Source organism: Cannabis sativa, chromosome 6 (genome assembly GCF_029168945.1).
Source record: "Cannabis sativa cultivar Pink pepper isolate KNU-18-1 chromosome 6, ASM2916894v1, whole genome shotgun sequence".
Taxonomy (NCBI): Eukaryota; Viridiplantae; Streptophyta; class Magnoliopsida; order Rosales; family Cannabaceae; genus Cannabis; species Cannabis sativa.
In genome coordinates this window covers 67283750-67355838 of record NC_083606.1, presented here as the reverse complement: position 1 = coordinate 67355838, position 72089 = coordinate 67283750, and the positions used below count along the sequence as shown (strand labels likewise).

At 30.5% G+C, this 72089-nt stretch overlaps 5 protein-coding genes across 6 annotated transcripts in view; all 5 read left to right on the top strand.

Annotated features, from left to right (window-relative positions):
• The window catches only part of LOC115724775 (uncharacterized), a 3249-nt gene extending 135 nt beyond the window's left edge, over positions 1-3114 (top strand). Inside the window, exons 1-2 of the mRNA XM_030654122.2 lie at positions 1-1304; positions 2221-3114. The exon at positions 1-1304 is cut by the window's left edge and continues 135 nt beyond it. Coding sequence (XP_030509982.2) covers positions 54-1304; positions 2221-3114 — 2145 coding nt within the window. The 5' untranslated portion in view covers positions 1-53. The remainder of the gene's footprint in view (positions 1305-2220) is intronic.
• Positions 3115-30842: 27728 nt separating this feature from the next.
• On the top strand, positions 30843-39237 carry LOC115724711 (uncharacterized). Its single transcript, XM_030654048.2, has 3 exons — positions 30843-31014; positions 31104-32211; positions 38099-39237. Exons 2-3 carry the CDS (start codon positions 31132-31134, stop codon positions 39044-39046), a joined length of 2028 nt encoding a protein of 675 aa, XP_030509908.2. The 5' UTR covers positions 30843-31014; positions 31104-31131; the 3' UTR covers positions 39047-39237.
• Positions 39238-44246: 5009 nt separating this feature from the next.
• On the top strand, positions 44247-45128 carry LOC133038893 (uncharacterized). The gene is made up of 4 exons (XM_061117471.1): positions 44247-44329; positions 44431-44532; positions 44612-44786; positions 44886-45128. The coding sequence occupies exons 1-4, from the start codon at positions 44286-44288 to the stop codon at positions 44982-44984; spliced, it is 420 nt and encodes a 139-aa protein (XP_060973454.1). The 5' UTR covers positions 44247-44285; the 3' UTR covers positions 44985-45128.
• A 5195-nt stretch (positions 45129-50323) lies between these two features.
• On the top strand, positions 50324-53684 carry LOC115724715 (uncharacterized). Its single transcript, XM_030654054.2, has 3 exons — positions 50324-50502; positions 50654-51788; positions 52514-53684. Exons 2-3 carry the CDS (start codon positions 50697-50699, stop codon positions 53441-53443), a joined length of 2022 nt encoding a protein of 673 aa, XP_030509914.2. The 5' UTR covers positions 50324-50502; positions 50654-50696; the 3' UTR covers positions 53444-53684.
• An 8672-nt stretch (positions 53685-62356) lies between these two features.
• LOC115724662 (uncharacterized) lies at positions 62357-64243 on the top strand. 2 transcript variants are annotated; one of them, XM_030654001.2, is made up of 5 exons: positions 62357-62701; positions 62833-62911; positions 63093-63277; positions 63755-63827; positions 63953-64243. In XM_030654001.2, exons 1-5 carry the CDS (start codon positions 62555-62557, stop codon positions 64105-64107), a joined length of 639 nt encoding a protein of 212 aa, XP_030509861.2. In that variant the 5' UTR covers positions 62357-62554; the 3' UTR covers positions 64108-64243. The 2 variants fall into 2 exon arrangements, with proteins under 2 accessions (XP_030509861.2, XP_030509862.2); XM_030654002.2 differs by having other exon boundaries at positions 62376-62701; positions 63096-63277.
• Positions 64244-72089: the final 7846 nt, after the last annotated feature.

Genomic DNA, 72089 nt, shown 5'->3' with positions numbered 1-72089 from the left:
TTTGAATACTATTTGTTGTCCCACCTCCTAATTAAGCTTTTGAAGATTCTACAATGGTCAGATATACATTACTCAACCCTGTACTCAAGTCTGACAATAAACGTAAAAGTTTCTTCCCATCTTTTCGAAAACAATCAACAGAAGAAGATATATTGGTGCCAGAACAGGGGTCACAGCGAAGATGGAGATTGCCAAAACTGGGACGAAATGTGTCGAAGGAGCCCGAAGAAACTTTTACGTTTGAGTTCTCTGATAAATTGGTGCCAGAACACAAAAAAAAGATCAAATGTCGTACATGTGATAATGATATTTCCGAAGAAGGTGGTTCTTTATCTGGATGCAAATTCTGCAATAACTTGCGCCAAAACCTACAACGCCGTTCAATCAAGCGCCCCTTTCATTCTTTCCACCCACTCAAACTTTGCACCGATAATTCTCAGACCTTTATATGCAACTCTTGCCATAAAATGCATGAAAATGTTGATATGTATTTTACATGCAATCAATGTGATTTCTTCATGGACGTGAATTGCATGCGCATGCCCCAACAAACTGAGTATGATGATTTTGAAAGTGGAAAGCTCATTCAACATCCAACACATCAACATCGAATGCCACTTATAAAAGACGGATCAATTGATGATGATGTCAGTTGCTTTGTATGCCGTTTGAAATGCTCAGGTGAAGTTTGTTATGGATGCAAACGTTGTGATTATTTTTTGCATGAGTCGTGTGCACAATTACCACCTCAAATTTATGGTTCTTCTTTTCATAATGAACACCCTTTATGCTTTCACACTTCTAATCGTGCATTTCGTTCTTGCAAGTCATGCAAAAAAGATAATCTTATCTTCACTTATGAATGTGGTAAATGTGATTCTATTTTATGTGTGAATTGTGCCTCTACAATTCCACATGGTGTGAAGTTCGATTATCATGAGCATCCTCTTTACCTTCACCAAAGAACAGATGAGGATCATAATCTAATATTGGAGTGTGATTGGTATGATTCCTATTGCAAAAGGCCTACACTCATTAATTCTGAGGAATTCAATTGTACAAAATCGTACATATTTTGGTGTGCAAAATGCGATTTCAAAGTTCACATGCTATGTGGTTTGTTACCTAAATCTATTACTTGTGAATATCACATGCATCCTCTTGTTCTCGTTGATTTGGCTATTGAAAATGAGTTTGGAGAATACGGTTGTGATATTTGCGAACGTGAAAGAGATCCACGATTTTGTGTATATTTTTGTGAAGATTGCAAGTTCGTTGCTCATGTGCACTGTCTAACTTCTCAGGTATATATATACTAAATCACTAGCTAATATTAATTATCATTATAATTATACTCTCTGCCTAATTTTATTTCAATTTATAAGAGTAGTTGTGAAATGTTTTATAAAATTATTTAGCTTTTAAATTAATATTCTTTGTGAGCTTTTGAATTAATATTTGATTTGATAGTTAACCATATTTTTTTTTATATTTTACTTAGTTTTTTTTATGTGTTAATATTAAAATATTTTTTTTTCTAAAAAAAATAATGTACATTTGTTTTTATTTTGACTTTAACTTTAAGATTCATATTTTTTCTTGTTTTTTTTTTCATCTTAATACTTCACGGTATATCTTATGTTATGTATGTATTTTTGGAAAAATATTGTTATTGGGTACCAGTATTGTCTAGTATTTTTAGATATGTCGCCTTGCGATTGACTAGCAACATTCCCTAAAAATTATTATATTAAATTATATGAAACTCAATACTTAATTGGATCAATAGTGATATTAACACATAGGAGAATGTTAGGCACTATTGATGCCTTTTAGCATTTCTCAATTGGAGCATTGCTATTGGGCACTAGAGGTGCTAGGCACCTCTAGACTAGACATGTTGTCTTGCGATTAGCTAGCGATACTCCCTAAGTATGTGTGCAATTTAAGTGTATTTACAATCTTTATTCGTATACTAATTAAGAAAAATGCTAAAAGATATTAGTGGTACTTAGATAAATCATATTAATAGTAGTTTCCATATACATATTTATCTATGATAGCAATTAAATACAAATTATTAAAAAAAATGTGTACAATTTTTATGAATGTTGTTAAAACTTATATTCTATATTCGTGCCAAACTTACCACAAAATAATTTTGAAGCTTTACTTTTAATTTCTACTAAAACAAAAATAATTTTGACTGTACGTGATCAGATTATGAATGTGTTAGAAGGAGATCTGGAAAATGTGGAACTTCATACTGTTGGGGAGATGAAATTGTCCAATGAGTTAAACAAACTTTGGGTTGCAGAAAAAGAGAAAGGTCGTTCAGTATCGACCTTAATGGATTTACTATACCAAGTATCAGAAGATGAGAAAGAATGGCTGGCAGATCATTTTCACTGGGATGATAATAAGAACAAAACCTTATTAGCTACTAATGAACGTACCACCGACATTGAAGAGGTTCTTCGATTTTCTAATTTTACTGGGAGCCAACAATTTATGTCCGTACTTTTTGATGAGTTTCGTTCCAGTTTTCAGAAAACAAAGTTCGAAATGAAATCCACAGATTTATCATTGAGAGTTGTTCATTTTAAAGGTTATTTAATACCTCTGAATTTGGGCACTGTTTTGAATAGTATACTTGACAAGTATGGTGATATTGGCGGAAAGTCTTCGAAATTCTCCCCAGCTATGAAGAGCATAGGCATTTTCTTCACATGTAAAATGCTTAAACAAATGAATTCGACTTTGGTTGCTGACATCAATAAACATCTTCTTCGAGATTGGTATTTCTACATAGTATTTGCCAAAGAGATTATGGAGTTTGAAGTGGAATTTTTGGAAGTGTCTCTAAAGAAGATCACACAAGTTTTCTTTTGTCAAGAAGTTAGTAAGTTACTTGGTATGGACATTTCGTCATTTATACAAAGTAAGATGGCTGAGCTTGAAAATGAAAAGGCAGAGTGCAAAGTGGTACTTAAGAAGTTCAATGAGTTTCAAGAGTCTTCTTCAAGTAATGAATACTTGAAGGAACGCTTGAATGAGGGGTTGAAACTGAAGTGGAGGACTGCTGGGGAAGTTAACTTTAAATTTCATAACTAATAAATAACATATATGTAATAATTATATATTATGTCACTACTACAAAAACCCCCTTTAGAGGCGGTTTTTAAGCCCTTTCAGCGTCGGTTTTCGCGAAATTCGCTACCGACGCTGATCAGGGCGACGCTAAAGGGTTTATATGAACCGACGCCATATGTACCCCTATGGCGTCGGTTATTATGAAATAACCGACGCCATAGGACCCCTATGGCGTCGGTTATTATTAAATAACCGACGCCATAGGGGTACATATGGCGTCGGTTTGTATAAAATAACCGACTCCATAGGAGTTTACTAAAAAAAATTTTCAGCTTTAATTAATATATTTTTTTTTACATTTATTAAAATTCTAAACTTATTTTTCATTATTAATTAAATTAAATTAAAGCATAAATAAAATTAAATTAAACAGTTAAATAAATACAAATTTACATTGCTCTAAGTGTTTGTATATTAGGTATTTTTTTATTAATATTTTATATTTTATAATATGTGTTTGTATTCTAGTATTTTAGTATCATTTTTATAATTTTTTAAGTTATGTTTTATATAATAATTAGTATATTGAATAATAAAATAATGTGTAATATTTTAATTTTTATGTAATTTAATATTTTTATACATTGAAATTTTATAATATGGGTTTGTATTTTTCTAGTATATTATTATTATTTTTATAATTTTTTAAGTTATGTTTTGTATAATAATTAGTTTATTGAATAATAAAATAATGTGTAATATTTTAATTTTTATGTAATTTAATATTTTTATACATTTAAATTTTATAATATGGGTTTGTATTTTTCTACTATATTAGTATTACTTTTTATAATTTTTTAAGTTATGTTTTGTATAATAATTAGTTTGTTGAATAATAAAATAATGTGTAATATTTTAATTTTTATGTAATTTAATATTTTTATACATTTAAATTTTATAATATGGGTTTGTATTTTTCTAGTATATTATTATTATTTTTATAATTTTTTAAGTTATGTTTTGTATAATAATTAGTTTATTGAATAATAAAATAATGTGTAATATTTTAATTTTTATGTAATTTAATATTTTTATACATTTAAATTTTATAATATGGGTTTGTATTAATATTATTCGAAAATTACTCTAAGTATTTAAGGATTATCTAAATATATATAAAAAATATTCTTATAAAAGTAAGTTAAAGAAAACATACCTTATACCAAAAATTATGTACTTGACTTCCGATAAAGTCACTTCCGATAAAATCCTGACAACCAAGTTTAAGAGAAACTAAAATCAAATATTATCCTAATTCTACCAAAATTTCGGCAGCATAATGGTTATAATTGAACATTTCCAAAAAATTTAAGCCTATTAATAACATTTTCCTAACACCATTAATAAATAAAATTTGAGAACCTTTCAAAGTATGAACTTTGACATTAATAATCATGCTACTAACACGAACATGTTTTGAGTCAAACATAAAGACCTACTAAGTATAATAAATGCATAGACACATCAATTAGATTATACAAGACAAGTGCCTAAAGTAACAAACAAAACAAATGTCACCTAATTTCACGAACATGTTTTGAGTCAAATATAAAGACCTACTAACACGAACATGTTTTGAGTCAAATATGAATGAGTTATGTCACCTAATTTCTTACAACTAGCGAGTAATAACCTAGTTATTTATGTTATGTACTTTTCCTTTAACATTTATGTTTTTTATAATAAAATTTGATCCAAATTCTACCGAAATTTTGGCAGCATAACGGCTGTAATTGGACGTTCCCAAAAATTTTAAAAGTGCCTAAAGTAACAAACAAAACAAATATAACAATACAGAACAAAGAAACTAACATAAACAATACAAAATTTATCCACCCATCCGACCGCAGTACATGTATTCGCAGAATCTACTTCACTACGGATGAATATTTAAGATATTCAAACTCAACTAAGCATGCATTGATAATTAATTATACTAACAAAATGTTAGCGGATGGATGTACCTATTGCAAATCCGATCAACACCGAAATATGTCGACCCTCAAATATTAGCACACAACCTATAACATAATGCAATATACAACCAATTTAAAATTTTAATTATTAAATTACTCACTAGTTATTAAACAAAGTAGCAAGTTACTAGCTAGTTACTAATTTCCATAGTTAATTTTTTTAAAAATAACATATAAATATATATACATATATAATCAATTATATATTCACACTACCATTATTTTAAAAACTTTATCTCTAAACTAATTAAATTCCTACTACCTCTCATTCTCATTCACAACAAATATATATACAATACAAATACACAAAATACACAAATAGTATATACACACAAGATATATATAAACACATATTCAATAATAAAACACAAAATATATACATATATATTATATATCAAGTTAATAAATATTTACCTTACACTACTACAAAAACGCCTTTCAGTGACATGTTTTGAGAGTGACTAAAGTGTTTTAGTGACACTTCAATGCGTGTCACTAATGTGGGTGTCAGGAAATATACTTTTTAGAGTTGCAAATTGCGTGTCACTATATCCTTTTTTTAATCAATTTTTTTTATTATATATATATATAGTAACTCAAAATGAGTGTCACTATATCATTTTTATTTTATTTTTTAATTTAATTTTTCATTTTATATATACAATAAGGGTCACTGTATCAACGTTTATACATATATATATTTTTATTTTTTTTATTTTAAAAGTATTAAATAATATGTTAATTATTTTTTTAATAAAATTAATTCACTAATCAAAAATCATACTAAAACCAATGAGTAATTTTTTTTTTACCAATAATAATCTTTTCATATACAGAAATAAAAATATACAATTTAAACCAACACAAACAAAATCAATACTAATTATATCAATAATTTCTCAAAATTAATACAACTCCACCTACATCATACATCATACATTTTTTAAAAAGAAAATCATTTACAGTGAAACAAAGGACTCATTTACAACATACATTTTTGAAAAAAAAAAATCCTTTACAGTAAATAAAAAATCCCACACAGAATGAAGAAATTCAAAGCCCCATTGCCCTTCTCGTCCAAGTACCTGCTCACACACAGAAACAAACAGAAAAAAAAAACAAAATAATTTACAGTAAATAAAAAATCACACACGGAATGAAGAAACACAAAGCCCCATCGCCCTTTTCGTCCACGTACCTGCACACACACAGAAACAAACAGAAAAAACAAAGAGGCGAAAATGAGAGAGAAAGAGAGACGACTTACAGAGAGATACGGTGATGAGCGTCGCCGGAGATGGGACTTTCAGTGCACGAAAACATAGAGAGGGAGAGACGGGCAAGAAAGAGGGTCGGGTGTTAGGGTTCTCGAACTAGAGGAAAGGTGACGGTCGCCGGGGTTCTCGAACTGGAGGATGGTGACGTTCGCCGCCGGGATTCACAGACTGGAGGGGGCTTTGGGGTTCGAACATGGAGGGGGCTTGGGGTTCGGTCAACTGGAAGGAGCTTGATGAGGTTGTTCGAACGAATTAGAGAGAGAGAGAGAGAGTGTACTGGTAGTTAGAAGTTTTAGGGTTTTAATTAGGAAGAGATGAATTTATACTCTTTCTTATTTTCTTTTTTTAATTATTTTTTAATATAATTATTTATTTATATTTATTTTTATGGAAATTAATTTATTTTAATACCATATTTTTTCTATTTTTATAGTGACGCGCGAAATGCGTATGGGTATATGTGTACCTACACTCATAGCGCGTCACTATATCTTAATATTAAAATTAATTTTTTTAATAAATTTAAAGGTATGATATAGTGACACGCTAAGCAAGTTGCCACATGCTTTTCCAATCACTCCTGGCATGACTCTATAAGTTAGCTTTTTTAATAAAAAAGAAATAATAAAAATATATGGATATTACTTTTTAGTGACACTTCAAATTTTTAGTGACACACATTATAAGAGACTAACATTGAAAATTTAGAGTCTAATTGTGTGTGTCACTAAAAATTACTCCTAACTATTTAGTGACATGCACTTTTGTACGTGTCACTAAATAGTGTCACTAAAAGGCGTTTCTGTAGTAGTGTTATAAACGCAATCCGGCGATAAAATGCTACAAAAGTCCGACCACCTCTAGAACACACACAATATAATATTAATAAAATAAAAAAATTCTAAGAAAATTTACAAAAACGAAATAATACCAATGTACATAAATAAAATGAATAGAAAGCATATTTATACCTTAATGGACGTTGAGACTCAACGTTTTCTCCGCTAAAATTGGTGGCCGGAGTTATACCCACCACCTTTCTTTATAATAGGTTCGGTTTGGTATATAGAGGGGAAAAAAACTAAACTTTTTAACAGTATAGGTTTAGGTATAGAAAATAGAAGATTTTAAGACAAAAATGGGGTAAAATGGTTAAGAAATGAGGGAGAATGAGGTTATTTTAGTGGTGGTTGGCGAGGGTTTTTTCGTGGGTTTGGGGCTGCTGTGGGTGGCTGTTCTTCGTGTTCAACAAGTTGTGAAATGAGGAAGTGAGGAAGACGAAGCAGAAAGGGTTTGATATATAACCCTATGGCGTCGGTTATTAGGTATTAACCGACGCCATAGGTGCCACGTGTTGAATAAAGGTGGCACCTATGGCGTCGGTTAATACCTAATAACCGACGCCATAGGGTTATATAAAAAAAACCCTGATTTTTCCAACCCCCAACCGACGGCATAGATATATATACATTCTATACCTACGGTTTTTACCAAAAAACCGCCTCTAAATGTCAATGCAGATATTTTCACCCCCTTTAGCTTCCCTTTTTATAAATTGGGTTGAAAAAAGGGAAGCTAAAGGCTTACATTGTAGTAGTGTGTGCTATATTACTGAATCTATATATATGTTTATTTATTGTACGTGTCTATGATCTGTGGACTGGATGTCATTTGTTTGGTGTGTGTGAATATATAAATATAAATAGAATAAAAGATGGATTTCCAGACCCTTATTCCAACCAAAAATGGGTTAATTTAATAATGACATTTACAGCTTTGGTTGATTTTTTATTTACTTGATTATGGGAATAAATATTAGAATATTTTATATTGAGTATGTTACTGTATTTTTCGAAAACTGATTTAAGAATAAATTAAACTAAAGAAAATGTGGTTGGGACGTAAATAATTATGGTGTATTATTTGTTTTAACTTTTAAGATTCAAACCCTTGAATTTAAATAATAAGATATTATATCTAAATTTGAATATTGAAATATTTGGACTGCTTACTGAGAGTTTTGGAAACTCAATAGTATATATAAAATTAGAACTATGAAAACAAATTAAATAGAGGAAAATGGAGATTGAGATTTTTACGTGGTTCGAGTGTTATTGAACCCTAGTTCGTTCACGAGTGAACTGTATTAGGCTGAATTGTTAGAGATTTTATTACAATGGAAGATAAATCAAGATATATACAACTCAATTGTAAAAATAGTACAAGAATAATAAAAGAGATTGATTAAATATATGTTATAATACACATAGATATACACTATATATATCGCATATATATGAAAGGTATAGAAGAAGAATATTAATAGAATACTCAATATTATATAATGTATATATAATATGAAGAAGAAAAAGAAGATCACTCACTCACAACCTTGAGTGTAGATTAGTGGGGATCACCATGACTTGAACAAGGTATTACACCTTTGTCCAAAAGCTTATTTCCCCCTATCTCTAAGCACTAAGGGAACTCTCTAGGAAATAGCTTTAGGAATTATCAAGCCTTAGAGTTTTCTAACAATGTGCTTTTTTGATAGAAAACTTCATCTCTAAAATGAGCACCTTAGACCTCTTTATATAGTGTTTAGGATATCATCACCATTTGAAATTCAAACTCATAACCCCATAGATGTTATGGACTCAAATGTAACTCCTACACACACCATAACTCATATAGCATTAAGAATTTCAAATTAAGATGTGTAACATCTTTTTACACTCTTAATGTTGGTGATGATGGTGGAGGTTACTCATAGTAACAAGTAACTCCCAAATGTTACAAAAAGATGACAACTAATATACATTGTCATATGTTACATATTATTAGTTTATTACACATATTTAATCTATATATTATATTATTATAAATAATATAACAATCCCCCACTAGATTAAATATTATCTCTTTAGTAACAAACTTGTAACTTTTGTAACATTTATTTAATCAATCAAAAATATTATATCAAAATATAACATTCCCCCACTTTGATTGACTAAATACACACTTTTAAGAAGTCTTGCTTAGGTGCATTAGATAAAATGTCTTTCGACTTGAATTTTATTTTAGTGTAATTACCACAAAGTTTGATGAAATTTTGGTTGCCGTAGCATTGAACCATTATTCCTTTAATACAAACCGGTGATAACACACACACCCTCGCTAATGCTCACTTGAGACCGCATGTCTCGCTCTTGCACCGTTAATGGCCATGTGCAAAATTCCAATTCATGGACTCTCTAGAGAATAACTCCCAATTCTCATAAGAGGCGGCACCACCTCTAGTCCATATAGGTGGATTTTTAGTGTCTCACCACTGTTTAGACACTTCTTAAGCTTGAGTGAGTTTTCTTAAGCTTAAGCTCCATTAAAAAACCTTTCGGTTTTAACCCTCAATTTTCACCACATGTACTCATTCATAGATGAGACAATTGAGTGCCATACTTACTCTATTGACTTGTTATTACCTATTGAACTTAAGACTAGATGTTTACTAGTGTTAAGATAGGTTACCATCAATGAGCAAAACACTAAGGGAGTTTAGGTCTCATCCCTCAAAAATTCATGCTTTAATCTTGTACGGAGATTAAGCAATTTGTTATAACCTCTCACTATTGATTCCATGTGAATCATGCATGCCAAAATATAGTGTTCACTTTGTGACCACTTTTCTCCTTAAGTACTTAAGCTTTGAAAATTCAATCATAAAAGATTAATTTTCACACAACTCAAATTCTCAATAATTTTGATACCAAACATATCAAAAATACACCAATTTAGACACCAAACATGTCTAAATTTTCATATTTTATTTTTAGACACCAAGTATGTCTAAACTTTCTCATATTAGAGTATACACCCCCACACTTTCACATTTCATTATCAAGACAATATCTTGATTTTAAAATATAGAAGACCACTTTGTCTCTATAACTCTTTTAATTAATTTCCTTCTTGAAATTATTTTCACTTAACTTTGACACCAAAATATGTCAAAATTTTACATATACACATAGCCAAATTTGATTTAGAATTTGAATTCAAAATCAAAAATATCAACAATGTCTCATCACATTTTGATTAAATTTGTGGTACACCCCCACATTTCTACCATAAAGTGTATATTAAATATCACCTTTTTGTATTTTCCTCTTGAAATGACTTTTTAAGGTCACTTTGAAAATACCATTTGATATTTTAGTTTTCTCAACAAAACTAAAATATCAAACTCACATCTCCACTTACAAAATAATGTGATTATTTTACTCATAATTTATGGTTATCTCCTTATTGAAATTAACCCAAAATTATACCAAAGTTAACAAAATTCTCAACAATTTTGTTCACAACTTTGATCATTTAAGATTCAAAATTGCTTCTCCAATTTTGTTATCTTTTCACTATTTTTGAATCCACATTGATTCATTTTATTTTGAGTCCAAAATTGCTCTTCCAATTTATGGCTCATTTCACAAGTTTGGATCCACTTTTGATCCATTTGTTCTTGCTATGACAAGACAATTCTCATGAGTGTAACTCTCATAGTTTACTTTTATTTATCTCATAATATGAGATGATTATCTCTTATAATCCAATAAAAGATGTAACTTCTCAAAAGCCATCTTTTATTATCTCATAAAGTGAGATGTTCACTACCAAATTGAATAAAAATTCAAAATATTCTTCATTCACAAAATAAATGATAATAATTCTCACAATAATAATAAACACTATTTTATTACTATCAACATTACTATCATGCTATGTAACTCATATATTAATATAATATGTAAGTTACTAATCAACTTCTTGTTAGAAAAATTAATAATATACCCAAGATCTATTTGTATATAACATAGAACACAATAGTAATATATAATAATTAGGTATGTGTACCTGATTGATCCATAGCAATTATCTCTGTTTGATCCACAGCAGTTATTCCAATTTGATAGTGCAATACTATCAACTAAGTCTTCCTCCCTAGATCTCTAAATCAGAAGCAGTTTAGTTATCTGATTATCAAAAGGTATACAATTGTGATGAGACAATATGTATTTATAGAGTTAGGGAGGGGACTTAGCTACAAAACCCTAGTTGGACTGGACCTGCTCATCAAAGGCTTCAGTTAACTAGAAAAGCCCACACTTCTGCTTCACCTAGACTTTACACACAGATGCTAAGCCCATTAACAATTGATCACCAACAACATGGGCTAACACAGCAAAGAACTATCCAATCAACCCAAGTTTTAATAAAACCAATAAAACTTAATGTAAGCCCAAATAAAAAGTCTAACATTCTCCCACTTGGGCTACATTGATTTTAATACATATATATTATATATCAAAATAATTTTGTTTGAAAACGACTCATGGGTTGAACAACAGGAAAACATTTGTGGCCACTTTAAAAAATGATAGTTCTCTGATAGCATCTCAACATACCGGTCCAATTTAACCTTTGATAATGAACTATGACAGTCATATTGTTTTTAACTCAACAAAAGACATTCATAATCACAAATACCAAAGTATTAAATCGACATGGTCAATAAGTCTAGTAGTGTGGTAAGGAATTATGTTCAACATGTGATCAATTTAAAATAACATAATATCCTTATCAGTCCTCAATTTCACTGATACCGTGATGCTTAATAAATAAGCCAGTGAAATTAAACATACACTACTTAATAAATAAGTAAGTGTCACTAAACTTGCTTAAAACATTAAGCCAACAAAATATCATTGTCTTTTAGTAAATATACTTAAAATACAATGATCACAACAAGATATGAACTACATGCTTTCAATTCAATTATTCTCGAGAATATAACAAAGCCTAACTGAAAGCATAAACATCCAATAATCAAAAAAGTATTGGCCCACAAAGTAGTTCATAACATCAACAAGTAAATTACATATAAATGTAATCTCAAAAGATAAAGCAAGAAACTCCCACTAACCCAAAGGAGCAAAAGATTATAAAATGCCTATATCAAAAACATGTTTATCAAACAATATGGCACTAAATCCTTTGGTTAGAGGATCTGCAAACATCAACTTGGTTTTTCAATATTCTGTCACAATGTCTCCTTTCTTGACCAAGTCTCTAATAGTGAGATACTTTATTTCCATATGTTTAGAAGCACTACTAATCTCATTATTCTTTGAAAAGAAAACAACAATATTATTATCATAATAGATTAGTATAGGAGAGGAAATAGGATCAACTAGTCGTATCTCTAAAATCAAATTCTTTAACCATAAAGCTTACAAAGATGTCCCATAACATGCAACAAATTTAACATACATAGTAGATGATACGATTAAAGTCTATTTAACACTTTTTCAAGAAATAGCAGCACCAACAAAAGTGAAAAATAGCCAGAAGTTGACTTTAAATCATCTACATAACCACCAAAATCTGAATCTGAATAACCATCAACTTAAAGATTGTTGACATGCTTATACACAAGCATAAAACTCTTCGTTCTATGCAAATATCTCAAAACTTTATTAGCTGCAACCCAATGATCATGGCCAGGATCAGATATATATCTCCTAAGAACATCGACCATGAAAGCAATATCAGGTCTAGTGCAAACCTAAGCATACATCAAACTCCCTACTGCACTTGCATATGGGATATTCTTCATTGCTTCTCTTTCTCAGTTGTTCTTGGGACAATGTTGCTTAGTAAATTTGTCCCTTTCAGAATAGGAACGAAACCAGCTTTACACAAATTCATGTTGAACCTTTTGAGCACACGAGTAACGTAAGCTTCTTGAGGTAAGCCAAGAACTTTTCGATTCCTGTCACGATGGATCTCAATCCCCAAAACATAGAATGCCTCTCCAAGATCTTTCATATCAAAATTGGAAGACGGAATTTTTTTTTTTTTTTGTCTCATTTAGTAATGACAAATCACTGCTGGCAAGTAAAATATCGTCTACATAAAGAACAAGAAAAATATGATGACTCCCACTGATCTTCATATAAATACACTAGTCAAACTTGTTCTCGATGAAACCCAACAGTGTCACAACCTTATTAAACTTCAAGTACCACTGGTGAGATGCTTGTTTGAGACCATAAATGGATCATTTCAATTTGCAAAACAAATTGTCATTTCCATTTTCCTCGAAGCCTTCAGATTGAGACATAAAAAATTTGCTCACTCAATTCTCCATTCAGAACAATAGTTTTAACATCTATTTGATGCAACTCTAAATCAAAATGCGCAACTAAATCCATAATAATTCTGAATGAATCTTTAGTAGAAACAGGGGAGAAAGTTTCAGTGTAATCAATACCTTCTCTTTGAGTAAAGCCTTTAGCCACTAAACGCGCTTTAAACCTTTCAATCTGTCCCTTTTTTATCCCTTTTAGCCTTTAAAATCCACTTACAACCTATTGGTTTAAAACCATCAGGTAATAAAACTAGCTCCCATACACCACTTTTCTTCATGGAGTCGATCTCATCATCCGTAGCTGCTAACCATTTTGAAGATTGTGGACAATTGGGTGCTTCACTATAAGTAAGAGGTTTCACAAAATGACCAAAATCACATTCACCTTCTCCAAGGTAAATAAATTTATCATCACACCTTATTGACATCTTTTGTCTTTGAGATTTCCATATAGGAGGTACTTCTGGAATAACCTCTATTTGTTGACCACCATTTTGAATGACATATTCCACAATTGGAATTTCTTCAATAACAGGATCTTCATTAACAACAAAACCTTCTTCAATAATAGGTTCCTCATCAATAGTAGGACCCTTGTAATCTTAGATATTAGGAGCAATATATTCATCAACAATAGGAGTGTTATCAACTAGAGTAAGAATAAGACTGCTATTATTATCATCTCTTGAAAAAGAGATAGGAATAAAATTTCCTTTAGATGACTCCCCCATTTCAAGAGATGGTTAATATTTTCAGCAACATCAAATTCCAGAAATTTAGCAGTCTGAGATTCAACAATTCGCGTACCACGAGTAGGACAGTAAAAGCGATATCCTTTTGAGCGCATTGGATAACCAATGAAATAACAACGATTTGTTCTCGAATATAACTTTTTCAAATTAGGATCATAAATCCGTACTTCAGCTGGACAACCCCATACATGAAGATGATTTAGACTAGGCTTTCTCTCAATCCACAACTCAAAAGGATTTTGGAAACAGATTTACTGGGAACACGATTTAAAATATAAGTTGCAGTCATGAGTGCTTCACCCCATAAAAACTCTGAAAGATTTGTTCTACTTATCATGTTTTTGATCATACCATGAGAGTGCTTTCAGCAACGCCATTTTTCTCAGTGAACCTGACATATTGTATTGAGAAACTACACAATTTTCGAGAAAATATGCAGCAAAAGGCCTCATGCGTAGTCCATATTCTGAATAACAACCATAATTTCTCCTCCACGATCTGAAAGAACAACTTTGATGACTTTTCCTAATTGTTTCTGAAGAACATTTCGAAAGATTTTGACTTTATCAAAAGCGTTGGATTGTCTTTGATCAGGTAGGTGAGACCATAAGAAGAAAGAAGAAAAAAATATCGATAAAAGTTATAAAATACTTGTTTCTACACAACGTGGTGGAATAAGGTCCACTAATGTCAGTGTGGATAATCTCTTATAAAGAGTGACTATAGTGAGCAGTCTGCTTTCTTATTTTAGTCAATTTTTCACAAGTACAATCAGCACAAGTATTCCAACCAGAAACATCAACAGGAGGAAGAATTTTAGCTAGAAGGAATCGATCAATTCTTTCTTTAGAAATATGACCCGATCTATCGTGCCATAATAATAAGGATGTTATCTTAATATAAGATTTCTTATCCATAATATTCACAATATGGAAAAAGGAAGCTAAGGAAGTCAATGATAATTTGAAAAGAATATCAGAGTAAAAACAGTTTGCATAATGTCAACACTATAATTGGCAAAACGAAAAGAAAATCATTGTTTAACTAAAAGCGGAAGCGAAACTGAATTACTTTAAAAGTAGGAATCAAGAAAGTACTGTTCAAAACAATCTGAACATTAAACTGTAATTCAAGAATAAGTGTGCCAATATAGATAACATCAACTCTAACATAAGTGCCACTTTAAGCTTTGACTCCCTCTCACTTATCTTCTGAGATCCCTTAGCCCCTGGTTGTGGTTGCTTCTTTTCATATTTTCTTTATCCTTTGTTGGGCTTGAGTTGAGAAACAAAGTGAGAAGACTCATTCTTCTCATTTTGTTAGCTTGCTTTGCTTAACTTTATACTGAGAAATAAGGTTACTAACACTTTATATTTTACTATAAGTGTTTAGGTTGTCTTGATAAAAATTTGAAAGAGGCAGGAAGTGCATGAAGAACTTGAAGAATAGTGTAAAAGTCGGGAAGAGGAATATTATAATCTTTCAACTTGTACTGAACATTAATAATTTTTAAAATAAAACCTCGCACTCCTTTGATTTATCATACTGAATGGTTGCCATAACATCCATAAGATGTCCAGCTTTAGCGATTTCACTAGTGTGAAATAGTTTTTCTTTGCTTTGAAAAACTCATTAGTATTTGAGGTGTTTGGCAAACCATCAAAAGATGTTCAGGAATTAAACGGTTCATAGCAATGAAACTAAGATGATTTGAATTTTTCCAATGTGCATGAAGAATTTTTGGGCAACAATTATGATATTAGAATAAGATCAGCAGATTTTTTTCTTCTCCAAGGCATAAGTCCAAATCTATTATGCCTAAATTAATTTTCACATCTCGTTTCCATGTCTTAAAGTTGGAAGCATTCAGAATTCAGATGAAAACGTTATTGTTGTTCGTAGAAAGGAGACCGAAAAATCCAAAAAAATAAAACTTGAATAAGCAATATGAGCGATGCATTAGAAAATATTGTAGAGTCAACTGGTCATTATAAACTCCCCTTTGGGGTGAGAATATAACACACACATGATCTACCTTCATGAAGTTAACAACAAAGAAAAAATACATATCATTTAAGAATTTTATTACCTTTGGGCAAATAAATTTCTTAAAAATATGTATTAATTCAAGCAAAAAATAATAATAAATTTATATATTTAAATTATTACCTTTGGGCAAATAATTAAAATATATACATTTAATATTAACTCACTTCATGGAATGTGAACTAATATATGTAAATACTACCTTTGGGCAAGTAATTACACATATAGTCAACCAAAAGATATAATATTTTCTTCAACATATGAAATTTGGTGATAAAACAATCATTGAAAATTAATAATTTTCAACCAAATTTCTAAAAGAGATATATTAATTGCTTTTATTATATTGATAATAAAAAAAATAAAGTGTCCACCATAACACATTATTTTTGTATCAAACAATCAAGTTTTATAACTTTAGAACAACAAATAATGGAAAGATGTGAAAGAAAGAATATTGGTGGAGATTACATAGTCAAGATTTAATCAAATAAGAGAGTGACTATATCTTATGGAACGAGAAGAAACCCAAAAAATTTTCTATGATTTACGGATTTTGAAAAATCATCAAAAATTATTTTTAATAATTTTTTAACTGCATAATTATCATTAAAATAATAATAATTATTAAACGGCGTCAAAAAATTAATTAAAAATCACCAAAAAATCAGAAATCAAATTCTAATAATGCTGGAAAAAAAATCGTCGAAAACGGAGTCACGAAACTACCTCACTCTCTCTCACTCTCTGGCAGCCGCGAGTGGGCTTCGTCCCAGCGGGTTGTCTTCAACCTCCAGCAACCTCCATGGCTGAAAAAATGGGTTTTGTGCGACCCGGTTCAGACCCGAGCGGGTCGGGACGAAATTCCGGCCCAAAAAGTGACGAAACGGACGGGAAAAAGAGGGATTTTGATTGGTTTACAATTTCTAATAGATCTATGGTATTAATTTCATGCAACAACACATAAACTTAGGTAGATCTAAATTAAAACTAATCCAAAAACTAAAGAAGCAAAGTAACCCGAAAATTTAATCCACTTCGGAAATTAAACTTTTAGAAACATTTTAAATCAATGATTGATGAGATATGCACAATTAATTTCAGATTATAATCAATAGAATTGAAAAACACAAAATTAATTTCATAAAGAAAATATATAAACCCTAAAAGTTTAATCTTAAAATTCTCCTAAATCACTCAATAATTTTATGCAAATAATATATCAAAAGAAAGAGAATTTAATGAAGAATAAAACCCCTAAACTTTTAAGATTGAAAAACAAAAAATTCAACATAAAATAATAACGAAATTAATATGTAATTGAAGAAAATTAACAATACATATTAATGGTTATACAAATTATAGGTTCTAAATCATATACAATTGGTAATCTGATACCACATGTTAGAAAAATTAATAATATACCCAAGATCTATTTGTATATAACATAGAACACAATAGTAATATATAATAATTAGGTATGTGTACCTGATTGATCCATAGCAATTATCTCTGTTTGATCCACAGCAGTTATTCCAATTTGATAGTGCAATACTATCAACTAAGTCTTCCTCCCTAGATCTCTAAATCAGAAGCAGTTTAGTTATCTGATTATCAAAAGGTATACAATTGTGATGAGACAATATGTATTTATAGAGTTAGGGAGGGGACTTAGCTACAAAACCCTAGTTGACCGGACTCGCTCATCAAAGGCTTCAGTTAACTAGAAAAGCCCACACTTCTGCTTCACCTAGACTTTACACACAGATGCTAAGCCCATTAACAATTGATCACCAACAACATGGGCTAACACAGCAAAGAACTATCCAATCAACCCAAGTTTTAATAAAACCAATAAAACTTAATGTAAGCCCAAATAAAAAGTCTAACACTTCTTATATGTAACATACACATATTATCAATATTAAATTCACAATATATATGTTACATATCTCATATATATATAACATATATACTATAATATACATATATATCATATACATATAATATATACATTAATTACACAACTATATATGTTACATACCTCACACATATATAACATATATACACATTAATATATGATATATATTATATACACATATCTCATATAAATACATAGAAAATAGGTATTTCTACATATTTAATCTCACAATATATATATATTATGTCATATCTCATCATATATGTAATACACATAACTCATATACATGTTATATATTATATATCTCACATATATACATAAAATAACATGATATAAAATTCAAATATCATATATATAATATGATATAAAATTTAAATATCATATTATATACTACTATATATATATTAATATGATACAAACACAATCACATATATATATATATATATTATATATTACTATCATATAAAATAGTAAATCACATAATATTCACCATCATGCTCACCCATGAATGGCTTTCACATAAAATCTCTTATCCTTGTATTCTCACAATCTTGATTTATCACCTCTTCCATTGAAAAGGAATAAGCTTTTGATTGTTAGAGATTTTATTACAATGGAAGATAAATCAAGATATATACAACTCAATTGTAAAAATAGTACAAGAATAATAAAAGAGATTGATTAAATATATGTTATAATACACATAGATATACACTATATATATCGCATATATATGAAAGGTATAGAAGAAGAATATTAATAGAATACTCAATATTATATAATGTATATATAATATGAAGAAGAAAAAGAAGATCACTCACTCACAACCTTGAGTGTAGATTAGTGGGGATCACCATGACTTGAACAAGGTATTACACCTTTGTCCAAAAGCTTATTTCCCCCTATCTCTAAGCACTAAGGGAACTCTCTAGGAAATAGCTTTAGGAATTATCAAGCCTTAGAGTTTTCTAGCAATGTGCTTTTTTGATAGAAAACTTCATCTCTAAAATGAGCACCTTAGACCTCTTTATATAGTGTTTAGGATATCATCACCATTTGAAATTCAAACTCATAACCCCATAGATGTTATGAACTCAAATGTAACTCCTACACACACCATAACTCATATAGCATTAAGAATTTCAAATTAAGATGTGTAACATCTTTTTACACTCTTAATGTTGGTGATGATGGTGGAGGTTACTCATAGTATAAAGTAACTCCCAAATGTTACAAAAAGATGACAACTAATATACATTGTCATATGTTACATATTATTAGTTTATTACACATATTTAATCTATATATTATATTATTATAAATAATATAACAATCCCCCACTAGATTAAATATTATCTCTTTAGTAACAAACTTGTAACTTTTGTAACATTTATTTAATCAATCAAAAATATTATATCAAAATATAACATTCCCCCACTTTGATTGACTAAATACACACTTTTAAGAAGTCTTGCTTAGGTGCATTAGATAAAATGTCTTTCGACTTGAATTTTATTTTAGTGTAATTACCACAAAGTTTGATGAAATTTTGGTTGCCGTAGCATTGAACCATTATTCCTTTAATACAAACCGGTGATAACACACACACCCTCGCTAATGCTCACTTGAGACCGCATGTCTCGCACTTGCACCGTTAATGGCCATGTGCAAAATTCCAATTCATGGACTCTCTAGAGAATAACTCCCAATTCTCATAAGAGGCGGCACCACCTCTAGTCCATATAGGTGGATTTTTAGTGTCTCACCACTGTTTAGACACTTCTTAAGCTTGAGTGAGTTTTCTTAAGCTTAAGCTCCATTAAAAAACCTTTCGGTTTTAACCCTCAATTTTCACCACATGTACTCATTCATAGATGAGACAATTGAGTACCATATTTACTCTATTGACTTGTTATTACCTATTGAACTTAAGACTAGATGTTTACTAGTGTTAAGATAGGTTACCATCAATGAGCAAAACACTAAGGGAGTTTAGGTCTCATCCCTCAAAAATTCATGCTTTAATCTTGTACGGAGATTAAGCAATTTGTTATAACCTCTCACTATTGATTCCATGTGAATCATGCATTCCAAAATATAGTGTTCACTTTGTGACCACTTTTCTCCTTAAGTACTTAAGCTTTGAAAATTCAATCATAAAAGATTAATTTTCACACAACTCAAATTCTCAATAATTTTGATACCAAACATATCAAAAATACACCAATTTAGACACCAAACATGTCTAAATTTTCATATTTTATTTTTAGACACCAAGTATGTCTAAACTTTCTCATATTAGAGTATACACCCCCACACTTTCACATTTCATTATCAAGACAATATCTTGATTTTAAAATATAGAAGACCACTTTGTCTCTATAACTCTTTTAATTAATTTCCTTCTTGAAATTATTTTCACTTAACTTTGACACCAAAATATGTCAAAATTTTACATATACACATAGCCAAATTTGATTTAGAATTTGAATTTAAAATCAAAAATATCAACAATGTCTCATCACATTTTGATTAAATTTGTGGTACACCCCCACATTTCTACCATAAAGTGTATATTAAATATCACCTTTTTGTATTTTCCTCTTGAAATGACTTTTTAAGGTCACTTTGAAAATACCATTTGATATTTTAGTTTTCTCAACAAAACTAAAATATCAAACTCACATCTCCACTTACAAAATAATGTGATTATTTTACTCATAATTTATGGTTATCTCCTTATTGAAATTAACCCAAAATTATACCAAAGTTAACAAAATTCTCAACAATTTTGTTCACAACTTTGATCATTTAAGATTCAAAATTGCTTCTCCAATTTTGTTATCTTTTCACTATTTTTGAATCCACATTGATTCATTTTATTTTGAGTCCAAAATTGCTCTTCCAATTTATGGCTCATTTCACAAGTTTGGATCCACTTTTGATCCATTTGTTCTTGCTATGACAAGACAATTCTCATGAGTGTAACTCTCATAGTTTACTTTTATTTATCTCATAATATGAGATGATTATCTCTTATAATCCAATAAAAGATGTAACTTCTCAAAAGCCATCTTTTATTATCTCATAAAGTGAGATGTTCACTACCAAATTGAATAAAAATTCAAAATATTCTTCATTCACAAAATAAATGATAATAATTCTCACAATAATAATAAACACTATTTTATTACTATCAACATTACTATCATGCTATGTAACTCATATATTAATATAATATGTATGTTACTAATCAACTTCTTGTTAGAAAAATTAATAATATACCCAAGATCTATTTGTATATAACATAGAACACAATAGTAATATATAATAATTAGGTATGTGTACCTGATTGATCCATAGCAATTATCTCTGTTTGATCCACAGCAGTTATTCCAATTTGATAGTGCAATACTATCAACTAAGTCTTCCTCCCTAGATCTCTAAATCGAAGCGTTTAGTTATCCGATTATCAAAAGGTATACAATTGTGATGAGACAATATGTATTTATAGAGTTAGGGAGGGGACTTAGCTACAAAACCCTAGTTGGACCGGACACTCGCTCATCAAAGGCTTCAGTTAACTAGAAAAGCCCACACTTCTGCTTCACCTAGACTTTACACACAGATGCTAAGCCCATTAACAATTGATCACCAACAACATGGGCTAACACAGCAAAGAACTATCCAATCAACCCAAGTTTTAATAAAACCAATAAAACTTAATGTAAGCCCAAATAAAAAGTCTAACATTCTCCCACTTGGGCTACATTGATTTTAATACATATATATTATATATCAAAATAATTTTGTTTGAAAACGACTCATGGGTTGAACAACAGGAAAACATTTGTGGCCACTTTAAAAAATGATAGTTCTCTGATAGCATCTCAACATACCGGTCCAATTTAACCTTTGATAATGAACTATGACAGTCATATTGTTTTTAACTCAACAAAAGACATTCATAATCACAAATACCAAAGTATTAAATCGACATGGTCAATAAGTCTAGTAGTGTGGTAAGGAATTATGTTCAACATGTGATCAATTTAAAATAACATAATATCCTTATCAGTCCTCAATTTCACTGATACCGTGATGCTTAATAAATAAGCCAGTGAAATTAAACATACACTACTTAATAAATAAGTAAGTGTCACTAAACTTGCTTAAAACATTAAGCCAACAAAATATCATTGTCTTTTAGTAAATATACTTAAAATACAATGATCACAACAAGATATGAACTACATGCTTTCAATTCAATTATTCTCGAGAATATAACAAAGCCTAACTGAAAGCATAAACATCCAATAATCAAAAAAGTATTGGCCCACAAAGTAGTTCATAACATCAACAAGTAAATTACATATAAATGTAATCTCAAAAGATAAAGCAAGAAACTCCCACTAACCCAAAGGAGCAAAAGATTATAAAATGCCTATATCAAAAACATGTTTATCAAACAATATGGCACTAAATCCTTTGGTTAGAGGATCTGCAAACATCAACTTGGTTTTTCAATATTCTGTCACAATGTCTCCTTTCTTGACCAAGTCTCTAATAGTGAGATACTTTATTTCCATATGTTTAGAAGCACTACTAATCTCATTATTCTTTGAAAAGAAAACAACAATATTATTATCACAATAGATTAGTATAGGAGAGGAAATAGGATCAACTAGTCGTATCTCTAAAATCAAATTCTTTAACCATAAAGCTTACAAAGATGTCCCATAACATGCAACAAATTTAACATACATAGTAGATGATACGATTAAAGTCTATTTAACACTTTTTCAAGAAATAGCAGCACCAACAAAAGTGAAAAATAGCCAGAAGTTGACTTTAAATCATCTACATAACCACCAAAATCTGAATCTGAATAACCATCAACTTAAAGATTGTTGACATGCTTATACACAAGCATAAAACTCTTCGTTCTATGCAAATATCTCAAAACTTTATTAGCTGCAACCCAATGATCATGGCCAGGATCAGATATATATCTCCTAAGAACATCGACCATGAAAGCAATATCAGGTCTAGTGCAAACCTAAGCATACATCAAACTCCCTACTGCACTTGCATATGGGATATTCTTCATTGCTTCTCTTTCTCAGTTGTTCTTGGGACAATGTTGCTTAGTAAATTTGTCCCTTTCAGAATAGGAACGAAACCAGCTTTACACAAATTCATGTTGAACCTTTTGAGCACACGAGTAACGTAAGCTTCTTGAGGTAAGCCAAGAACTTTTCGATTCCTGTCACGATGGATCTCAATCCCCAAAACATAGAATGCCTCTCCAAGATCTTTCATATCAAAATTGGAAGACGGAATTTTTTTTTTTTTTTGTCTCATTTAGTAATGACAAATCACTGCTGGCAAGTAAAATATCGTCTACATAAAGAACAAGAAAAATATGATGACTCCCACTGATCTTCATATAAATACACTAGTCAAACTTGTTCTCGATGAAACCCAACAGTGTCACAACCTTATTAAACTTCAAGTACCACTGGTGAGATGCTTGTTTGAGACCATAAATGGATCATTTCAATTTGCAAAACAAATTGTCATTTCCATTTTCCTCGAAGCCTTCAGATTGAGACATAAAAAATTTGCTCACTCAATTCTCCATTCAGAACAATAGTTTTAACATCTATTTGATGCAACTCTAAATCAAAATGCGCAACTAAATCCATAATAATTCTGAATGAATCTTTAGTAGAAACAGGGGAGAAAGTTTCAGTGTAATCAATACCTTCTCTTTGAGTAAAGCCTTTAGCCACTAAACGCGCTTTAAACCTTTCAATCTGTCCCTTTTTATCCCTTTTAGCCTTTAAAATCCACTTACAACCTATTGGTTTAAAACCATCAGGTAATAAAACTAGCTCCCATACACCACTTTTCTTCATGGAGTCGATCTCATCATCCGTAGCTGCTAACCATTTTGAAGATTGTGGACAATTGGGTGCTTCACTATAAGTAAGAGGTTCCACAAAATGACCAAGATCACATTCACCTTCTCCAAGGTAAATAAATTTATCATCACACCTTATTGACATCTTTTGTCTTTGAGATTTCCATATAGGAGGTACTTCTGGAATAACCTCTATTTGTTGACCACCATTTTGAATGACATATTCCACAATTGGAATTTCTTCAATAACAGGATCTTCATTAACAACAAAACCTTCTTCAATAATAGGTTCCTCATCAATAGTAGGACCCTTGTCATCTTAGATATTAGGAGCAATATATTCATCAACAATGGGAGTGTTATCAACTAGAGTAAGAATAAGACTGCTATTATTATCATCTCTTGAAAAAGAGATAGGAATAAAATTTCCTTTAGATGACTCCCCCATTTCAAGAGATGGTTAATATTTTCAGCAACATCAAATTCCAGAAATTTAGCAGTCTGAGATTCAACAATTCGCGTACCACGAGTAGGACAGTAAAAGCGATATCCTTTTGAGCGCATTGGATAACCAATGAAATAACAACGATTTGTTCTCGAATATAACTTTTTCAAATTAGGATCATAAATCCGTACTTCAGCTGGACAACCCCATACATGAAAAAGATTTAGACTAGGCTTTCTCTCAATCCACAACTCAAAAGGATTTTGGAAACAGATTTACTGGGAACACGATTTAAAATATAAGTTGCAGTCATGAGTGCTTCACCCCATAAAAACTCTGAAAGATTTGTTCTACTTATCATGTTTTTGATCATACCATGAGAGTGCTTTCAGCAACGCCATTTTTCTCAGTGAACCTGACATATTGTATTGAGAAACTACACAATTTTCGAGAAAATATGCAGCAAAAGGCCTCATGCGTAGTCCATATTCTGAATAACAACCATAATTTCTCCTCCACGATCTGAAAGAACAACTTTGATGACTTTTCCTAATTGTTTCTGAAGAACATTTCGAAAGATTTTGACTTTATCAAAAGCGTTGGATTGTCTTTGATCAGGTAGGTGAGACCATAAGAAGAAAGAAGAAAAAAATATCGATAAAAGAGATTGATTAAATATATGTTATAATACACATAGATATACACTATATATATCGCATATATATGAAAGGTATAGAAGAAGAATATTAATTGAATACTCAATATTATATAATGTATATATAATATGAAGAAGAAAAAGAAGATCACTCACTCACAACCTTGAGTGTAGATTAGTGGGGATCACCATGACTTGAACAAGGTATACACCTTTATCCAAAAGCTTATTTCCCCCTATCTCTAAGCACTAAGGGAACTCTCTAGGAAATAGCTTTAGGAATTATCAAGCCTTAGAGTTTTCTAGCAATGTGCTTTTTTGATAGAAAACTTCATCTCTAAAATGAGCACCTTAGACCTCTTTATATAGTGTTTAGGATATCATCACCATTTGAAATTCAAACTCATAACCCCATAGATGTTATGGACTCAAATGTAACTCCTACACACACCATAACTCATATAGCATTAAGAATTTCAAATTAAGATGTGTAACATCTTTTTACACTCTTAATGTTGGTGATGATGGTGGAGGTTACTCATAGTAACAAGTAACTCCCAAATGTTACAAAAGGATGACAACTAATATACATTGTCATATGTTACATATTATTAGTTTATTACACATATTTAATCTATATATTATATTATTATAAATAATATAACATGAATAGCTTTGAAGTATTACGTACATTAATAATATTCTTGACAAGTTTAAGAAGCATAATTTTTTGCTATAGTATTTACAGTATGAATTTTTAACCATTTACATGAGGGTATAATGCATTATTTATAGGCTAAGATCCGAGTACGAGATAAACTCGTGACCCACTAGGGTTTGCATGTAAACTTTGTGCACTAGTAGGATAAATATATAGAATGCACTAATTTGGGCCCACGGACTGAAGTCTAACTTGTGGGGTTGTTATGCCCTCTACAGTAGGGGACCACTTGAGGTCAATAGGTGTCGTGCGTGCGCCACCTTACTGTAATGTTAGAATAGTGGTCATAAGACAAAAAAAAAATGTTCTTTTTGGTAGTATGTGCACTCTCAGAGCCTAACATATAAAGGATAATCTCCTGATACGTTTGGATTCAATGTTAGAGAATAACCACATCAACTTCAGCTAATTGGCTCAAAGGGCATCTCTTAAAAAACCCTTCCAGTTGTTTTGCAATATGCTTATTCAAAGGACAAATCACCTATTCAGGTCCTGTTTGATCACTTACAACCTAATTATATACCAACCTTAAAATCTTTGGCTACACTTACTTTTCCAATATAAGACCATATAACGAGCACAAGCTACAATTCAGATCCTCACCTTGTACTTTCATAGGCTATAGTATTAATCACAAATGATAAATGTTTGGAATCAGCTGGTTGTTGACACTCCATGTTGTGTTCTTAACTTTCAGCCTATGGAAGTTCCCATGTTGACAACCAACAATATTGGTCCATATAGTTGGAGCCACTAGACCTAAGATATCCTTTAGTGTCAATAAAGTCAGTCAATTTATGGGGAACCCCTTACAATCTCATTGGTAAGTTGTCAAAAGAATTCTCAGGTATCTTAGTGGCACCATGGACTATGGCATTCACCTCCACAAACTAGATCCAACTATGAGCTCACTGCATTTTGTGATGCTGATTGGGCAACAAACCTTGATGAAAGTTCTACTTATGGTTCTGCTATATTTTTTTGGCTCTAAGTTTGTTGCTTGCCAATGCAAAAAACAACATACAGTGTCCAGAAGCCAAACTGAAGTTGAGTTTCAAAGCCTTGCTCAAACTGTGACAAAACTTACTTAGTTAAATTCTCTCTTTATTGAGTTACACATCCATTTGCCTCGACGTCCAATTGGTTGGTGTAATAATCTCAGTACGATTCTTCCCACGATAAATCCAGTGCTCTATGCTCGAGCTAAACATGTTGAGCTTGATCTCTATTCTATCTGAGAGAATTTTTTTTCCTAATAGTTTATGACACTAGAGTGGTCAACACCATAAGTGCCCTTAGTATTTTATTATAAAAATACATAATTATTCTATTTAAATTTTATTTCTGATTTCATTCCTGATTGTATTAGTGACATCTCAAAAACATTATAAATCTCTTCTATTAACTAATTGATTTGGAAGAATATTATATTTGAGTGAATTAATTTTTAACTTACCAAAAAGACGTTCATCATAATGGAAGGTATATATTTTCTTTTTCTTTATCCTTTGCTTCTCCTCTTCTTTAAAAAAAAAAAAAAAAAAAAAAAAAAAAAAAAGCTAAAATCTCTTACACCAAAAGATATATATATTCCCACTTCCCATCTCATAATTTGCTTACTTTTTTCAAAATACTATTGCTAACTTTCTTCTATAATTCATAATGCAATTAAAACCCATCTGTACTCATTAGCATCTCAAAATATATAAAAAAAAAAAATATAAAAGAAGAGTGTTATGGGATTTGAACCCGTGACCTTAGACATTATGTCATCCACCTCAACCAACTAAGTAATAAATATTTGTTGCTTATAATACACTTATATTTTAGGGGTTTTTTTTATTTTGGGTTAATATTACCTTAAATAAATATTTACACTACTATAAGCAAAAATAAATATTTATATTGTTTATTAATTTCAAATATAGTATTTTAAAAGTTTCTTATTTACAAAAATACAGTAGAAGAACTCCCCCAGATGCGCAAGCAGATGTGTGACACACATGTGGCTATGTGGGCAAGTGAGACTCACACGCGAGTGAGGGACAAAGCATTCAGACTTGCCTGACGCTCACAAACTGTAGCGTCAGAACGCAGCAGTAGTTGCCACGTGGAAAATTCGGACAAAGTACATTTTAACGTATAAAGGCTTCTTTTCTCAGCGCAAAACAACTAAACAACAACACAAAAACAACTTAACCATAGCATATAAATCAATTAAAGTTTATCATATTATGCAAACAAAAATAAATTTATAAGACAAAAACTTCAAAAAAATACAATCTTGAAATAACTTAATAGCAACGAATAAACAACACGTTAACAATTTTATTTTAATATAAAAATTAATTGAGCATCAACACTTACGTCAACTTAAAAAATAAAATAGAAACAACACACAAAAAAAAAATATATACATTTATTTCTCTTAGTTAAACAACTAAATAACAACAAAAAAAAAATTGCATAAACTCCACTACAATATGCAAATTACATAGGCATGAAAATAACTCTAAAAAAGTAAAAAACATCACTAATGTATAAAATAAAATAAAATGTATATATATATATATATTCATTTTTATTTGGTTGAATAACTAAATAACAACAAATAAACAACTGTATAACAACTTACTATAATATGCAAGTTAAATAGGCATGAAAACAACTTCATAAATTACATCAAATCCAAGAAAAAAAATACACAAATAATCTATAAAATAAATTTAAAAACAACTACATAACACTTGTACACAAACTTAAAAATATATCTACGCATTTAAAAAATAAATATATTTATTCATGTTTCTTTTTGTTAAACAACCTAATAGTAACGAATAAACAACACAATAACAATTCTATTTTAATATAAAAATTAATTGAACATCAACACCTACGTCAACTTAAAAAATAAAATAAAAATAACACACAAATAAAAAAAAAAACATGTATATATACATTTATTTTTATTGGTTAAACAACTAAATAGCAACAAAAAAGTAACTGCATAAACTCCACTACAATATACAAATTACATAGGCATAAAAAAAACTCTAAGAAAGTAAAAAATATCACTAATGTATAAAATAAAATAAACATGTATATATATATATGTATATACATTCATTTTCACTTAGTTGAATAACTAAATAACAACAAATGAACAGCTGTATAACAATTTACTACTATAATATCACTAATGTATAAAATACATAGGCATAAAAAAAACTCTAAGAAAGTAAAAAATATCACTAATGTATAAAATAAAATAAACATGTATATATATGTATATATATACATTCATTTTCACTTAGTTGAATAACTAAATAACAACAAATGAACAGCTGTATAACAATTTACTACTATAATATACAAATTAAATAGGCATGAAAATAGCTCCACAAATTGCATCAAATCCAAAAAAATAACACACAAATAATCTATAAAGAAAATTTAAAAATAACTACATAATACTTATACACCAACTCAAAAAATATATCTACATATTAAAAAAAATATATACTCATTTTGCTCTTAGTTAAACAACCTACTAGCAATGAATATAACACAATAACAATTCTATTTTAATATGAAAATTAATTGGACATCAACATTTACGTCAACTTAAAAAATAAAATAAAAACAACATACGAATTTGAAAAAAAAAAAGTATATATTTATTTCTCTTGGTCAAAAAACTAAATAACAAATCAAAAAAAAAAAAATTGCATAACAACTCCATTTCAATATGTAAATTATATAGGCATGAAAATAACTTTAAGAAAATAAAAAATATACCATTAATATATAAAATAAAATATTTATACATGATATTATTCACACTACACTAGCATTTCTTTTCTCGTAGTAGCTAGATCATGAGATTAAGGGTTGATCAAGTGAGGTTTTACACGATACATATGGACTTGAGCTGGTGTGAGTGGAGTCAAGTCGTTGGGAAAGGGGCTTTATACACTAGTGGAAGACCAAATCAGTAAATTTGTAATTAAGAAAACTTTGAAGTAGTTTAAATGAAAAGTATAAACATTAAAAAAGATAAAATTGCCGTGTGGTAATATCAATGTAAAAAATAATTTTTTTTGTCATTTTGTGTAAAAAACCCTAAATTTTACTTAAATAAAAGTCTAATAATTTTTTTTATTTTTTTTATTTTGGGCTCCTGAAAAGTGTGGGCCCTAAGCACAGGCCTAACCCGCCTATACCTAGGGCCGGCCCAGATAAGACATCATATCATAAAAATATTAAACACATTAATGATATCTCATAGCAATGCTCTAGATATAATTATGATAAATTGAAAATAAAAAATACCTCATGATGATATAATAATATGGTGAATCTGAGTTGGACTAGCATAATTTTTATTTTAGTCACAATAAAATTTATAATCATTGAAATTTTTAAAAAAAATAATAACTAAATATATTATTAATTATGTTATTGCTAAAAAATGGTCTCTAAAACTATTACCAAATGTATTTTTATAACTAAATTTGTATTCTTATAATACGAGTAAATTTTGTTTTCTTACTAAAAATAAATATATTGTGTTATCACTAAGGTAATATCTTTTGTGCTGTTAAAAAGTTATAACTTCATTAAGAAGATATATATTGGTCTTTACTCTTTATACTTTTGAAAAATAATATTAATAAAAAATATAAAATCTCAAAAGTAGGAATAGTCACATTTCTGGTCAATTATATACATGTCATATGAATACTTTTACTTTCATATATATTCTCATCACAATCAAAAGATAAAATAATATTTTCATTTATCTTTTATCTCTTCATCATGATCATTTGATTTCCTTTCAAATGTAAACAAACTACCATTATTGCTACATTGCTTTAATTTCTATTTTTTTGAATTGTGTTTCAGTTGTATACCATATCTTGGTGCAAATATTTGGTAAGTTTTCATTGTTTCCTTTGTCTTTCAAATATATATCTTACAATGCTTAATTTTACATGTCAATTTTCTTTTGCTCATTTATCTAGGGACTAATAATTCAATCGACTGAGGACAATGGGCAACTCACACTCACATCATTTGGTCTTATTACAACAAGTAACCAATGAGAAATTTTGCTGTGATATATGTGATGAAGATATTTTCGAACCTTCTTTCTATAAATGCAATTCTTGCGATTATTCTGTCCACAAAAAATGTTATCAAATCAATCATCACTTCCATCCTCCCCACCCACTTAAATTATCTACCACAAAAAATTTCTTCATATGCAATTCCTGTCACAAGCAACACAATAATCAACCTTATTTCACATGTGAGAAATGTAATTTCTACATGGATGTAAAATGTGTTAAGATGCCTCCTATACTCAGCAATGATGATCATGATTTTGAGAATTCTGATCATCATGGTCGTATAAAACAACATTTTACACATCAACATCCTATGCCACTTATTTCGATTCGAGGTGAAAATCCTCGAATCAAATGCATTGCTTGTAGCCGTACATGCTCAAATGAAGCTTACGGTTGCAAATACTGTGTGTGCTTCTTGCACAAAACATGTGCAAATTTGCCCGAACAAATCCAAGGTCATTTTTCTTATCCAAACCACACTTTATACTTTCATATTTCTAGCCATCGATGTAGTAAATGCAAGTTATGTGAAAATTCATCTATTATCTTCTCTTTCAAATGTCGTCAGTGTAACATTCATTTTTGTGTAAGTTGTGTCGTAGCCATGTTTAAGCCCATTAACTTTAAGTACCACGAGCATTCTCTTTATTTCGTTGAGAGAATACATGGTACTAATTTCGACTATTGTGATGGCTATGATTCTTATTGTAAGAACTCAGTGCTCAAAAAAAAGCCAGAATTCAATCGAAATACCAAATTATGTGGGTTTTGTTGTGTGGATTGCGGTTTCAAAGTCCATTTACAATGTGGTATATTACCTAGTATTGTTCAATACAAATATCACACACACCCTCTTGTTCTTGTTGATTGGGCTATTGACAATGATGGATGTTATGAATGTTATTGTGATATTTGCGAAACCGAAAGAGATCCAAGATTTTGTGCATACATTTGTGAAGATTGCAAGTATGTTGCTCACGTACAATGTCTAGCTTCCGAGGTATGCTTATTACTCTCTTTTTTTATATATCTATGAGTTTCAATTCAGATAAAATAGATCTATATATGAAGCTTTGGGTTATTTGTTTATAGAGATATTTGGATTGATTGGTTATTACGTAAGTTAGTAAAAATCTTGAAAATAAGTAAAATTGTAACTAGCTAGTGACACAAATTTGTTGTCACTATAAATAAGATTTTTTTTTTTTGTAATATTGTGGATAGTATTATTCTATTGCCAATGATTCATTTCCTTAATCGAAAGTTGTGTTTATTTTTTTCTTTAAAAAAAAAAAAAAAGCATGTAATAATACTATTTTGTGAGATAGTATATGTAATTGTAATACAGCTCAGGTTTTGGGGTCGGGTTTGAATTAAAGTGAATTAAGCTTGCACTTAAGATCTATTCAGCCCAAGAATCCAAAAAAAAAATATTATCCCTTTAAAAATATACATATTTTTCGATAATTTTTATTTTTTAAAGCCTACTAAATTTCAAGACCGGCCTTATTCACGTCTTATGAAAAAGTAGTCTAAATTGCATTGCATATCCATTTTAATTTATTTATTTTAAATTTTACATTTATTTTTATATTATTTGAGATATACCTACTTTTATATATGAAGTGTATATTAGACAACTCACCACCGATAGATTTAAGTGAATGTATTTTTTATTAATAGTTAAAAAAAAATAGAAAAAAAAGTATTCCTTAATCTAACTGACCATAAGTTATTACATATGGCTTGAACATGATGTTAGTTTCTATATCACTCATAAAATATGCAACAACAAAATTCAATTCTATAGATAAACATATTACATATAATTATAAGTGTATAACTATAGATCTAAAGAATACCTTTGTTGATTCAAAGAGAAGAATTCAAATGGCGGAAGCGTACCTTAATTCATAGATAGTGATGATCTTAATCCATCTTGTAGAGATAATCTTTGTGGTGATTTTGGGTAATGATCTTCCAAGAAAACGAGACTTAGGTTTTCTAATTTTCTCTCTTGATGGGGGAAGATGAGAATAGAAATTGGCTCTTGTTTCTTGGGGACCACTACCAATTTATAACCTCATAGCTAGGTTATTAATTTTAAGTGTTTCTAATTTAGCCCATCAATAAATTAGAAATATCGCTTAGGGTATCTACACATTTAGCCCATGACACTTTAATACCCAATGACCCATAATTACTAAAATGATCACTTTATTTTGGGCCAAGCTTCAAATAGCAATACACTAATATACATATGAGCCCATATTGAGGATTTTAATCCAACAATCTCCCACTTGGGCTACATATGTTTTCTGATAGTGTGTAACCTTATAAGCGCTTAACTTTTACTATCATAATTATAGGTATTTCAAAACAATCTCGTCCATTAATTATACTAACATAGGATCAAAGCGGCCTTCGCAACATTTATCGTAGCTAAACCCATCAATGGTCACGTATATCAATATAACCAAATGACATAGATCAATCATGGATGCGTAGCATGGAAATTACATGCAAATGTGATCTTAGCATGTCTATTTCCAACTGGTCCTCCTTAATTGAGATCAATTCTTTATTAATTCTTTCTAACCTTATACTTAAACCTCAATAGAAAGAATACATTCAGAGTACTCAAAACTTAAATCCATACTTTATCTGCAGAATCAAACCATAAATATGTATCAGCTTGATAGAACATCTCAAATACAAACTCCCACTAAACCAGCACAATCTTAAATAATACCACATCCATATATGAGCAATACGCTCCTGAAAAGCCTTAAGTGGTATATTCTTAATGATCCAGATCACACAAAATATGGAGTTTGTCCTTATTATGTTCTATAGACACCTTATTACTCTGAACTTTATTTTAATAACAATTAGCTCAAAGTCAATGTGCCTTTGACCTCATAGAGTTCATGTTGTTATTAAAATGCAACCTGATTGATTTATTGTCACAAAATATATCTTTAATAGCTTTCAATACCATTCTTAATTTTTTTTTTTTTTTTTTTTTTTTTTGCAGCCATATGTGACAAAAATCTCACAACTAAAAGCTTTATAAGATCAGAATTAGAAATCTTAATGATCTCCAACATTTTCTGTTTTCTAATTTCTGATAAGTGAACATATAGTATTTTGTTCTCCTTAAATTCCTTATAGCTTATTTGGCTGCATACCGAAAGTTCCTTATATGGTTACTTAAATATCTATCCAACATTCTTAATATGTATAAGTACAAATACATACATGCTTGAGCATATATTAGATTCCAATGTAAATTAAAAATCTTCTATATTTCTTGAATTCTAAGGTTGCTTTTAGGGCAATAATTTAGACACCTTATTTTCTTTAGCTACAAGCTTATCACCTGGTATAGTATCTTTCATGCCAAAAATTTTGAATACTTTATTGATATATCTCTTTTGTTATAATTCAAGAATATTTCAAGAACATTCTCAACATATATTGAATTCCTAATACAAAATGAGTATATCATTAATGGCAAGCAATTGTTCACCAATATAATACCAGGATCATATTCTTACTCCCACTGAACCTGTGATATATACACAATCATCAAAAGCTTTTATCTCAAAAACCAAATGAGAATACTTAATGAAAATTGTGTAATTATTCACGAGAAGCTTACTTGAGTATACACATGGATTTTCCTAATTTGCAAACCATATTCTTTGGATCTTTGGACACAAAGTTTTCTCGTTGCACACATAACTTTTGTCATCAATATCATTATTGATAAATGACACATTAGTAATCCATTTGATATAACTCAAGACCATAATGATGATCAGTTGTCATGCTTGTCTTGAAATAGTCTTTCAATTAAACCAAAGAAAGTCTATTCAAAAGAATAAATATATGCTTTATAAGTAATTCCTTACATGCAAGACATAATGTGCATCTCTCCACATTGCAATTTGCATCCCTCTTGATTATAAATATTTATTTATAACCAATTAGTTTTACACCTTATAGCAATAGGAAAAATACCAAAAAATTTATTGTCTCACATCAATTTGTACTCTTTATTTATGATATCAGTCCAGTTTCGAGAGTTAGAACCTTCATGGCATGATAAAAGTTGATTGGATCATCGTCTATCATTCCATTATTTCCTTATGTCCTTTCTCTCATGGATTTCTTTAATGACACTGACCTTTGAGGTTGTTGAGTTTGATTATCTGAAACATTTACCATATCTTGAATGAGAAGTTGTTTGATATTGTCTTATCAAGGTTCTGGATTCACTTATTGATCAATGAAAGTCATGAAAAACTAAACATTGTCAAAAGTGATATTTGGAATTGAGGTTAACGTCAATTCCTTCTCAAGAACAATATCTATAATAATCTTATTTCTCCCCCAAACTCAACATCCTTAAAATTATTAAAGTTTCTCTATATGAGGTAAATTTCAATAAATTCATAAATTAAAGAGCTAGTAGAACCAATATTGGAAAAGACTTTTAAATTCTAAATGAACAATAATGTCCTAACTTATTCAAAATAGAATTCAAAACCAAAACTCATCTAGGTGATGATACTGTATAAGTCTTTTCCAAATCCAAAAAATAACTAGTCTTTAACCATAGTTTGAATATCCTTATAGCCTCATATGTAGATGTTTCACTTTTGCCCCTAAAGATGAATTTTTCATCATCACTTGGCTTTTAGTTTCATAGATAACCTTCCATAGTATACTTACATAAGAAATTTCATAAAAAATTACTTATTAAGTATAGTTAGGTACAATAAATTAAATCATTTACAAAACAAACCATAGTGAGAAACTTATTTTCATTAGATATGTCTAATGACATACTTGGAACACTTTAACCTTATTTTAATTCCTTTTGTAAAAGTCATAGATAATTCCATATCTAAAATCTTTTGCACTTTCTTTAACAGTGTTCCATATGCAACATACTGAATTTTATCTTTGTCCTTATCCTTTCTTTAAACAAGGTAGCTAAAGAAGCATATTTGCATCTTTCCTTTACTTAAAAATTTATCTCATTGGCATGAGAATTAACTTTATGTTGGTAGATATAACTAAAACATGAGCAAAAAAATAGAACAAAATAACCAAGGGTTCACAAAAGAATCAACATAACAAAATAAGTTCAAATAATGGCAAATCCCATCTCAAGATACCAAACACACCATTAATATCAAGTCTTTGGACAATAATATTAACTGTAAGCGGTACTCTTGTTGTAGCAATCAAATATTGACAATAAATCCTGTCAAACAATTTGTCAATCTTTGGACTGTACATATTGTTCACATGGAAACCTTATAATTGTCACATATTTATCACCACAAGTATGTGTGCCCTCAAAATAAGTATAACCTTCCTTTGGGCCGATCAATACTTACATGAGAAACACACACACAAACATCTAACATTCCTCATGAGCAATCTACACAAGAGAGGTTGCTTTGGCGACATCATGTTTCAATCAACTCATTTAGAATGAGAGACAAACTTTAAAATTTTAGTATGCCAAATTTGAACAAAATTGATTCAAATGAGTTTTGACTTTATCTCAATATATAATAACACATCAATCCCAAATAAAAAATAATAAATACAATAAATATATACTAAATAACATTTTACCAAATCCTTAATTTCCATATATATATATTTAAATAATGAATACAATAAATACATACCAAATAATATCTTACCAAATCCTTAATTCCCATATATATATTTACATAATGAATACAATAAATATATACCACATAATATCTTACCAAATCCTTAATTCCCATATATATATTTACATAATGAATACAATAAATATATACCAAATAATATCTTACCAAATCCTTAATTCCCATATATGTATATCCAAAAGCTTAATCCCCTTAAAAAAAATACTACGAAATTGATATTAGGATAAAAGATATAACATGTATTTTGAATTTATTGGTAATTGTAGTAATAATTTGGAATGAGTATTGTTGTAATCTCGAGGGTGTGCTACTGTAATTCATAACTTATCTTAAACCATTGATTCAATGGCAATCAAACATCAAGTTATATTTATACGGTAGTCATAAAAAATCAATACATCAATACATCAGAGGAGAACGATATATTATGAAACCAAAACAAATAAATAAAATTTAAACCCAAAAAATAGCATTACTTAATCATCATGATATAAACATATATAAATTTATATCTCAAGCCAAAAAGTGGAAAGACCATAACCCTAATTTTTAAATTTCCCAAATTTCTTTAACATAAACCTTAAATTCTCAAAGAATCAATCAAAAGTGGCTCTTGATACCACTTGTTAGTTTCTATATCACTCATAAAATATGCAACAACAAAATTCAATTCTATAGATAAACATATTACATATAATTATAAGTGTATAACTATAGATCTAAAGAATACCTTTGTTGATTCAAAGAGAAGAATTCAAATGGCGGAAGCGTACCTTAATTCATAGATAGTGATGATCTTAATCCATCTTGTAGAGATAATCTTTGTGGTGATTTTGGGTAATGATCTTCCAAGAAAACGAGACTTAGGTTTTCTAATTTTCTCTCTTGATGGGGGAAGATGAGAATAGAAATTGGCTCTTGTTTCTTGGGGACCACTACCAATTTATAACCTCATAGCTAGGTTATTAATTTTAAGTGTTTCTAATTTAGCCCATCAATAAATTAGAAATATCGCTTAGGGTATCTACACATTTAGCCCATGACACTTTAATACCCAATGACCCATAATTACTAAAATGATCACTTTATTTTGGGCCAAGTTTCAAATAGCAATACACTAATATACATATGAGCCCATATTGAGGATTTTAATCCAACACATGACAGATCATAAATGTACTAAAGGGAGATCTTAGAGATGTGAAGTTAAAGATAGTGGGAGACGATGCTTGGAAATTCTCAGGGGAAATACAAAATCAACTGGTGGAAATAAGAAAGAAAGAAGACTCTATTTTCACTTTTCAAGACTTAATTCACACTTTAACTGAACTCGAGGAAGAATGTTTCAAAAATCATTTTTTTTGGCTAAAGGTTCGTAATAAGAATTTGACAAATAAGATGCAAAGTATAGAGACTACACCTCTAGTCCTTAATGATGAGAACATTGATGAGCTTCTACAAATTTCAAGTTTTACAGAGAATGAGTACATCTCCTTTATTTACCATGAGTTCAAATCCTTTTTTAGGGAAAAAAATCATTTGGACATAAAATCAAGTGATCTATTGCTCAAGATTGTTGATGTTGAAGGTAATTATTCAATCCCTCTAAATTTTGTGTGTGTTATGAAACATATACTTCACAATTATGGAGATATTGGACATAATTCAACATCTTCTTCATCACTAAAGAGCATATGTTTTTTCTTAATATGTCGAGTCATGAAAAAGATGTATGCAACTTTGGTCATAGACATCTCTAAAGATCTTCTTCGAGAATGGTATTGTTACATAAGATTTGCAAAAGTGTATGGGAATTTTGATGTGGGTTTTATAGAGGAATCTTTTAAGGCTGTTACAAGAGATTTCTTCTTTATCCAAGTGAGTAAATTACTTGACCATGAAATACCAAATGTAATCAACAATAATATGGGAAAGCTACAAGAGAAGTTGAATGGTGTGTATGGAGAATTGCAGAATAAGATGGAAGAGTATGAATCCAAACTCGAGATGAGGAAAAGATTTTGTGAGACTACTTCAGAGAAAAAGTTGATGAAGAGGAAAATTGACAATGTGATTAAATTGAAGTGGAAAACAGCTAGCCAGGTTGGGTTTTGATATCACATATATGAAATCAGATATATCACAATTGTTTTTTTTTTTTTGGTGTGGTATGTAATAATATGTGTCATTTTTTTACTGTGTGGTTGGTTTGTTAAAATTAATAGCTTTTAATTATGTTGGTATATGTGCAACTTTGTTAAGACTGCTCATGGTATTGAATTTATGGATAAGGTTATAAAAATTGTATTTGTCCACTTGTCTCTTTGAGATGTGTTGGGTGTTTGACATCCCGTAGATTCTTTGCTAGGACGATGGGTTGTTTTCTCAGGATAATTATCATTGTGTTGATCGTTATCGGCCATTTAATATGGGTAGATTGTGTTTAGGAGAGATTAAACTGAGTTTTTTATCACTAAGGCTCTCAATGAAAATACTAAACTATTAATATAGATTTTCATTAACTAAATAAATAGTCTTTTTTGCAATAAACATACTACAGAATTAAATGATAATATATAACACCATATATTTTACATAGTTTTATAATTAAAATCTACATACTCCACGAGTCCTTATTATTAGAGATATTTTCTTAGATTCAGAATACAATCTCAATATTTAAAATAATAAGATTTTTTCTCTCAATTTTACCGTTATTTTTCCCATGGATTCTACCTCTATTTATAAGTTGGCAGTTATTCCTTTTGTGATTGATTCATTCATAACTGTTAATGAAATTCATTTGTTCACACATGGGATAATATCTTATAACTACCCACTCGCTCTTTATTTTTATCTTTAGATGGTTATGCTGACTAGGAAGGCTACATCTCGTCAAACATGAGTTCTCCTTCTTGTCCATCTTGATAAGAAAAACGCTAAGTGTTAGAAATACTTTATCTTGTTGCATCCTTTTATTTGTATTAATGATGCAAGATGATCACCATGCTATGAGTAACGTGATCGGTTGAGCGTCATAAGTTCTTCTCTTCTCAGGAGAGAGTTAATGATTTATGAGCACTACTACAATGTTAGCCTTTAGAGGCAGTTTTTTCAACCCCATTTATAAAAAGGGAAGCTAAAGGGTGTGAAAATACCCGCTATGTTCGAAATTGACATTTAGAGGCGGTTTTTTGATAAAAACCGTAGGTATAAAATTGCATTATACCATTTAGAGGCGGTTGGAAATTATTTATTTTTTTTTTTTCTGAATTACCCTATGCCGTCGGTTCCTTCATAGGAACCGACGACATAGGGTACACGAGATCATGACACGTGTACCCTATGCCGTCGGTTCCTATGAAGGAACCGACGCCATAGGGTCGTGCAGACTATATGTTTGTTCGACCTTTCTTCTTCCTCCCCACTTCACTCAGCCAACCCAGCAAAAAACCAGAGAGCCTTTTCCCAGCAGAAACCCTCGCCGAACCCACCTCCTCCCCACCATATCTCCCCCATTTCTCAACCATTTGAGCCCATTTTTTTCTTAAAATCCTCCATTTTCGATACTTCATAACATACACCTAAAAAGTTTTAATTTTTTACCCTCTTTGAGTGTCATCCGAACCCAAATAGTAAAGTTTGAGTGTGAAATCCGGCCACCCATTTTTCTTGAGAAATCTTTGAATCTCAACCTCGTTTAAGGTATAAATATTGCTTATATTCTTATTGTATTATGTATATTGTTTTATTTTTTGTTTTTGTAAATTATTATTTGAGTTTTTTTATTTTATTAGTAATATTTTTGTGTTTTATGTGTATAGTGCCGGGATTTTTTACTGTGGTCGTCGGATTGCGGTTATTAGGTAATAATTTATACCTCAATGTATAGTATATATATGTATTTGTATATTTTATTGAATATTTGTATATAATATGTGTATATATTGTGTATGTATATAGTGTGTGTATATTTTTTATGGAAATAAATTTTGTAATTGTATTTTATATATTTTTTGCAATATATATTTATTGTGAATAAAATGACATTGGAGGGATTTTATTAGTTTCAAAAAAAAAATTAGTTTAGAAATAAAAATTTTAAAATGGAATTAGTGTGTGATATAATTTTATTTTTTTGAGATAATAGTGTGAGATATAATTGATTATATATATGTATGTATAATTTAGTAACTAAGTAACTTGTTACAATTTTTTATAACTAGTTATAAGTTATGAAATAATTAATTTTGTAATTTCGTTGTATTTCTTTATATTATAGGGGTTCGGCATAATTTTGTGTGTAGCGTATTTGGGCTTGCAATTATAGGTATATACTTTTACTAACTTTTTCTTAATATATAATTAATTATCAATGCATGTTAGTTGAGTTTGAATATCTTAAATATTCATCCGTAGTGAAGTAGGTTCTGCGAATACATGTACTGCGGTTGGATGGGTGGATTAATTTTGTATTGTTTATCTGTTTTGTTTGTTATTTTAGGCACTTGTAAAATTTTTGGGAACGTCCAATTACAGCCGTTATGCTGCCGAAATTTCGGTAGAATTAGGATAAATCTTACTAAAACCATTCATAATATAGTTAATTATAACATAGTAATAAGAAGTTAGGTCACATAAAAAATAATAATATTCACATTTATGAAAACTTTTTAATTTTACCAACATTATAATCAACTAAACAACCTAATAACATGAACTAATGTAAAACGAAAATTTGAGTAATTTTTAGATTAATATGAATAAATTGTGTGAGAGACTTAGTTAGTTACATTGTGTAATTAGTAACTAGATATAATTAGTTACTAAATAAATTAACAAAATAAACATATAAAATCCTTCTTTTTTTATTTTTTTTTCTTTCATTTGAGAGGTTCAATGTGGATTTTTATTTTTCAAAGAAAATAAAGAGCAAAAGTTAATTAAAAGGGGAAAATATTAGTTAATACCTTTATTGCTTTACCAAAAATTTTTCCCCTCAATTTTATTTATTAAAAATATTTAACATTTTAATAACATTCTAATCAACAAAACAACCTAATAATATGAACTAATCTAAAACGAGAATTTAAGTAATTTATAAATTAATATGAATAAATTGTGAGAAACTTAGTTAGTTACATTGTGTAATTAGTAACTAGCTATAAGTAGTTACTAAATACTGAATTTTTTTGGATAGGATTTTTGTTATGGATAAATCATGGATGCGTGAGGAGAGAGACACACTGCGATTTCAAGTAGGGTTCGATGCATTTTTAGAGTTTGCCTTAAAGAATTCTACAAATCACGATCGTATTCATTGTCCGTGTGTAGATTGTTGTAATGTATCTAAAGGGAATATTACAATGATTAAGGACCATGTGTATTTACGAGGTTTCAATAGAAGTTATACTAATTGGTATTACCATGGCGAACATTTACCTAATGATCCATATCTATTAGGAAAGCGGGGGGTAGATGATATCGAGGGTAATGATTTGGATGATTATCCATTGGACTTGCTTAACGAAGCACAGGAGGAATTTCTTAATGATCCTGAGAAATTCGATAATTTTCTTAGTGATGCCGATAAACCTCTCGTTCGATGGTTGTAAAAAACTAAGATTACCAACAATGGTAAAGTTTTACAACATAAAAGCGAGAAAATGGAGTGAGCGATAAATGTTTTACTCAATTTTTAGCCGCTTTTAAAGATATCTTACCATTTGCCAACCGCTTTTCCGGAATCTACTTATGAAGTGAAAAAAACGTTAAATTCTATAGGATTGAAGTATGAAAAAATTCATGCATGTCCAAACGATTGCATTTTATATCGTAAGGAATATGCAGACATGAATTATTGCCCGACTTGCGGTTTATCCCGCCATAAAGTAAACAAGAGTAAGGAGAATAGGAAACTTATCCCCCAAAAAGTGATGTGGTACATGCCTTTGATTCCGCGACTGAAACGATTATATCGTAGTGCGTAACATTCGAAAATTTGATTTGGCATGAGACCAAGAGAGTGAAAGATGGAAAACTTAGACATCCCGCATTCCCAAGCTTGGAAAAAAGTGAACTACATAAACCCCGAATTCAAATCGAACCAAGACACATTCGTCTCGGTACGTACGCGGATGGAGTAAATCCACATAGATCTCTAAGTAGTCGTCATAGTTCATGGCCTGTCTTCCTAGTTATGTACAATCTTCCTCCCTGGTTAGTGATGAAGAGGAAATTTAACATGCTTTCTTTAATGATATCAGGCCCGCAACAACCTGGACATAATATCGATGTATATTTGGAACCATTGATTGACGATTTAATAGAATTGTATGAGAACGGGGTTCAGGTCTATGATGGTTTTAAAAAAGAATTTTTTAATCTGAAAGCTGTGTTGTTGTGGACTGTCAGTGATTTCCCTGCTTATAGTAATTTATCAGGCTTAAGCACAAAAGGTTACGAAGGTTGTCCGATTTGTTGCACTAACACATCGGCTCGTCGCTTGGCAAATGGACACAAGATGTGTTATATGGGTCACAGACGGTACTTGCCTGCAAATCATCCTGATAGACGGAAGAAGAAAGCATTCGATGGTACTGAAGAGGGTGATATGGCTCCTTTGCCACTGTCTGGGGAACAAATTCTCCAACAAGTTCAACTTGTAGATTTTAAGTATGGAAAGACGCAAAAAAATAAAAAAACTAATGGTTGTTTTCAAAGAAAGTCAATCTTCTTTCGTCTTCCATATTGGAAAAGTCTACTAGTTCGACATTGTTTGGATGTCATGCATATTGAAAAAAATGTGTGTGAGAGTATTATTGGTACCTTACTTGATATTCCCGGCAAAACTAAGGACGGTCTAAAGCTCCGATGCTTTCTCCACAAAGCCGTGGTGCACGGGAAGATGAGTTGTTCACGGAAGAGAAGATGACGTTGATCCCTAATTCGCTGAAATGGATGATTCATGAATTCCTAAGGCTCAAAGATAAACGTGATATAATCACAATTTCTGTCCCCCGAGGATTCATTGCACCGCGTACCCAGATCATTTTATCTGGAGAGGATTTGCAGCAGGTTGCTACGTGTAACTACATCGGCAACCAGGGAATGCTGTTTGGAATGATGTATACTCTTCTTTAATCTAATTAACCTTATATCAAATTATAGTTAAATTATTATAAGGCACTAACACTTTTTTTGGCAGGCACATATGGGAGAGCATCAACGGTACCGAGAAAAATTTTCAAGTTTTACGACCCAGTAGCTTCTCACGGTGCATGGGATCAGCGATGAAGAACGTAGTCGATCTTTTGACGATGCGGCAAGACGATTGGCTAATTGGTTATCATTAATGAACAGCAACCACCAAATGTTCTTTATTCCTTGGAATATCGGGTAAACTTTATTAAATTCTTTAGTGCTAATTGTTCATTTCTATATTATGTCTTCAAATTATTTTTATACTATCTTACTTATATTCCAATATAATTTTCTAGGATGCATTGGACGCTAGTGGTGGTTGCGCCAAAGAAAATTATCCATTTAAACCCTCTAAAAGGCCGCCCAATTCCCGAAGAAATAGAACAAATGATCGGAAGGTAATTATTTAATGACTTCTTATGTAACGAATTTAAATTAACTAACGAATTGAAATGCTAATATAATTTTTCCAAACAGGGCATTCATGTATATAGGGGACGCACATCAGTATCTTGGCCCGTGGCAAGGAATTGCACAAGCAAACTGTCCAAGACAACCTAAAAGCCAAGAATGCGGTTTTTATGTTTTGAAATATATGACTGACATCGTCGCACGTGCCAACCCCAACCGTTACATAGAAGATCAAAAAGCTGTAAGTTTTAATTATTGATCATAGTATATAAATTTTATAATAACAAATATATAATATACATATACATAAACTAATATAAATTTTTAATTTTTTTAACAGTTTGGGGGTAAGAAGCAATACGATCCAAAAACAGAAATTTTACCACTACAGCGAAAGTGGATCGAACAATTGATGGCGGTGATTCACGGTGACGATTGAGGTTCAAAGGTCGAAGAATTTTTCTTCATTATGTAATTTTTATAGATTAACTTGTAATTAGATTTATTAACTTATTAATATTTTTAACTAATTTTACATGTTTGTGTAATATTTAATTATTTTTATGAAATCAAATTATGTTTTTACCCAAATTTAATTACTATTTAATTTAAAATGTAATTAATATATAATTAAATTAAATAAATATGTAATTTAAAATTTAAATAAATATGTAATTTAAATTAAATAAATATGTATATAAATTAATAAATATAAAATTAAAATAATATAATTAAATTAAAAAAAAAAATCGAAAAACTGAAATTCTCGAGACCCTTTACCGTCGGTTGCTACGCCACCTATGGCGTCGGTTTTTGGATAGGAACCGACGCCATAGGGACCCCTATGGCGTCGGTTCCTAGCTAAGAACCGACGCCATAGGGGTATATATGGCGTCGGTTCAAATAAACCCTTTAGCGTCGCCCTGATAGGCGTCGGTAGCGAATTTCGCGAAAACCGACGCCTAAAGGGCTTTAAAACCGCCTCTAAAGGGTGTTTTTGTAGTAGTGGAGGTTTTTGAATGTCTCATCTTATACATTTTATTACTCTATCTATACCAAGACAAATATATGTCTCGTCAATCCCAGTTTAATAGTTATTATTCTTGCCTCGCATAAAACTAAATAGTCAGTGAACCTAAACATCTCTATCAAACTTATATTTCATTATAATGAGTTATTTAAATTATATTTAATGATGCAATGTCATTCTTATATATATTGAGTTGATTCACATTTCTTCTGTAGGACACATGTCAATTTTTGGTACGTAACTGAATTTCGGGTATAACAATTACCATCTTGAATTCTCCACCTTGAACTTTCTCTCTTTTCATCCTGATTGATCCACATAATACTAATTATTTATATATTATTAATATTATTTTAAAATATAAAAAATAATTTAAAAAAGAGAAATAAACAATAAGTTAAAACATTAAAAATATGTTTTTTTTCCTTTTCCTAAACCCTAAACACAGTTAGTGTTAATGTTCCCACCCTCTCAACCATTCGACGATCGATAATCCCCAACTCTGAGTGACAATTTCAACCTTGGTGGCCCATGAGAAACTATACCAAGACCCCATATCCCTAAAACCCTGACAGCCCTGAGAACCCCTCTAGTGTTCTCACTTTCGCACGATTCTCTCTGTGTTTGTCGGCATAAGAATTTGAGACCACAGTTGTTCTCTTTGACTCTCACTGACAGTCCTAATTTCTTGTTTAATATTCTAATATGTTTCTCCATCCTTATTATTTTTTGTCTTGAAATTTTTTATAAAAAAAAAGGAACCATTTTTTTTAAGGAATTTGTTTACTAATTTCTTCTTCTTCTCTCATGATACAATGTTTTCATTTTGATTCATTTATTTCTTCTCTAAGCTTGTTTAGGAAAAATGGTGATAAGTTGTACTTGTGTTGGTTCATTTTCTTTCCACATGGTGTTTTTCTTGTTACTCTCACAGTACTTTTCGTTGCTCAATCAGCTCTTGGTTCTAAAAGGAGGAGAAGATTTATCTTAGGCCTTTGGCTACTTTGATAGACGCAAAGGGGGAGAAGTTTGCATAAAACCCTTGTCAACAACAAAACACTAGCTAGAATGCTATGTGTCGCGACGTAAATCGCGACATATTGATACATATTGATAAACATCATCCCTAACCTCACGCTAGCACTTTAATCGCTATAAGTCGTAAAATATTGCTAAAATCGCAAAACACCAGAAAAAATGCAGACTTGCTGCATTTCGTGTTTCATTGACAAAAATAGTACATAAAAACAAGGATATGTGTAGATCTATTACTATCAACATAAATACAACTAAATCAAACAATAATTACTAAAGAAATTACATACCCATTATTTTCTAAAGGAATGTCTTTCTTAGAGCTTTGGTTGGTTTCAAGTTTCCTCTACGTAAGGCGGCCGAACACTAGCTCCGGTGGGACGTCCGACAGGTACAATGTGTGTGTGTGTGTTGTGTGTCTGTTGTGAGTATCCTAGAGAGAGAGAGAGAGAGAGAGAGAGAAAGATGGGAATTTTTGGTTTTTATTTGTTTATGGGTAAAATTGGAATGCAAAAATGGTATAAGTATATTTTGCATGAAGCAAAATATCCTAGCATATTTTTAGTGTACCATTTATTTTTAAGCATATAATGTCAAATTTTCCTTCAAAAATTATTTTCAAAATTCATTTAAAATTAAATAAATTATAAAAATAAAAAATAAAATATTTAAAAATAAAAATTGTACAAAATTTGAAATATTTTTTATATTTTTTAAATAATAATAGTAAGTGTACCAATATAAATGTGTAACGTGTATAAGAGTGTACACATAAGCAGCTTATGTTGGCAGTTTACTGTGGAAAGTGGATGATACCTTAATAAATTTGCAAACAGTTAAGTAGTTTGGAAGATTTTACCATTAAAATTTGAGCTTAGAGTGTTACTAACAAGTAGAGTAATAATTGAGAGGGTTTAGCCGCAAAAAAACTCTATAAAAATATGAATAGAGATAGATATGTAGATTTATAAAACAAATAAATTAAAATTTTAAATAAATATATATAATGGATTATTTCACAAATACATAAAAAAACAAAACAAAACAAAAAAAATTACAAAAATACGGTTTCACGAAATTTTAAATTTTTTACGATTTTCTTAATTTTAATTACAAAAAATATGGTCTTTTTATGTTGTACTTTGGTTAATTTATTGTTGATTTTTTGTTGTCTGTATATTATTTTTTGTTATTGTTTTGATGTTATTTTTATGAAGTTTTATTGTTGTTTTTCGTGTTGTTTCGATGAAAAACTGTAAAAATGTAAAATAAAAAACAATCTTTAAATGTAAAAATGTATTTTTTTCAAAAAAAAAAATAGTACAGTAGAACCTCTATTTAAGAATACTCTATTCAAGAATAACCTCTAATTTGTTATAAAAAAATCAAGTCCCAATTTGGGCCAGTTATAAATAAGAATATCCTCTAAATTGTAATTAGTTATACATTTTTTAAGTCTTGTATTAACAAAGTATACCTCTATATAAGAATAATTACATCTTAATAAAATATATACATATATTTTGTAAATTTATTTATGTAAAATTAATAATTTTATTTCAAATTATAATACATGTATGAACATTATATTTACTCTAAAATAATTTTAATATAATATAGTATTAATGATTATTTATTGTTATTATTATTACATTGATATTTTTTAGTTTTTTAATTTTTTTTTTCTAGTGTAACTCTATTGAGTTATAACCTCTCAATTAGAATATAATTTATTTGGTACCAAGTGTATTCTTGGATAGAGGTTCTACTGTATCTTGTATAATTATTCCTATTAAATAATTCAAAATAAAGAAATAAGGACCAGGAAGAGAATGGGGACTAGATCTATACTGCGCGCATGGTTCTTTTGGTCTTTATAGTAGGCATGGCAAAAAGATCCATTCATTCGGATCGGATCAGTGATCCGATCCGACGGATCATTACTGATCCGAAACATTCGGATAGTTATTGGATCTTGGATCAGATCCGACCCGCCCCGCTTAATTTTTTTACGGATCGGATCTGACCCGATCCGTTTTAAATATCTATTTTTTTTTAAAAAAAAAAAAAGATTTTTACTTTTTAATATATTTTTTTAAGGTGTAAGGCCAGTGGAATATCACCATTAGATATATGATCTGCCCATAGACCACACTATATATTATTATTCGAATTAATTACTCTCTCATTTAATTCTTATATATGCGTATATATATAAATAAAAATATATATGCATACTGGCCACTCTATATTTTAATTATTTGATTATAATAATTATTATTATTTGCAAAATTTCCTATAATAAGAAAGTAAAGTATCAAATGTTATACACAATAGATCGATTTATGTATAGGCACTGTTAAATATATTAATTTGTACAATAATTTACACTTTTATAGTATATGATTTTTATATATGTATGCAACAATAATTTACATTTAATATAAACATATTATTAATTAATAAGAATAATATTTAATTTTTGTTTATCAAATAAAAATACTAATTAATTAAATATTATAATAATGAGTAATTAATACTATTATTTGACTCTTAAATATTTAATTATTTAAGGGGCATTTGGTAATATTTTATTTTTTTTAATTTTTTAATCATAAAAATAAAAGTAATTTTTTGTTTTTAAAAAATATGTATTCTATAATCATTTTTGTTTTTTTTTTTTAATTTTAAAAATTGATAAGAAAAATATCACTACAAAAAATCTTATTTTTAATCACAACAAAATTTGTGACTAAAAGTAAAAAGGTTGTAACTAATTATAAATCATCATTATTATGTTGTGACTAAAATAGGTCCATCACTAAAAGTATTAGTTACAAAAATTACAATTTGTTGTGACTCAGTATAAAAAATCTTACTTTTATTATTAACATATTTATTTTTAAATATTAGGAGCCGTACACAGTAAATCTTGAAGACTAGAAGAACAGCATATAAAAAGTTTATAGTTAATTTCATGTATTTTTTTAGAGGAGATTTATTTCATGTAATCATCATACTACATTATTATTGATGATTATATTAGTGGAATTTCTAAAATTTGGTAAATTAATTTTTCAATAGTAAAATTACATTTTTATGTGATAAGAATTTGATGTATTTTTTTTTTTATTGATTTTGACAAATAAAATAAAAATATATAAGAAAAAAAAATGATGCATCTTAAACAAATAAATTTTGAAAAAAAAATATAAATTTAGATATAAAATATATTTTTTTTTAAAAAAAAAAAAAAAGTTGGGTCGGATCAGATCCGATCCGTATAAGGCGGGTCGGATCAGATCCGATCCGAGTATCTAATCCAGCGGGGCGGGGCGGGGCAGATCCGTATATGACCTGGATCAGGTTGGATCAGAGTAGGATCAGATCCGACCCGCCCCATTGACATTCCTACTTTATAGTAAATCATTCTTTAAAGATATAACTTGTTGAACAATAAAGGGAGATGCCCAAACCTAGACACAATAACTAAATTTACGTTCCCTATAGTTAATTAAGATTTTTCTTGCAAAAAAAAAATTAATTAAGATAATTTACATAAATTTACTGCTTTATCCTTTACTCTACAACGAAGGAAAGGATAAAGAAGAAAGAAGCAAAAATTAAAGTTAAAGAAGGAACAATACACTTTAACACTTAACTGAGGACAAAAAGAGTAGAAAGAGAAGAAAATAGGATAATGTTAATTAATTTTACCTTATTACTTATTATTTTTTTTATTTAAAATGTGTATATATTTTCGGCATGCAGTTCAGTCTTCTTTTATTTTAAACTTCACAAATACATAAATAGATATTTCACATGTCACTTCAACTTAATTTTTGAAAACACTATTGCTATAGGTGTGTTTGCTTCAGCATATATAACTTTGGTAAGTCATGATTTGATTTACTTGTGAAATGAAGTTTCTAATAAGTTCATATTTAATATTTCATATTCTTTCCCATATAATTAGTAGTTCTTTAGTTCATGAATTTAGTGAATATTTTCTTATGTAAACATGTTTTGATTAAATTACACAGAAAAATGGTAGCTTGCCCAAACTAAAGAAAGACAACTATAAGTATGGGGAACTCCCACACTCATAATCTAATCCTACAACAAGAGCCAACAGAGACTGATGATGATCATATCAAATGTTGTATATGCAGTGATGAAATTTCTGAACCTTCTTTCATCGAATGCGAATCATGTGATGATTATTACTCCCACATAACATGTGAAGAGTTCATATCATCATGTGATGACCAAATAAATCACCCCTTCCATCCTTCTCACCCACTTAAATTAAGTACGGATGAATTTTACTTTATTTGCAGCTCTTGTCACCAAATCCACTTCTTCAATCCATGTTTCACTTGTGATCAATGTAACTTCTACATCGACATCAAATGTTTTAGGATGCCTCCTATAACATGTGATGATGATCAAGAGCATATACAACATGTCACACACCAACATCCCATGCCACTTCTAAGGCCGGATGAGACTGAAGATATCGAATGCTTCTCATGTCGCGTGACATGTTCGGGTGAAGGTGAAGCTTGTTATGGCTGCAAACCTTGTAAATATTTCTTGCATAAATCATGTGCACAATTGCCACTACAAATCCAACCTCATTCTTGTCATGATCAAGATCACCCTTTATCCCTTTTTGTTGCTAGTAAATTATTCATTACTTGCAAAATTTGCTACAAGGACAACCTCTTATTCACATATGGATGTGGTGAGTGTGATTTTCACCTATGCATAAATTGTGCCACTACAGTGTTCCTACCCATATTCAAGTACAAATATCATCACCATCCTCTTTATTTTGTGGAGAAAATACACACTAAAATCGACAAGTGTCATAGCTACGATTCATATTGTCAAAATCCAATGCTTCAAGGTTCTGTGGAATTTAAATATACCACTTCATCCATATTTTTGTGTATGAAATGTGATTTTAAACTTCATTTTCTGTGTGGTATGTTACCAAGGAGTATCAAATATGAGTATCACATACATCCTCTCACTCTTACCGATTTAGTTATCGAAAATGGGAATGGAGAATATTGCTGTGATATATGTGAAAGTGAAAGAGAACCACGAGTTTGTGTGTATTACTGTGAAGATTGTGTGTACATTGCTCATGTACATTGTCTGGCTCCTCAGGTATAATGCTTAATCACATTACTTATTATAGCATCTATATATAAGTAATAAGTTATCTTAATTGTTGCATATCTCTATATGAAAATGTCTTCTATATGAAATTTGATATAATTTCTCTCCAAACATATTATAAAAAATCTTACTTTTAGTCACAACAAAACTTATGATTAAAAGTAAAAATATTGTAACTAATTATAAATCATCATTCCTATGTTATGATTAAAAAGTCCGTGGTTAAATATATTCATAAAAATTGCAATTTGTTATGACTAAATGTATTTTTAGTCACAATAATTGTAATTATGATTAAAACTAAATTAGTAACAACTTGTATCTAAATACTATGTTTTAGTCACAAGTAAATTTTTGTTTTGACTAAAAGTCATATTTAGTTACAAAAAAATTATTTTGTAACTAAAAAGTTATCACTAATTAAAAGTAACTATTTTTTGTAGTGAAAGTATATTTGTAATCACACCTAAAATTTTATAATTACTAAATTTAAGATATATATCAATTTAATATTTTGTAATTTAATCACTTCATGAGTTATGCTATCATAATAAACATATTAAACTTACAAATTTAAATAATCATTGAATAAATTATCAAGAGCAATAAAGTTATCTTGTTAGATATTTAATATTTTGAATATATTTGTGAACAGAAATCCATATTTATTATTTACTTATTTGAGAATATTATTGAGTTGAATGTCATTGTAGATTATCAATATATTCAAGGGAGATGTCAAAGATGTGAATTTGAAGATGATTGGTGAAGATATGTCGAAATTCATTCCTGTAGATCAATGTGATAATGTTGAGCATGAAGAGAAAAAGAATGGCATGCCACAATTGAACTTAAAGGATTTGATATCTAAGTTAGATGCAACTGAACTAATGCCACAACTCAAACATCATCGTTACAAGGAAAGTATTTTACATATGCTAGCATATTCGTATTCCAATGAAACTAAAGATGAAAATATTGATGATATTCTACTATTTTCTAGCTTCACAGAAAGAAAATTCATGTCAGTTATTTACAACGAGTTCCACAAAAACTATTTGGAAAAGAAGATTGACATTGCATCTAGTGATTTAGAGTTGAAATTGGTAGATGTTGAAGGTTATTTGATACCTTTAAATTATGTCTTTGTTATGAAATACTTACTTCACAAATATGGGGATATTAGTCAGATTTCAACTTCTTCTCCTACATTAAAGAACATATGTTTTTTCTTCATTTGTAAAGTCATGAAGAAGATGCATTCTACTTTGCTCATAGATATCACTAAAGATCTTCTTCAACAATGGTATCGATATATATTATTTTCGAAAGACTGTGCTCACTTTGAAGTGGATTTTTTGAATGTAATTTTGAGGAAGATCACAAGATATTTCTTCTATCTCCAAGTAAGTAAGCTACTTGGCTCTGAAATCCCAACAATAGTAAATGAAAAGAAAGCAAAGTTACAAAAAGAGATGAATGAAAAGATGGAAAAGATACAGAAGAAAATTTCAATGAACAAAGCAAGGCTTGAGAAGTGCAAAAAATTTTGTGAATATAATTCGAAAAATGAGTTCATGAAGAAGGGCTTGAATAGAGTGATGACATCGAAGTGGAAGACTGCTGGCCATGTAGGGTTTTGATGGGATTACATTTTTTTGATTTGATAGATGTCATAGAAATATATGATTGGATTTGTTTGTTTGGTTTGAATTTATAAGAGAGCTTTTAATGTATGGATATTTTTGTTCTGAAAAAATGTGTGAATATAAATGATGATATTATTAGCATTTTAAAGTACACAATGTACAATATCATAATATATGAGGTGGCACCTACAAAATGGAGTGATTTTCCAATATTACATATTAAGTTATCATTTTTCATAGTGATTGTGGAATGAGAATAGACAACACTAAATATCGAGAGTAATCGAGCAAAGCAAGAATTGTTATACTCATATTTCGAGCAGACACTATGGGAGGTCAACATCTGACACGTGTACTAAAGTTTGGCAATATAATTTGACTCTCGCATATTGAACTGGTTGGTATTCAATAAATACGCCTCAAAAGAAGAAAGAATTATACCTTCTGGAAATTCTATAGCCAAAAGAACGAAGTCGTGAAAAAATGTGTATAGCACCTCGGGAAACCCAGAACTGCCTAACACGACATTATAAATTTATTGATTAGGTATATTTTTGACGAGGAGAGGAAGGCCAAGCTAATCATGAGGTTGAATGGCTTCAGCATTCATAAAGCGCACAAGAGATACAACTTGAGTAAGATTGTACAAAAATTATCCAAAATCTCATTCTAAGGATAAAGGATAGTTCATTTCCCAAGCCAATCCATCCTCTGAAGGAAGTTACATATAAAATAGTTCAACTCGAGGATCGTAAAGCCGCCACTTGAAGAAGGGATCACTCATAACACGTTCTAGATAAGATCAAATATAACTGCCATTATCCTATAGTTTGAGTATTCGGAAGTTATGCATGTATTTTCCGGCCTATAAAACAGTATAAATAAAATATGGAGATTGTCCACATTTCATTAACTATTCTAAAGATATGATTTAGTAACTATTGCCTTTAGCCTATTAATATGGAGAAATTAATGTAAAGGGGTGGCCAAATTCCATACTAAAAGAAATACTACCAATCTTGTATTGTAATTCTATATTTCCTCAATATTTTCAGAAAGATAATAGACTCGTCGAGTATATAGAATCGATTACAAAATTACGTTAAAAATTCTCTATCTTTCATTTATTATCGGTGTTACATATATTGTTTATATTAATTTTGACATTCAAAGTATTAATTATCTAAGCCCAATTTAATGTTAGTGAAATTCTAATTTAACAAGATCTCCCACATAAATAATATCTAATACTCACTTAGAACAACGAGAATAATAAAAAATAATCAAATAAGAAAGCAACTTAAATAACAATACCACTACTAAGTATAGTGGTTCAACAAGAGTTCGGCATGCCTAGTCTATTGTTTAGAAAGTTGTGATCAAGTTTTATTGTGTGGTGGATTGTCCATTTATATATAAAGCAGACATCTTTTGATATACACAACTGATCAGACAAGAACACTTTACACATCATCAAATAAATAACTATTGTTGGAAATTAATGAGCTAGGAACGGTTTGACCATTTTCATTAAAGGTGTAGAATGCTTGAAACTGCTTTGGTCACAAATTGGACATTCTTTTACTAACAACATAGAACTCGTGGGTTCTTATGAGATATCGTGTAAATTATAATCGTTTGGACTTACATTTATAAAGACATAGTCTTATATAAGGCACGGGGCCAGGAGAAACACTTTGTCTGTATAATTTTTATATGACACGATTGTGCTTACTTCTCTCTATTTGCAACTTTTATTCTATTATATTATGTGATGCATAGTGCGCAACTAGACCTTGTATCGGTCACTTCCTTCTAGAATGCTTCTATTATGTAAGAATATATTTCTATTTCTCAGGGTTTGCACTACTATAATTTTACCTTTTAATGACTCACTTTTTGTGCAGGTCACTAAAGAGTAAGGAGTAATTTTTAGTGACCTGCACAATTAAAAATGCAGCAGTAGGAAGGGATATAGGGGAGGATAGTGTACCTATTGTGTTGCAGAGTCATTTGTAGCACTTGTAGCAGGAAAGTGTGCTTCATTAAACACAACATTCCTGGCTATGTAAATTCGACCTTGAGAATTCTCACATAGATACCCTTTGTCATGAGAAGAGTATCCAACAAATGTTCAATGTTCTGACCACAAATCTATCTTATCAGAATTGTATGGCCTTAAATTAGAAAAGCATGCGCAACCAAAAGACTTCAAGATCGTTTAATCATGTTTGTTGTGGAAGAGACACTCAGAAGGACAATACCAGTTGATGGTGAATTCAACACATTTTGAAAAGCTAACCACTAGCAGGACAAATATAATCCTGATTGTGCAAGTAATGTAAGACCGATTTCTCCGACATGTCTATGCTTTCTTTCAACACGAGCATTTTTAGCAAGATCACGAGGACAATAATGTGAGAATTGAATTCCTTGATCCTTGAAAAATCTGTCAAAAGGTCTATACTCCCCTCCCCAATCTTCATGAAAACTTTTGATATGTAAGTTAAATTGTTTTGAACCATGCTATTGAATTGGAGACAACTTTGGGGTCACTTTTAATGACTAAAATGTCATCTACATAGACAAGAATCAATGTGGTGTATGTAGAAGTGTGCTGAATGAACACAGAATGGTCATATTTGGATAGAAAGAACCTCAATTTGAGACAGTGATGCAATTTTTCAAACCAGGCTTGAGGAGCCTCTTTGAGCCCATATAATGCTTTGTGAAGCTTGCAGACAAGAGGAGGTGATGAGGGACGTACTTCAAAGTCAGGAGGTTCTACCATGTACACTTCTTCTTTGAGATCACAATTTAGAAACGCATTGTTCACATCAAGTTGCTTGATGCACCAACCATGAGACAAGGCTAAAGTGATGGCAATGCGAATGGTGACTGGTTTGACAGTAGGACTAAATGTCTCTGTGAAGTCAAACCCTAGTTATTGATAAAATTCTTTAGCAACAAGACGTGCTTTGAACTTGTTGTGAGTGCCATCTGAGTTTTCTTTGTGTCTAAACACCCACTTGCAGCCAATAGGCTCTCTTCCTGGGGTAAAGGAACCAATGTGTATGTTGCATTTTGTATTAAAGCTAGCATCTCATCAGACATTGCTTGATTCCATTGTTCATGTTGTAATGCTTTCTTTACTGTCTTGGGAATTTTGATGACCATGTAAACTGTTGGTTTGTGAATGCCTGACTTTCCTTGAGTTTGCATAGAGTGAAAATTGACAAAGGTTTTCTGAGTAGTAGCAACAGGATGAGAGTTAACAGGAACAGTTTGCACAGGTGGAGCAATATTTTGCATATCAGGTGTAGCAGGGTGTTCATTAGTGGATGTTAGGAGTGTATTTTCAGTTGTTGGAATCTTTGTATGGTCATCTCTGGAGCTTGAACCAGACATCTCTTATATAGGCATTAGAACTCTTCATCAGCAGCATTTGTTGTAACTGTGGGAACAGCTGTTGAAGGTGCAATGGGTTGCACTAGTGATTCAATAGTGGTTGCTAGTGTTGTGTGACTTGTACTAGAACCCTGCATAGGCATAAGACAACTTGCCAAATTTGGGACAATGGAATTAGTGGTTGCAGGTCTAGTATTGTTAACAGTAAGTGAGGTCTTAGTTGATGTAGGAATCACAACTGAAGTATAAAAATCAGAATATGAATAAGAGTCAGTAGCCTGTTTTGGTAGTGTGGAGAAGGGGAAGGATGTTTCATCAAAGATGACATCCCTTGATATGTACACACGACCAGTGGCATCTAGACACTTATAGCCTTTATGGTTTAAGCTATATCCTAAGAATGTACATGGTGAAGACCTAAATTGTAACTTGTGTTTGTTATAAGGTCTTATATTAGGAAAACATTTGCAACCAAATGTTTTGAGTATGGTGTAGTCAGGTGAAATAGAGAAGAGTTTTTCTATACGAGAGACATTTTGTAGGACAGAGGTAGGGAGTGTATTAGACAAATAGACAAAGGTTCTAAAGGCTTCATCCCAGTATTTTAGTGGCATAGATGCTTGAGCAAGTAAAGTGAGGCCATTTTATACAACATGCATATGCTTTCTTTTTACTAATCCATTTTGTTCATGGGCAGTGAGACAAGGATGTCTATGAATAATGTCAAACTATTTGAGAAGGTCAGAAAAGGGTCTGAACTCACCTTCCCAATCAGTTTGAAGACCTTTGATTTGTTTACCTAATTGTAGTTCAGATTCAGCCTTGAATTGGGTGAATGTTTTTAAAGCATCAGATTTATTTTTAAGCATATATATCCAAGTGAATCTAAGGAAGGTGTCAACAAAATGAATGTAGTATTTGTACCCATTAACAGATGGAGTTATAGCAGGACCCCATAAATCAACAACCACAAGTTACAGGGGTTCAGTGTGGACAGTGAGAGAAGATTTGGGAAATGGGAATTTGTGAATTTTGCCTAAACAACAGGCTAAGCAAACTCAAAAAGGTATTTTATTGCTGATTTGTATATTACATGTAACGCCCTAATGCTAAGGCACGCTACAGTGTTTCTTTCAATTACTATGCAATCTTTGTTAATCAAAGAATTTTCTCGAAAAACGTGTCAAATTAAAACTTTTGCATTAAATATTAAACTTTGTAATATAATAAAATATTTACAAATGTCGGGATCCCGTTTTCAAACTTTGTAAAATTTACTTTCCAAAATATATATTCCAAAATACACAAATTTACTGGTCGCATAGCGACTTTCAAAATACAACTCCCAAATGTCCCGAGACCGAACACTCTAGGTCGCGCTGCTTGACATGTACAATCTCACCTGAGCTCAGGTTCACTCCTGTTCAGCCTTCGCCTTTCCTTTACCTACACATGGAAGTAGAACTGTGAGTCGACAGACTCAGTAAGAAATGCATATAACATATCATATAATTTCTGACCTGCAAATAGGCGCCCATACACCTATTTACAGAGCTTAACAGATGAGTATGAACGTTCAACACTAGGGTACAACCACTATACCACATACACATCGTACCTCACTGTACGAGTGTTGGTAGGGTTTACTCCGTACTCTGAGTACCACTGAGTGATATACCACACACCTTAGCACTTTCCCGTGCCCGTGTTGGTATCACTGTATCGTACTCACAACGACAATAATCACTATACCAATGCACTCTGTAACATATTCATACAAGTGTTGGTAGTGCAAATCATAATTTAAACATGCATATACAAATACATATACACATTCAGATAATCACATCACATATTATATTCAGTTCTTACCTATTTTCCGAATTCAAGTGTGCTGGCCGACCTGAACGAAAATCTCGTGCTAGATGGATGCCCTAATCACATTTTGAAACCAGGTAAGTCACATGATTAAAACCCTAATCCCGGGAAACTCAAAACCAAAACCCTAGGTTCTGCTATATCCTTAATGGGTTATTCTAACTCTGGAAATGGGGAAACACCCAACCGAGGCATTGGAATGGCAAAAATTGAGAAAATGAGAGGCCCGGGGAACCCTGCCAAAACCGGCTAGCCAGTTTTTGTGGCACAGCAAACCAGCTAGTCGGTTTGCACCAGGTTTCCCAAAACCTTCATTTCTTGCTCAATTCTTCTCCAAATGCAATGAAACTTTCCAGAGCTCCTAAACAATGCATAAACAATATAATCCAGCCAGCAATTCCCAGAACAAACCAACAAATAATTGCCATTAAAGCTCAAAGCTTTGAACTCAATGTTCAAAGTTGCATAAAACCAAGCAATAACCTCAAAACCAGCTGCTATGGGCTAAATTCAACTCAACCTAACCCTAGAATTCGAACCAAAACAACATCAAACTCTAACAGCTCCTATAACACAATTTCACATACTCAAACCAAAGAAAAAGCTTAAAAACATGTAAGTAATGGTCTAGGGTTTACCTTGCTTGAAAATCACAACACCCTTGCTTAAAATTCTGCAAATTCCAGCTTAAATGGTGAAGTCCCCCCTGGTTTTTGCCCCAGCCGAAAGAGAAAAGAGAGAAAGTGAGAGTTCTTTTGATTTTTGACTTTTCTTTGTTTTTTTTTCAAAAAATGAGAAAATGAATTTCTCAACTAAGTTTGGCTGAAAAATAAAAGGCCAAGTGTCACACACCTAGGCAGCCACCCAATCCCATAATATTTAGAATTACCATTTTGCCCTTTAGGTTAAAACTTGGGTATTTCTAAAGCTAGGGGTAAAATGGTCAATTTCCATAACCCTGCTCAATCCCGATAATTTATTTTCTCTAAAATATTTCCCACTATGAAATAAGGCTCTAAACTTACCCATGTGATCAATCTAGCCATCCATCGCATTTTCCGTTGTCGCCGAGCAAAAATTACAAAAATAACATATTTCACATATAAGCTAAATAATACCCCTAGAGTTTAATAAAATTTCCGAAATTGAGAAATTATAACTCTAATATTTATTTCTAAATATTGGGGTCGACAATTAAATTAATTTACATATAATAATAAAATAATAAAAATTAGTGCTAATTGCCCTTACTAATCTAAATTACTAGAGCGGCATTACATTACATGAATGAAGTACAAATTTGACACCTTTTAGAGGGATGTCCAAGCTTATTATGTCACAAACCATATTCAGAAACATGGGATTTATTACATGTAGTATAGGCAGAAAAAACTTGCTCATCATTCTGGGATAGGGTTGCTGTGAAAGCACTTCGAAAGGCAGCTGGTGTTGAGGCTTGAACACTAAATTGTGAGGGTTTAAAAGTATAGAGGCCATTCTGGTGTATCCCAGTAAGAAGGATGGCTTGAGTGACCTGGCCTTTGACAAAACATTTGTCAGCATGAAACTCAAAAAAGACATTGTTGTCATAGGCGAACCGAGACAGTAAATTTTTTGTTATTTTAGGCACATGTATAAGATTATTTAAAACAAGAAGATGAGATGAATTGGAATTAATAAAGGATTGGCCAATGTGTTCGTTGATAGACCTGAACCATCTCCAACATAGAGTTGATCTTGACCTTTATATTCAGTGTTGGTGGCCAAATTTTGCACGTTTCGTGTGCAATGATTTGTTGCACCCGAGTCAAGATACCAACTGGTGTCATCAGTTTGAGATGTCTAGGCAAGATTAGCTTGAGTTATCAAACCTATAGAAGCAATCAATAACAGTGTGTCCAAGCTTATGGCAAAGCTGACACTGAACACGATTAGCTGGTGTGGGGAAACTGCGCCACCTCTATTGACACCAGAAACACCACAACCATTAGTACCAGTAGGTAATCCATAGTTGTCACTTGTGAAAATTCCACGATTTGTGTATCCACGGCCACCTCCATGGAGTGTGGATAAAGGAGAAGGGGTTCGATTATAGTTGGGGAACATGTTACTTCGATTATTATAGTTCTGGTAAGCAATATTGACTTCAGGAGATTGATCAGAATCAACCAAGGCAAGATTGACACTTAGATCAGAATCTTGATCAGGATCAGTCTTCTCTATTCGAGACTCAAAGGCAAGCAATAAAGCTTCAATTTCTGCAACAGAGTATTATTCTATTCGAGTGTTAGAAGAGATGATGAAACTGTCATACTCACTAGGTAAGCCTGTGAAGATTGGAGCAATGTGATATCTGGCACTTAGAACTTCTCCAACAAATGCAAGAAGATCAAAATATTGCTTGACTTTTAGAAGATAATCATTGAGAGACATTGATCCTTTTTGAAGCTTCTACAACTTGGTTCGAAACTCCAAGATCCTGGAAGAAACTTGCAATGTAAAGTGATTTTCAAGAGCATTCCAAATTTGTCGTGCTGTATTACACCCTACCATGCCTGTGAGAAGACTTTCAGTCATCGATGATAACAACCAAGACACCAGAAGTTGATCCTAGACTTCCCAATCCAGAAACTCTGGATTGAATGTGTTGAAGCTTGATCAGCATCGCTCAAGAACTGAGGTGGTGGAGCTCGATCTTGAATATATTTGATCAGTCTATTTCCACGAATCACAGCAAGCACCTGTTGTTTCCACAAAAGAAAATTATGATCATTTAGTCTAATAGACATATTATGATTAAAGTACACTAGATTAGGTTCATCTGAGTTGTTTCTTAGTCGATTGAAGGCAGAGGCTCCATATTTGTTGGTTCTGAGGTCTGCTAGTGTAAGAGTTGATCTGATTGCCATTGTTGTCGATTCCTGTGCTCGCCATATTTGCTGTCAATGGACGAAAAGGCTTTGATACTATGTTGAATCTCTTGGCCATGATCAACCTCAGTAACAGAAAGAACAGAGCAAGAAGTAAAGCAAGAAGAGAAGGAAGAAAGACAGAAAGAAATGCAGAAAGGAAACGAAGGAAGATTGATGAAATAAAGAGCAATCTTATTCATTAAGTGTTGATCGTACATGGTTTATATAGTGACAGAATACACTGTAAGCAACAATAGAATTAGTTACAGCTGAAACAAACTAATCCTAACAAATTCTTGTAACAGATAAAACTGTTACAACTGACATTAACAGTTATAACAACCATATACCCTTAAAATAGATCAAGTAAATTCTTCTTATAGCACTTAATTTTAGTGCTCATAAATTCATAATATTGCTAAGAAAGTACTAGCAATTGGTAGGAAGTTGGTTTGGAATGGTAATTCTTAATGAAGTTACTCAATTTTCATAAAAGAGAAAAAAAAAATGTAACTTTTATTTATTCAATCAATTTGTCCTTGTAATTTCTTACTACTTTGCTGTAATATCTTAGATTTTATATTCCATTGAAATATAAATAGTAACATTTTTTTCCAATTATTTTTGGACTATGCACCCTGAAATAATCTCCCTAGCTAGGTACTGTAATGCATACTAAAATTATTATAATAGGAAAAAGCAACGAGTGGCACATATTTCTCCAAACAACTTGTGGCTATTACAAAGATATATACTTCTCCTACTAATTGGTCCTTATTGCTTCTCTGTTTCTTCCACTCTCTTTTCACTTTTGTTTTTCATTATTTCTTCCTCAAATATACAATTCATAATTAAGTGAAAAAGAATAAAGTGTAACAATTTGTAGTTTTTGACAAAACAAAGTAACATGGTAATGATGCTTAGAGGCCATGGAAGTGCTGCTATTGGATTTTCAAGCTTTGCATCATCATCATCATCATCCTCTTCATCTTCATCTTATTTAAATCAAAATGCAAAACCCTCTTCTCTAACCTCACCAACAATATTCCACTTGGTATGTACACTCTCTTCTTCACAAAATAATAGTTTCTCTTTCTTTCTCAATTATTTTCTATAAATAATTATGTACATTAATTATTTTGTCCAAGTTATTTTAAAAATTAATTAAGCTACTTTTTAAATTAGGAGATGGTATGTAAACAATTAACAATTCGCACAAGTAATTATGCCTGTTTTGCCGTACAAGAATCTTCTACTTCTACAGGTGATTATTACAAGTCATTTTGTTAATTAATATTCATAGAAATTTACATTACAAATTTTCTTAAATTAAATCCTTATGCTCTAACAATATTTGAATTTTCTTTTTTAATTATATGCATTAATCCTTGTGCTACATAATATAAGATTTGTTCCACTTAATTTTAATTTTTTTTAATCTTCAGTAGCTACTGATGAAAATAAGGAAGCTAAGCCGGCTAAGAAAGCAGCTCCAGCGAAGCCGAAAGCTAAAGCACCGGTGAAGGCGCTGCCGGAGATGATGAAGGAAGAAGTAATCCCTTCACTAAAATCCATTCTTGAGGCTCAAGATGATGTTACTGACATTGAGCTTTCTTTCCAAGATAATAAGGTACACATTTTAGTTCATATAATAATGGGTGCTTCTAAAATGCACCTGAATACATTGATGCACCAACTACCTATTTCGGCATCTAAAAGAATTTTTGGTCTAATTTTTTTTAATATTTATATACGTTATAGTTATTTAAGATACAAAATTTTGAGAAATTTGCAATAATTTACAATATGGAAAACAGTGCTCAAAGTCTATTTTACACGCGTATAAAATAAAATAGTCACGTGTGCAATACAATGTTTGAATCCTGCTTTTGGCGTGTTAAATATTTTCAAATTTCTTAAAATTTTACAAGATATCTTAAATAACTATAATGTACATAAACATAATAAAGAATTTAACTAAAAAATTATTTCAAAAATACATCGGTAGTTCCCTTTAAAGGAATTTGTAAAATTTTCTTATAATAATTATTATTGCTTAATTAAAAAACAAATGTTATACGTACCTAACCTTATAATATTTACTCAGTTGGAAGGCTCCTTTGCTAAGAAAGGCAATCCATATTCATTTTGGGCATTTTTTCCTGATGGGGTCCTCACAGGTAACAATTAATTGATCAACATTTATAATTCAATATTATTTTTATATAATTTAACAAATAAAATAAAATTAAAATTAATCATTCTACTAATTAATTATTTTGGTGTATGTTTAAATACTTAACAGGTCCAAAAGGTTTTTCATTGTCCTCTTATGGAGGGGAAGTAAGCACTGTTGAGCCATTTCTTATTGATGAGAAGAAAATAACAGCAAGACATGTGGTTTTCTGGGTTGAAAAGCGTTTGGCAGCACAAGGAATCATTCCTGTATGGAATGATTGATCAAAATCAAACTACTATAAATTATATTTATATGTAAATGGATCCACCAAAAATGCAATTTGGTTAACATTTATACCTTCTCACATATTTTATTTTTTTCATAATAAAGATGAAAAAATATCACCCCTTCTGTAAATGTTTAGAGTAAAGATGTGGCTTGGAAATTTTCATCCAAAAGAGAGAAAAATGAGTAGACCATATCTATATATATACCACAAGATATAGGAACATTATCTTGATCTATAATTCTAAATTATTCCAACCTCTAATTTTCCTACCAAATATACTGAAATCTAAACAGGTGTTTTTTTTCTCTTTAAATGAGAAAGTAAATTAAAAAAAAATAGTAATCTTCATTGAAATCTTCTTCGTTCTTAACTATATAATAAGATTTTAATAATTAAATAAATGTTGTATTACTATTTGCTGTGATTAAATTGATTAAGAAAAAAAATCATAGAAACTGTATGTCCCAATACATAATTTGTTAAATTTTGACAACATAATCGTGTATATATCTTAAAGTATCAAAACAAAATTTATGAAATCAAACTGTCTATGTATATATTATTTAAAGGTGTTCGGGGTGCGGGTGGTGTGGTGTTTGTCTATTTTTTCAAATCAATTTGCACGTGTAGTTTTTCTAATATCTCAAACCGTACTCGCATCGTAAAACTAAATAATCGTAGAAACTGCACCGCAACAAATAGTGCGGTGCAGTTTCTGCGGTTTGGGCTATCACCAAATAATTAAACTATTACAAATACAACAAAGTTTGAGCAACACCTCTCAAAAATACCATAAGACTTGAAAATAAATATGAAAAAAAAATTAAGTTTCAACAATACAATAATTAGTGAGCTTTGGGTTGAGCCTTCACTATTAGACCTAAATAGATATAAAAATTAGTATTTTTATGATATGCAGTGTGGTGCGGTTTGAACTATATATTAACAATTCGAAACTGTAAATTGCACCATACGATTTAGAAAAAATTCAAACTGTGACCGTACCTTAAAAAAATTTCAAATTGTATTTTTTTTATAGTGCTGTATGGTACGGATGGTTTGAGTAGTTAGAGCGATTTATTATTTAGACATTTTAAAACAGTCTCATATTCACTTCGTAAATGCTTTTTAATACCACCAAATTGAAACTTGATGAATTATCAAAAAAAAAAATTGAAACTTGATGTAAACTCTCTCGTCACCGTGGACTTCATACTCTGCCGCTCCATTGTTGTTTTCTGAAGCCCATCAGAAATTGGGCTCATTATACTACCTAAGCCCAAAATGGGCTTTAACTGCACATCATTAGCAATGGGTATTTACATAAATATGGGAAAAATAATTTACATACATATAGTATGTCATTTAAAATAAAAACTTAATATATATAGATATGCCATTTTAAATTACTATAAAAATATTAAAATTCCCTTCATATTAGTTTACATAAATATGGTAAAAAAACTTAATTGGAAAAGATATGGCATTTAAAATAAAAACTTAACACATATGGGATATGCCACTTTGAATTACCATAAAAAAATATTAAACTTCTTTTCATATTTTTAAAAATAAATAAATAAATAAATGAAACTACAGTGATCGTTGGAGTTGTCACTGGGGCTGAAAAAGTCGCCGGAGTTTTTTGTCAGTACTAGAAAAATCGCCCGAGAGTAGCTTCCAGTGTTGGAAAAGTCGTCAAAATTGCTATCGACAACGAAAAAGTCATCAGAATTGGCATTGTCGTTGGAAAAATCACCAAAAAAACCAGTTTCTTAGTGATTTTTCCGGCGATAATGCCAATTGCTATGACTTTTCTAGAGTTTACTATCGGTGCCGGAAAATTCGCCGGAGTAGCTGCCGGTGTTAGAAAAGTCGCTGGAGTTGCTGACAGTGCTAGAAAAGTCGTCATAATTGGCATTGTCGCTGAAAAAATCACTGGAAAAATTACCAAAAAAACTGATTTCTTCATCAAGAAACCGGTTTCTTCATCAAGAAATCAGTTTCTTCATCAAGGGATAATCTAGAAACGGTAGATGAAGAGGCATTCAGAGACATTCGAAAAGCAATCCTACATAGCATCCCTTTAACATAGGATCCCACCAAATCAAGGACTTTTTCCCCACGTCAGACTTGAGGAGTATGCGCACCATCAAAAGGAAACTAATTTTTTATCCAGTATCATATTCTCTAACATTCATTGTACTAACACGGCGACGCACAACACCTGTCACCACCAAACAGTCCCTATATGTATAGATGATAGTTATCTCGTAAATCGGGCTTTACCTAACCGGCCAAAGCCAATACAAATTGTATTTTACCCCCAAGAGTGCGCCTAGTTAACACATTTAAACCCTAATGGGTCTGGCTTCACCCATAACCAACTCAAGCCTATAAATAGAATATTATCCCTTCATACAAAGGGTTGGAAAATCATTTCTCAAATCAAATGCTAAGGATTAGGTTTCTTGAACTTAGGCAAGAACACTCTTGTGTAAAAGTACTTCAAGGCTTTTCTAGCTCAATAATATTGACTCGTGGACTAGGGTTCATTAACGTCCCAACCACGTACAAATTCTTGTTTCTTTGTCTTTAATTTATTCTTCTTTAAGTGTAATCTATTTATTAATTGGTTTTTGAAAATCTCGTTAAAAATTTTAGTACTTTCATTGAGAGCTTGAAGAAATTTTAACCATATTTTATTCTATAACAGTGGTTGCAACTCCAAACACGGTAAGTAGACTGCCTGTTCGTGATGGTTGAGATAATGTTGCCATGGATGACGTGAACCCACCCCCTTCGGTGAACGCTCAGGCAGGCGCCGCAAGGGATGGAGAAGCGTTGAAAGTGGATAATTGCCTAATCCATAAAGGCCAAAATCAAGAAGAATACATCAATGATGATCTCATTGATGAAGATGAATGATAAAACCGAGACGGCCGGGGATCCCGAAAATAACTACAGCAAAAATTATAACAAGGAATATGAAGAGTTTTAAGAACAAGACCTTGAAGTAATACGACTACAACAAGAACTTGTAGATACCCAAAAATGTTTAGCAGAGCAATAAGAGGTTTCAAGACAAATGCAAGAAGCTCTTGTACAGTAAAAGTTGCTCTAACAAAACTCACGGACTGTTTGGCCCAAAAATAAAGTGGAGTCGTATCTAATTCAGAAGATGAGAATCCGGAGCCATGTGTAAGAATAATTATAAAGGCTCAGTTGCCAGAAAATATCATAATGCCACAAATGGAATCGTACGAGGGCATGACGGGCCCCAAGACACACCTATCCAAGTACAACAGGTTGATGCAGGTAGAATAAGTAAATGATGATTGGAAGTGTTTGTGCTTCACTTTAACTTTTTCCATGTCCGCGAAGGATTGGTGGAAGAGTTTGTCATCCGAATCTATCCAAAATTGGAAGGATCTATAGTCCGTGTTCCGGAAGCAATTTGTGGCTGCTAAAGATTTTTTCATGGAGGTCACTTCTGTTGGGTTTTATGCCCTAAATAAAACTCATTTCAATATAATCAGATTTACTTATTAATATAGATCAGAAATAACATTTAATGTTGCATGGTTCACATGATTTATTTCATGATTATATGTACATAATGTATAAATTCATCTGAAACCCTTTTCACATACTTGATCCTGTTTATTGTGCCGTCAACACATTGGAAAGTAAACATGACTATGTGAATAAAGTTTCCTAGATTTATCGTACACGTGGTTTTACTGATATGATAATCTACAACAAGAGTTTACTTGCATTTGGAGAAGTGCTATGTTCTTTCCAGAGCATTGGTTAAAGTAAAGCTCAGGTTGGATGCATGGAGTATGCATCGGAAGGGACCGATATTGAACTTTGACTTAGATTTATTAAACTTACCGTAATATCTATTCAAGTCAATATCGCCTAGTTGATCCTAGATCAAATGATCTTAATCCTGTTATGATTAGGCTCAATCTTGAAAGGCTATTCGTGTTCTTTGATTTGTTAGTTAAGCCTACTTTTAGGTCAGGGTGATACGTACATTTTGGGAACACGGTAGTTCAATTGAGTGGGAGCGCTATCATAAACATGGAATCTATAGCTTCTATCTGGCGAATAGTAAGCAAAGGATGATCTCCTTCGAGCTTGACCAAACGAACATAAATGGTGGAGTACTCATTTCACATAAGCTGAAATATCATTTATACGGGGTCAAGTGTTTTAAGGAATAAATACATTGTAGGGTGTAACGGTAATTTAATCCCTTTACAGTGTAGATCATTCATATAGAGGATCATTGATCAAATTAGGATTATAACAATGGATAACTAATGATGTGTCTATATGGTGGAACATATAGAGCATTCTATATACTGAGAGTGCAATTCTAAGTTCTATGCGTGGATTCAACGAAGAATTAATAAGTTAGTGAATTTTAGTGTTAAATTCTTGATCTACTTATTGGAAGCTCGGTTATATAGACCCATGGTCCCCCCACTAGTTGAGATAATATTGCTTGTAAGACTCATGTAATTGGTTTTGATTAATCAATTATAATTCTCAAATTAGACTATGTCTATTTGTGAATTTTTCACTAAGTAAGGGCGAAATTGTAAAGAAAGAGTTTATAGGGGCATATTTGTTAATTATGATACTTTGTATGGTTCAATTAATAAATATGATAAATGACAATATTATTTAATAATTATTTATAGTTATTAAATAGTTAGAATTGGCATTTAAATGGTTGAATTAGGAAATTGGCATTTTTGAGAAAATCAGATACAAAAGGTGTTAAAATTGCAAAATTGCAAAAAGCAAGGCCCAATCCACTAAGTTTAGGGCCAGCCACTTTTGTAGGAAATTTAAACTGATTTTTTCATTATTTTAATGCCATATAATTCAAATCTAACCCTAGTAGGAATGCTATAAATAGATAGTGAAGGCTTCAGGAAAATTACACTTTTCTTCTGACTTTTTCTATTCGTAAAAACCGAGCCTTCTCTCTCCCTATCTTTAGCCGACCACTCTCTCTTCTTCCTTAGAATTTCGAAATCCTTAGTGATTTGAGTAGTGCCCACACACATCAAGTGATACCTCAATCATAGTGAGGAAGATCGTGAAGAAAGATCATCAGCAAAGGAGCTTCAGCATCAAAGATTCAGAGAAAGAGATCCAGGTTCAGATATTGATAATGCTCGCTACGTAAAGGAATCAAGGGCTAGATATCTGAACGGAAGGAGTCATTATATTCCGCCGCACCCAATGTAAGGTTTCTTAAACTTTATATGTGTTTATTTTATCGTTTTAGAAAGTTCATATTTAGGATGTTAATAAACATACTTGTGAGTAGATCTAAGATCCTGGTAAAATAATTTCCAACAACTGGCCTCATAGCCATGGTAATTGATTTACTTACATGTAATTTGGACTTTAAAACGATTGTTTGTATGTTCTTTGGATGGTATCATGTTGTATTGAGTGTTATTTGATGATTGATTGATGATTGTGAAATTTTCGTGAAAAATAATTGTTATTTCGGTTCTGGCATTATTTTTATTGGATAGTATGGAAAAAATTAAGCAAGTTAGCCTTTTACAGAACTCAATTTGGATTTTATTTGAATTAGTTATGATTTTTGAAGATTTGACAAAATCGGAAATTTGTCTTTGATAGTTTCGCGATCGCAGAACTGTCCGTACAGTTTCGAATTTTTTCAATTTTCTTCAATTTTTCATACTTTTTCATGGAATTAACTTCCAATTTTTTGTATGGTTTTGTATATATACTATTACTATTCCTAATTCAATTCTAATTATCATTTTGAATTAATTTAAATTTTTTTTTAATTTAATTCATGATATTAGTGTAATTTGAATTTGAATAGAATTAGTATTTATCTTTTTGCTTAAAAATCTATCTTATTTTTAAATTTGATTATATTTTTTTTAAATTTAAGGTTAGATATTTTAAGATATTTATAATATCTTTTAAAGATATTTATAATATCTTTTAAGATATTTTAAAAATATCTTATCTTTTAAGATTTTTTAATTAAATCTTTTTAGATATTTTGACCATATTTAAATTTAAAATAAGATATTTATAATCATGTAATTTTAAATAGATATAAGATATTTTGCTAATTTTTTAAATTTTGTTATTTTATTTATTTAAATTACATTTAAAAATTTGAAAAAGATATTTATTTATCTTTTCTAATTTTTTATTTAATTTTTATTTATAAAATAACATTTAAAATTTAAAAGTAGTTAGCAAATTTTTGAAATGATATTTAGGTTGGTTGAAACCTAATTTTTCAAAAATTGTAGGTTTAATTTTAAATTTTTTTTAAATTTCGAATTTTTTTTTTAAATTTTTAAAAAAAATTTCGAAATTTTTTTTATTTTTATTTATTTAATTAATTATTTTTGAAATTAAATATTTATTTAAAATTAAATAAATCCTACATCCAACTATCCAGCTAACCTTGTTGCAGGAGTATGTGTTTTAGCTTATGTGTAAGTTTTTAAAACCTATTATTACTTGATTGCAAATAGCCATGGTTACTTTTTGCCGCATCTAATGATACCGATGGCTCCCTTGGTCAAGTTAATAATTTGTAACAGGTAAATTTTACAATCTTCTTTCATCTGTGTATGACCTAGCAACATGATAGGACCCATCCAAAGTGTGCCTGTGTGAGCCTATGTGTTTAATTTGATTATAGATACATATAGGTTGTTGTTGCTAAAATAAATTATCATAGTTCTTGATAGAATTTATTTAGGCCCATTTAGTTATTGGGCTTATTCAATGAATAACAGTTGTTCTTATTAAGGTTAAATTCCTCTCTTTTGGGCCTTGTGTGAGAGTTGGGAGCCATAGAAGTGGGTACGACATACCGAACTCAAAGACACCCCTCACACAAACCACCCCAATTGTGAAGGCCCATTTGCCTGATTTGAATGACTGTACTAGGTTAATTAAACTAGTTTAACCTAATAAAATTGATTAGCAACATAATTAATTTCATTTATTTTGAAATTAATTTAAGAAAAATATAGTTTAAAGAATTTTTTTTATTCTAAGCTAAACTATATGTATTTTCTTGTATTTAATTAAATATAGAATTATAACCATCTAGATTCTTTCTGGAGCTTAATTTAAATTTTTCATTAAATATTCCTATTTAAGTTGATATTTAGTTATCTACAACTAACCAACTTAAATCTGAATATCTTTTGAATTTCAAATTTCAAAATTAAGTTGAGGAATTTTAGGCATTGGTTATTAAGATTCTTTAGATATTTTTTTAAGTTAATATCTTTTCGAATATTAACTTAAAATGGAATATTTTCAAATTAAGTGGTTACAACTTAATTTTTGATATTTAATTAAATTTAAATTTGAAAAATATTTAGGTTCTAGATTTTTTCTAATACAACCTAAATTAGATATTTTTTCAAATTTTGTGGAAAAGATACTTAGTCAAATAAGATATTTTCTAGATAGTTATTTCTAGACTACTTATTATTTCTAATATTAAATAGGAAAATATTATAAATTGTGAAATTAATTATTTATATAATTAATTTTGGTACAATTTATTTTAAGTATATTTTTCCTAGTATTAAACTAGAGATTAATAATTAAGCCTTCTCTACACTTAATTATTTATTTCTTGAATTTAATACATTTAATTAATTTGAAAATAAAATATCTAAGTTGATTTAATCATCATACTTAAATATTTCTTTTTCATGACATTTAATTAAAAAGAAAATTATTTTTAGTTGAAATTTAATTTTTCAACTAAATTTAAATAATTTTCAAAATATATTTTTTCTTTATTTTATTAATCAATTTTTCGAAATTGCATTTCTTAAATGTTAGAATTTCGAATTTTATCTTGAAAAATAGATTAAGTTGTAAATTAATTATTTATTTTAATTAATTCTTGGATCAACTTAA

Bases quoted from the DNA above. Each gene is read 5' to 3' on its own strand.
- LOC115724711 (XM_030654048.2), top strand. From the start codon at position 31,132: ATGGGCAACTCACACTCACATCATTTGGTCTTATTACAACAAGTAACC. The intron at 32,212-38,098 runs GTATGCTTATTA...AACACATGACAG, and splicing joins TACAATGTCTAGCTTCCGAG to ATCATAAATGTACTAAAGGG.
- LOC133038893 (XM_061117471.1), top strand. From the start codon at position 44,286: ATGAACAGCAACCACCAAATGTTCTTTATTCCTTGGAATATCGG. The intron at 44,330-44,430 runs GTAAACTTTATT...ATAATTTTCTAG, and splicing joins TTTATTCCTTGGAATATCGG to GATGCATTGGACGCTAGTGG. The intron at 44,787-44,885 runs GTAAGTTTTAAT...TTTTTTTAACAG, and splicing joins ACATAGAAGATCAAAAAGCT to TTTGGGGGTAAGAAGCAATA.
- LOC115724715 (XM_030654054.2), top strand. From the start codon at position 50,697: ATGGGGAACTCCCACACTCATAATCTAATCCTACAACAAGAGCCAACA. The intron at 51,789-52,513 runs GTATAATGCTTA...ATGTCATTGTAG, and splicing joins TACATTGTCTGGCTCCTCAG to ATTATCAATATATTCAAGGG.
- LOC115724662 (XM_030654001.2), top strand. From the start codon at position 62,555: ATGGTAATGATGCTTAGAGGCCATGGAAGTGCTGCTATTGGATTTTCA. The intron at 62,912-63,092 runs GTGATTATTACA...TTTAATCTTCAG, and splicing joins AGAATCTTCTACTTCTACAG to TAGCTACTGATGAAAATAAG. The intron at 63,828-63,952 runs GTAACAATTAAT...AATACTTAACAG, and splicing joins TCCTGATGGGGTCCTCACAG to GTCCAAAAGGTTTTTCATTG.